This window comes from Hoplias malabaricus, chromosome X2, assembly GCF_029633855.1.
Source record: "Hoplias malabaricus isolate fHopMal1 chromosome X2, fHopMal1.hap1, whole genome shotgun sequence".
Classification (NCBI taxonomy): domain Eukaryota; kingdom Metazoa; phylum Chordata; class Actinopteri; order Characiformes; family Erythrinidae; genus Hoplias; species Hoplias malabaricus.
The window spans coordinates 47,768,383-47,822,632 of NC_089819.1; the positions used below are offsets into that span (position 1 = coordinate 47,768,383).

The following is a 54,250-nucleotide window of genomic DNA, read 5'->3' on the forward strand; positions in this document are numbered from 1 at the left end:
TCTGTATACCGTCCATCAGTACCACACTGTACAAAAACACTGTCTACTGTCCAACACCAGCAGTGCACTAACATTACTGCCAACACCAGCAGTGCTAAACAAACACACTTTCTAAAGCCCAGCACTACCACATTATGCAAAAGCAATCCCTACAACGCAACACTAGCAACGCACTGCACATGTCACTGTCTACACCAGTTCTACATTAAACCGATTTGCTATAAATCCTAAGACCAGCACCACAATGAACATAAAGCCTGTCTGCCACACAACACCAGCAATGCATTGTGTAAAAACCGTCTATTTGGCCAACAGTTATACCACACTGTATGACACAACCCGATGCTCAACACCAGCACCCCACTACAAATTCATTGTCTACTCTCCAAAACCGGTACCACAATGAAGAAAAGCACTGCCTACTGCCCAGCAGTGTACCAAAACATGGCCTACTGCTAAACATTAATCTCAGTTGTCTGGTACCAAAGGTTTGGGTAGTCTATTCTGTGTAGAGAAAGAATGCCTTCACATAGTGGAATCTTGTCCAGGGATGATTTATTGGTTATGGTATATTGTGGTTGTCTCTATGGAGACAGAACAGCTTCTTAATAAATTGAGTAATGGAAAATAGCTGCAAATTAAGGAGTGATTACTACTCTTCTTTTTATTTTCTACTTTGCTACTCTTTTTTTATTTTTCTTTGTGCTACTCTTTAGACTATAGCCTATTTCACATATAGACATTGTCACTGAGGCCAGTGGGGCACTTGGGCATTTACCACATATTTAAAATCTCCAAAATAACAAGCATATTTGTACAGTGTAATGACACTACCAAAAAAATTCCCTTTTCCTTATTTTTTTAAGAACACACATCTGTACATTACTTACAAACAGGGGTGCCACCAGGAATTTTGAGCCCCATCTAAAGTTTGAATACATTTTAGGGCCCATAGACTCATCATAACCCCTCCACTTACAATCCTTAAGAACCCACCCACGCTTTCCACTCCTTGGTGCATCTGCTTAAGAAGTCCTATATTTGGCCACTTTCCATTTTTATATATGGAAATATAAATATTTTTCCAATATCAGGCAAATTTTGAAATAAAAAATGTTACATTTCAGATAAAACCATGTGCAAAACTTGTTCCCACATGCCATCTTCTAAAAATGTCTCAAACCCCACTTCCAGAAAACTTAAAATATTAAATATACAAAATGCTTAGCTATTTCTTTTGACAGAACAAGCAAACACACACACACACACACACAAACACACAACAATTTTTAATGTTTTCATTGAAGAACTGAAAGAATGACTGAAAGAATGAATTAACAATAAAGAGTCATATGCAAAATAGGATCAAAATGTTTATAGAAAATTCAAGATGCATTTGAATTTTAAAACATTCTACATTAAGCAGGTGGATTGGCAACAGGCTTCCACCAAATGCTCACTGTCTGCAAGCAAAGATGGGGTTTGGTTCACAACGTGGTTGAAAACTATGTGAGAATTTCCAGCAGGTAGGTGTCGCAGTCACACAGCTCCAGGGACCTGGAGGTTGTGGGTTCGAATTCCGCTCCGGGTGCCTGTCTGTGATGAGTTGGTGTATTCTCCCAGTGTACACATAGGTTTCCTCCGGGTGCTCCGGTTTCCTCCCACAGTCCAAAAACACACGTTGGTAGGTGGATTGGTGACTCAAAAGTGTCCGTAGGTGTGAGTAAATGTGTGTTGCCCTGTGAAGGACTGGCGCCCCCTCCAGTGTTTTTCCTGTAGGTTATCATTGCCTTGCACCCAATGATTCCAGGTAGGCTCTGGACCCACTGCGACCCTGAACTGGATAAGCGTTTACAGATAATGAATGAATGAACCCTTTGATTGTACTATACTTCACCACCATTAATACATGTAAAAAAATTTAAGTGGATGGCATGGTGGCGCAACAGGTAGTGTCGTCAATTTTTAATTCTAAATCTGTTTATATCTGCAAAATACAAACAAATAGTTCAAAACTATGTAGCTTTACACTGGATATCTATTCATTGTTCTATTGTTCTTTGGTCTGTTAGTTACATTTTCAAATTTTATTACAAATATATATATATAAGCTAATAGTTTATGTTATATATAAAAAAGAAAGAAACTGTGGGTTTAATTGATACCATATGCTTGCAGGAACCTAACAGTATGATGAATGTAAACATTCAGACATAATTTAGTGCAGTGTAGTTCTTATCCATTAAGTATCGCATGGCTCCCTCTTGTGGCCATTGCCACATATTGGAAAATCTTATTTAAATTCTGGTGTTTTATAGCGCCCCCAAGTGGTGAAGCAGTATCCAGTGTAGCCATAGTGTCGGCCCTCGTGGGCTTCGATCATAGCGATTAACCTGTACTTAAAGATACAGTAAGCATTCCTTCTGGCAACGGTCATATTAAAAACATTACTTAATGAATAACATGTCTGTTAATCTTATCCACTGTGGAACTACAGTGGAACTACCTTTTTACACACACACACACACACACACACGTATTATGTCCATGTGCTTATTTTATTATGGTGCTAATTAAAATTAATTGACATTAATTGAAAAGAAAGTGTATGAGGCTAAAGATCAAACACCAAAAAATATACACTTAAATGAACGTAAACTGGTTTACGTTTTGAGTGGCAGTTGAATCCTGTTCTTTGTTTGGCTTTTTGAACTCTGCGCCCTCAGCCTGTGGTAATGTTTCCGTCGGTTATCACTGGTCGTGTGTGTACGGATGTGGTTTAACCACAGGCTGCTTCACTGTAAATATTGACATACCTATTTAAATCTTAGAGGGATTTAAAGCAGGTAGTGTCACACAGCTCCAGGGACCTGGAGGTTGTGGGTTTGATTCCCGCTCCGGGTGACTGTTGGTGTGTTCTCCCCGTGTCCGCGTGGGTTTGCTCCGGTTTCCTCCCACAGTCCAAAAACACACGTTGCAGGTGGATTGGCGACTCGAAAGTGTCCGTGTGAATGTGTGTGTGTCTGTGTTGCCCTGTGAAGGACTGGCGCCCCCTCCAGGGTGTATTCCCGCCTTGCGCCCAATGATTCCAGGTATCCCCGGAATATTCCCCGCGACCCTAAATTGGATAAGGGTTACAGATAATGAATTAATTAATTAATGCATGAAAATAACAACAATAATAATAATAATAATGTGCAATTATTTGTCATTGTACAACATACTACCAAATATGTCTTTCAACTTTAACCAATCTGGCAGTAAACATACACATGCACACACACACACTCATGCACTAGGGGCTGTGAACACACACCCGGGGAGCAGCTGTGGGTTCAGTGCCTTGGTCAAGAGAACTTGGAGTGGGCATTGAGCCGGCAACCTTCCAGAACTTCACCATTAAACAATGGCTACCCTTGCCTTTGTTTTTTCAAAGAATGCAGCTAACAATGGTATCAGTCTTCTGGGCTCTCAGTACACTCTTGTAATTAATATAAACACAATGAATGGAATTAACATGAAACCTTATCTTGCAGTCTCCGCTGAACGCTTTTCTCACATCACACGTACAATCAACACGTTGGGTGGTGGGGTCTCACTGGACATTGACATAGATCTGCCACTCATTACCTAAGTAATTGCTATGGGTGAGTTCAGTGGCCAGATCCGCCGGCGTTAATGAGTTTCCGACCATAAAACCTCACTGAGGCTGATGAGAACATAAACCTTCTCAATGTCAAACAGATAATCAACACCCCCCTCATTGTGCCCCCTCAACAGCCTCGTTAGCAGTTACAATAAGGACGAAAATATCAACAAGAAACAATTTACAGCGGAAAAAAATGCGTTAAAACACTACAGATATTCATCTGGAATACACAGATCAGCCAAAACATAAGGATGACCTCTTTGTTTCAAAACACATGTCCAGTCTCTCAGCTCTGCTGTACATACAGGAGCGCTTTGTAGTTCTACAATTGCAGACTGTAGTCTATCTGTTGCTCTGCATACATTGTCACCCACTTTCACCAGATTCTACTGGGTCAGAAGACCACCATAAGCTTCTGGAGGCTTTAAACACAGTGTTCACTCACAGTCCACTATAATAAACACCTTGATTATCCACCTTGTAAATCTAAAGTCAGATAGTAACTGATTATAATGTTGCTCCTCCTCTAGTCCTTAATCAGTGGACACAGGATGCTGCCCACACAACACATTTGGTGTGTTTATTATTCTCATTCCAGCAGTGACACTGAGGGGTTTCAAAAAATCCAGCAGCACTGCTGTGTCTGATCCAGTCATACCAGCACAACACACACTAACACACCACATCGAAGTTACTATACACTGCTGGGAATGATCTATGAGTCAAATATAATCTTTTCTCCACAGTTCCTGACCCAAAGGTGGGGAATAAAGCATGGAGAGCAAAATAACTACAAAATGCACTCATGTGATAAGTGGAGCTTATTTTCTGGAGTGGTGAAGGACCATTATGTGCCTTTAAGATGAGTTGTGGTGGTGTTTGTGATTCACAACTAAAACCTCAGTATCTGAACTCATTAATGCTCTTGTGGCTGCCATAACCACAGCGTCTCCACTAACATGTAGCCACACAGAAGAGTAGAGAAGGGAGATAAACTAGAGCGCCCCGGCATTCAGAAGAAACGTTAGATGAGCAGGTGAACCATAGCGTAAAGTTTGAGCATGCGCGTACATGTCGTGACGAAGTGCGTGCTCGCGTGGAGCTGTCGATGGTACTGAAATCCTCCAAAAAATTCGAATCCATTAAGGCATTGCGCATGCGCGTGCGCATTACGCAGAGACTACCCTCACTCCGCTTCAACTGGAGAGACAGAGACAAGAGACAGAGGCAGACACAGAGAGACAGGGGCGAGGGAAGCGGAGAGGATTGGAAAGAGAACACACCTTTGTGGAGGCTTTAATGTTTTCTGAGGGATCTTTCTGGACAAAAGAGAAGATGGAAAGGACACGATTACTCCCCTGTTTAGAATAAGGACCAGCCACGATCGCTGGAACAGAGCACGCGCTGTCGGGGTAACTGTTGCCTGCGCTTGCCAGATCCTCAAATAATCACCTGCTACATTTGGCTATAGGAAAGTGCACGTATGTGATCATCCCCCCTCACATCCCCATGATTGCCGCATGTGTCTGGGACAGGAGGTGAGACACAGACAAGGTGTGGGGAGAGGAGGAACCACCTTTATCTTTTAAGCTAAGCCTCTCCATCCCTCTATCCCTCCATCCTCTGCTCCACAGGAACAACACATCTGAGGGATTCGTGAGCGAGCAGCACCATGATTTTGGAGCGTCTGCTTTTCAGCGTCTCGCTTCGTGCGTTCGTGGGAGGCTAGAGTTATTCTGGAATCTCTTGGCATCTCCGTGTGTTTTTGGGGTCCTACTTTAAGGTATTGTAGGCAGCGTCCTAATTTCTTGATGTGGAACCTGTAGGTTTCCTTCAATTAATGAATGTAACTAAGTCATTCTGGGTTTATTTGGAAGCCGTAGGTCGTTCTGGGTCCATTCATTCAGGTACTGCAGGTGATATTCCAGTTTATTGGTCGATTGATTGGGAACCTATTGGTTTTGCAGTCTTCCAGTGGGTGATGAAGGGTGTTGTAGACAAAATCCTATTTATATGGAACCTGTTGGTTTATGGATTTAATCTCAATCATATATTGAAGCTTGATTTATAATGTATTTATAAACTGCCAGTATATATTTAAATGTAATCCATATCACAGTCAGGGACCCTTTGATTTATTTGTATTGCAGTCTTTAAATGAGGCTCTGTGACCAAAGCCCCATTTATTTAGGTTCTAGTTTGAGTTCCTCCATTTGTTTTGGAAGCCTCCCATCAATCTTCGCATTAACTGTGAGTAATCCAGGCTGTAGATATTTGTAGATCGCGCCTATAATGCGCCCTGTGTGTGTGTGTATGTGTGTGTGTGTGTGTGCCTGGCTGTGGTTCCAGCTCCACTCCTGGTGGACACGGCGGCGGGGTGCTCGTGCTCCAGTGTGGCGAGGTTAGCGCTGGAAACCCGCGGACGTTGGCCGAGACATGCCTGAGCGACGCGATGGTCCAAGGAGACGAGAAAGACCGCGTTGTGATTAACGTGGGCGGCATCCGGCACCAGACTTACCGCAGCACCCTGCGCACTCTGCCGGGGACGCGCCTCGCCTGGCTCGCTGAGCCCGATGCGCACAGCCACTTCGACTACGACGCCCAGATCGACGAGTTCTTCTTCGATAGGCACCCGGGCGTCTTCGCGCACATCCTCAACTACTACCGCACGGGGAAGCTGCACTGCCCCGCGGACGTGTGCGGCCCCCTCTACGAGGAGGAGCTCGCCTTCTGGGGCATCGACGAGACGGACGTGGAGCCGTGTTGCTGGATGACCTACCGGCAGCATCGCGAGGCCGAGGAGGCCCTGGACAGTTTCGGCGGGGGGCCCGCAGAGATGGGCAACGATGACAACGAAACGGACGGCCTGGGTGACCCCGGAGACGGAGACGAAGAACTGGAAATGACCAAGAGGCTAGCTCTGGGGGACGCCCCTGACGGAAAATCCGGGGGTCTGTGGCAGCGCTGGCAACGACGCGTCTGGGCTCTTTTTGAGGACCCTTATTCTTCTAAATATGCAAGGGTGAGTGACAGCAGATTTCAAACTGGGTTTAAGTTTGCTTCATTAACAGTGTAGGCCACAGTAATGCAACATATCCATAAAAGTATGCCATGTTTACACTGGGTAAACGTCTCCCCCAAAGTGTGAATGAATAATTGGTTTAGGAAGCAATTAGAAAAACAGATGGGTTACAGATATATATGTTATGACCCATAGCACTGTGTTATCTTTTCACAGTAGGGGATAGTGAGGATGGACTATGTAGTTTTCTGTTCAGATCTCAAAACTCGGAATAGTGGAGCTTGATGTTCTGTCTCTCTAAGTTGAAAGCTTATTTCGTCTCTCTGTTGACAGCGTTAGTGGTCTCCTAGGTCTTGCATGGCTGTTAGGAGTCCCCATATCTGTTTAACGCTTTGCTTCCTCATTCCTTGTGCAAAGGACTAATCTTAAATCTAATATCTGTTATGTTTTAAACTCTTGAAACCTCTAGCCATTCTTAAACCAAGCCCAGAGCATCCCTTCTGGTTGCTGCAGTGGTGTTATGAAACAGTGGTTTATCACCAAGGACCCTGTCATTATACATGCGCAACTGGTCTTCTCATGCCATGCTGTTATGTTTTAGCACATTTTAGCATGCCTGGCTGAAATGTTGTTGTAAGCTATCCATCAGCCTTCCAAAGATTACAGACACTCACCCCGGGGGGAGCGTGCAATCTGGCTGGGCGTCATGTTGCATTGATCCACAGCTTCCTTGCCTACAGAGCACTGCTGTGCAACCTGCCGTGAGCTGACTCCCCATGCTTGCGTGCTCGTACACAAATTAATCTCTCTGGGAGTTAGATTAAAGAGAATGCCTCATGACTGCATCAAGTCTTTCCTTTATTTATCTGCCCATCTTGCTCTCAGCAGTGACACACATGGAGCTGATGCATCACCAACATATCAATGGGCATCGTGTTGTCTTTCGCACTTTTAAAAGGTCTGTATGAATGGTCAGAAGGAAAACAAGGCTGTTCTGTTAGATTTTTAATGCTGATGTTAACAGTGGTGACAACTTTAAAAGTGTTCTGATGTTCCTTGCTATTTTATATAATATATATTTGAGTCATCTAAGTGCAGCCTATGGTTATTTGACATAAAAGAAGTAATTACGCTACTTACACTGTCATCTCAATGAAAGACAGAGGCATTGGCCGAAATCCATTGGCCAAGTAGTTTCTTGCTCTTCCATGCTTTAAATTTGCTTATTTATGGCTGGACAAGGGCAGTGCCAAGGATTGATCTTTACACTGTAAATCACCTGCTACGTTTGGGGCAACAACAATTAGAGATTTATTTTATTGAGTCTTGACCTAAGCAGTCAATTGAATGGAAACAGATTAGTTTTCTAAAGCTTGTACTGTAATTATCATTAAATGAAAGACGAGGTCTAAACCAGAGAAAAAACTATGTGTAACAAAGCCAGTTAGACCCAGCAGGACATGTTTGTGTTATAAAAACTTGCACCATATTAGCTTCACTTTGAAGCAGTGGCTTTAAGAAGCTGTCAAAGTCTGGGTGTTTGTTGAGTAAATGACTGCACTATAAACACTTAATGCATCTATAAAAATCAGGCGAGCACCGTGCCTGGCCTTTCATGAATTGTTAAATATATCTGACCTGACAAATGTTTGGTGAAAACCCTTTAAAACACAGCTTATATAAGAGCAGACCGTAGACTGTTCCTTTAGACAAGCTAATAGAAGCACTGCTGTATTTAGAAGAATGGGAAACTGACAAGAATCTGGTCATGCAGTGATGCATGGTGTTAATAGCTGGTGACAGGATGTTAGCTCATGAATCAGAAGCAGATTGCATGATAAGAGAAAGTGTTTCACAGAAAACGCATCAAAATCTGATTAAAGGTGATCGATGGAGTTGAATAAAGTCACTTGGTAACGAGTATTAACGTGCTGCAATTTGCAAGATGGAGATAAGGCCTGGTTACATTTCCTAGAAGAACACATCTTTCCAGTGCTGTTGCTTGGTAAACAACTTCTGTAAGACGTACTGCACAAGTATTGAGGCATTGTCCTTTAATGCCATCTTTATGAGCAATGAACCTCCGCCCTTTACTGTGGTGGCTAATCCAAATATAGAAACTGCATGCTTGCTGAATTTTTGTTGCCTTTTGAAGTTGTGTAGAAGTCAAGAATAGCCTACTATGATTTCTGTATTGTGAAGTACTCACTGGTGTGGTTTGCTCGATCAGGACGCAGTCCTTGAATCAGATCTGCGCAGCTCAGCTTCAAAGAGTTCTCATTATCCGTGAATCAGACATGAGACGAAGGGCCGGCGTGATGCTTTGAATTAATGAAAGACGTGAGTCATATGACTGAATGGATTACTACCTAAACAACAAACTTGGTATCCATGTCTACATAGCCCCGTGCACAGCAACCTGAGGGGTCTCTGAGGCTCGGGGAGAAGGGCGAGAGATGCTGGAGCAGGCTCATCTAGCAGCTGTTTGTGTTGGTCTCCCACAGGCACCTGATATATTCATGTCCTTGGCAGACAAGATGCTGCTTTTCCCCCTGTATGTCTTGGGAATACGTTGCCACGGCAACCGTTTCCGAGCTCAAATGAAACTGATTAATGCTGCTCTTTCTTGCGAGGTGCTAGAAAACGTGACAAACTTCGCTTGAGCTCTCAGTGTTCGGTGACAGTGAAGTGTGAGTAATTTTCACTTCCGCTACATCTTTTTGAGAGCCATCAATTTACCAGAAAATGCAATCAGCAAAACGATGCAGCCTCCAATTGTCCTCGGAACCTTTGTTGTCTTGAGTTTGCTTGACAGGGAAATTGATACGTCTCCGTTAGAAATCTACATGATTTTGGAAATGTATAGTATATAAATGGATAAAGATCATTAATAATCACAATAAACAGTAACTCACATCTCCAAGAAACTGAGAGCCACACTGAACTCCCAAAGCTCATCTAGAATGCCAAAGGTTACTAAAGACTAGATAAGTACAAAGCTGGCCCACAGATACCCTCGAAATAAAGGGCCCTGACTGGGTCTTGGCTTGGTCATTAACTTCTAGGATAAACCTTCATTTGGCAAAAAAGCCCTTGCATTATGCGTAGGTTCTTTGAGCTTTAAAAAGGATTTTGACTGATGGATTGCTTGCGTGGTTTAGCATTGCATCACAGGCCAGTTTTATCCTTAGAATACAGAGTGCCCAGCTATAAGTGTCCAGCAATTCTTGGAAAGTTTTCAGCACACCAGAAGACTTCTGTTACTTTCTTATTAATTCCTGTCAATATGGATCTTGTTTTTATCCGGTCTCACTATCTGATTTAGTCACGTGTCTCCTTGCTCCCGTGTGGGCCTCTGGACTATTAAATGCACTAGTGAGCCCTTTCCCTGGGTCAGATTGGAAAAGCTGTTTGTTATTAACGTGCCGGTCGATACGCAAGTGCACCTGCCTGCTTGTCCATGGGTGAGTAAACTGGCATACACCCAAGACTGAGCTCCAGCCAATCCTCGGGGTAGCTACACTGTGCTTGACTTTTTCATGACTGTGAATGTTCACCTAGGGGTCAGCTTGAGCTCTGGACATTAGAAATCCCCATTAATACTTTTGATTTGGGAAGAAAACATAGAGTGGTACCTACAAATATCTGGACATAAGATATAGCTTTATGAAAGACTACATCCAGGGGAGATTTACAAATGAGTACTGCTTAGTGGTCTTAATACTTGTGAAGAGTAAGGGCCAATCCTGAACGGCACAGAAAAAGGGACTTCATCTATTTGGCATACATCAGCATCATGGGATGTTAGCATTTGTTTATTCCTGATGTTTTTCTTGTAGCTGTTGTGCAGTAGATTTCAGCCCAGGTTTAGTGTGCTCCTTTATTTTCAGTGAAAGAGAATTCACACATTATCACCTGATTCCTCACTGGACTCTTTCAGGCTCTGTCCCTGTCACCTGCTGTTCCCCTCACTCAGAAGCCCGATGCAGACAGCACAGTAACCCCCACTGTGGAGCTCACAGTTCTGCACTCAATCACTCACTCCACAGTGGACCGTTCCCAAAGCAACCTGATGGCACATCCTGTAAACAAACCAATTAACAAGTGAGGCATTCTTACTTACACAGCAGAAGCACTGTCATATAGAACACAAAACATCAGAATCTTTAAAAACGTAACACATCCCAAATCTGTATCTCAGCTTCCAGTGTCAATATTTTGATTGATTCTTCAAATTAGCTGCTTAGTTTTTGATCATAAACTCCCCACCTACTTATTCCAAAGGCATTGCGTAAATCCACCTCAAAGTATCTGAAATCAGTTAATAGAAGTGGTGTCTTTAAAGCATTGGAAATACAATGTATTATGCGATATTTAAAAAAGGGATTGTTTATAGCAAAATCGGGTAATCAGGTACATTTTTAAACTATTGTTTTTAAAGAACCTTTCAGTTCATTGTTCCTCAGAAAATCTGATTCTTAAATTAAAATCTCCCTCCACTGAAAATCAAAATTTTCATTTAAGTTGAAATGTTGCAAGGAGGGCAGCATGGTGGTGCAGCAGGTAGTGTCGCAGTCACACAACTCCAGGAGCCCAGAGGTTGTGAGTTCGATTCCCGCTCCAGATGACTGTCTGTGAGGAGTTGGTGTGTTCTGTGTCCGCGTGGGTTTCCTCCGGGTGCTCCGGTTTCCTCCCACAGTCCAAAAACACACGTTGGATAGGTGGATTGGCGACTCAAAAGTGTCCATAGGTGTGAGTGTGTGAGTGAATGTGTGTCTGTGTTGCCCTGTGAAGGACTGGCGCCCCCTCCAGGGTGTATTCCTGCCTTGCGCCCAATGTTTCCAGGTAGGCTCTGGACCCACCGCGACCCTGAATTGGATAAGCAGTTACAGATAATGAATGAATGAATGTTGCAAGGACAGTCTCAAACAGGTGAACTCAGACAGCAGGGTTACATCATTACTTCTTACATCATTAACCTAGGGAACCAATCCTGTCAAGTGGCAGAGAGGTGAGAGGGCAAATTGTAGTGTCATAGACCTATATGTACTCAATGAATTTTAAATTACTTTTAAGCCATTCTTAAGGTATTAGATTTATTTCTGACAAAAACAGAACTTTACAGTTTCTTCCCAGACACTCATTTCACTTCTGGAACCAATGACTCTGCAATATAACCAGTCAATACAAATGCCTTGATGTAACCAAAGTAATGTTTATGGCATGACTTCACAGAGCTTATTTGATAACACAATGTTAAGAATTTTAAAATGTTTTTTGCAATAGGTGCAAGTTCTAGAGAGTTAATGAATAATATTGATGCTGGAGTGGGAATAAGAAGTAAACATGTCAGGTATCTGGATGGGGTTTAGATAAACAGATGGTAGAATCATAAAAACCCAGAGAGAGAGAGAGAGAGAGAGAGAGAGAGAGAGAGAGAGAGAGAGAGAGAGAGAGAGAGGGGTGGGGTAGAATTTCAGCTGGAGTTAACATGTGAATGGTAGCCAAGTCTGAGGGATGCTTGGAAGGCCCAGGCTCATCAGATTGCTCTTGGTTGCCATAGAGATGATGGAGGGGGTTGAGGATCTGTGTTTGGGGGGACACCCATGAGTGCAGAGAACTCACAAATAAACAACACAGAATACAGGAACAAAACCAGTACAACATACAGAAAGACTATGAAAGCACTAAAAACACTTTGCTGTTATGATAGTGATCTTATAGTTTACAGTCACATTGGAAATGCAACATTTATGTCATAAAGGAAGGGGATAAAACACAGCTTTGCCTCCAGAAGACTTCTAAACTGGAGAATGTTTCATACACTTTACACAATTAAGAATTTTGCCAATACAACATTTTTCTTTGGCAAACTTTTAAGACCTAAATGAGTCCCAATGTTCCAACTATGAGGTGATAACAGCATAACACACACAGACAGCTTGTTTGCTGTTTATAGCCAACTGGGTGATAAAAACAGGGAAACATTCTGAACACTGATATTCATTGAGGGTTTGGACAGAATATTCATGCAGAGACTTTGTTTGAAAATCAATGTACATTAGGATAATTTGAATATATATTTATACATATTATAACAACAGTGGCTATTAAAGTTTAGCCTTTGGTTCAGGAACAGGTACAATACTTAAAGCAATAAGAAATTCATCATCATCATCATCTGACATCACTGACAAATCAAATTGAAAGAAAAAGGTATTGTTTGTCCCATCAATTGCATTTATTTCAAGCAGTTGGTGGTCTTTTTGGTTGCCATCCCTGGCACTCTCCTCCCAACCCTCTCTCTCCTCCTATTTCAGTGAATAGTTATTAAACTGTCTGCAGTGTCTCCTTTTGTACCAGCAGGCTTGCACTAAGCTCATTGCAAGAGATCACTTAAACACAGTATTTTCTGACAAATAAATAGAGCATAGTCAGTGGATGTAGCTAGAAACAATACAATGGACCACACAAAGAGCTTGGGATTTAGGCAAGCCATTGGACCAGAAGTAGCTAATGAGGTTTGTGTGGCAGCATAAGACATGGATTGCATGGAATAACAAGGATTCTCTTGCTGTATGAATGCTGAACAGAGCTGGTCTCTGGAGGGAGCTCTGAGCGATTAACATTAATTAGGCTGCAGCGGCACACCAAAGCCCAGGCCCTGTTAATTAATGGAGAGAGATAGGGAGGAGTCCCATTACTTAGCTGCCATGCTAGCTAACCTTCTGTCTGTTTTTCTGACAGTGATCTTCTCTCTGAGGGACTGAGAGTTGATTTGATAAGCTAGGGAGTTTTTTTCCATGAATTATAATGTCTAAACATTTCTGTGCATGCTTGTACTATAAGTACATTTAGCTACTTTAAGGGGCAACTGTTCCTGATTCAGTGTTTAGTTTGTATAGAGGAGCCACATAAGGCCGCCATGCTCAGTTTTGGCTAGAGGGGTATAAAGTCAACAAGTATTGGGCTCTGGGCCAGTGGAAGTGCTATTTATGGGATATCAGTTCCTTGACCTCATTAATACTACTATTTCTATGGCTAAATGAAATCAAATTCTCACAGTTACACAATACATCTTCAAATATATACATTTTCCAGAGGCATAGAACTTAAAATTAAGGACAGGCTCCAATGCTTCTGGTTGATCAGAGGAAGATGGGTTCTCTTTTTGATGTTTGATCTGAGGGAGTTGCTCACTTGGGGCTAGGACCTGGAACTCTGGCAAGAATCATTGAATTGAACTGAATAAAATTCATTGACGTTACCCTTGATTTCAGAAAACCTGTTGATCTGCAGACTACTGGTCATGATATTTCATTGTGCCAGCGCCTTTGGTTATTTATTTAAATAAGCAATTTTCAGCCGTGTTATTTGTACATTAATATTCTGCAAAAAAAGAAAAAAAATGCAGTCTCAACAATATACACAGCATGATATTCACAGACAAACACACATAGTAGCATCTACCATAGTTCATGTGCTGCCACGAACTGGGTAGGAGTTAATTTAACATACCACTGCAGTTTTGACTGGGTATAAACACACACACACACAAACACACCAAGCCATTCATTTATAGAAAGTGTTGATCTGATTCACAGCCCACTCATAAAACCATATTATGCATGCAGACTTGCCTTACAGAAACCTACACACCATGATGCACTACTTTGTTCCTTTTGGCCTTCCTCGGCTGATAAAGAGCAGACAGACACCCCCAGTACACCCCCCCTCCTCCTGCCCCCCACAACCCAACCTCTTCCAAATGTTCCTAATCATGTCACAGCCCCTCTTCATTTCCCCCAGTTTTGCCTCGGAGCACTAAGTGGAGCAGGACACCCCTTTAAAAAGCACCAGGGCAGTGTCTCCAGAGAGAAGGCAGCTGTGAATAGCAGAGGCAGAGCCCAGCCAGGAGCATGGGAGTCAGACTCTCAAACTGGGGCATTCACAGAGGCTTAGGCCAGTGGAGTTTGTTTAAAGGATGCTATCTGGGGAATAGCATGAGTGGGGATTCGACTTAAATAGAAGAATCCACTCAATATAGACATAATAAGCTTTAAGCTGGTATGATTTTTTTTTGCCTCAAACCACATATTGCATAGTACATGTTGCATATGTACCAAAAATAATTTTGGAGTTGGCTCTTTGGAATGATCCCTTTAAGGGCTTTTCAATAGGTTGTTCTTGAATAGAATACCCCAGTGTTTGTCAACCTAATTTCCATCACATAATTGCTTTCATCTGTATATGCACACATGCATAAGTAAATAAGTGGGACACTCAGGAGCAGCTGTATGTGAGCTTAAGTTCGCTATGGTCAATATATTACCAAGCATGAGGCTATGGTACACTGGGCTATGGAGCAGTGAAATGGTCATCTCTGTTGAGGTCACGCATCATTCAGTATTTTAGGGATGAGTTTAAATGGTGTTTATGAACCAGAACTATTCATCTAACATCAATCCCTAGCCTCATTAATATTGTCATAAATGCTACCAAATCCTCAGATGTTCTAGCATCCAGTCAATATCTTTCCCAGAAAAGCAGGTGCTACAAAGGTGGGATATATGACCTATTAATATCTGCTGATTTTAAATGATTTGGATGGACATGCCCCATAAATCTGACCCTGTAGTGTAGATGCTTATTGCCTCCACAGTTAAGGCTTAATGGTATGGAGATGTTAAACTCACAAAGACACATAGATCTGAGGTAATGCAAGCCATGAATGCTCATCGGTCAAGTCCTGATTTGTAATTAGATAAAAAATTCAAAACCTGAAATGTGGTGTGCATTATGAAGGCATGGAGCAAATGGTGCATTATGAAATTAAAGTTGCTCAGATTTTTTATACTAAAAACAACAACAAAGTTCTTCTAGAATTTTAATGATAAAGGGAGATCCCAGAATAGAACAATGAATGCAGCACTTAAAACAAAGTACGCTTTTAGTTCTGGAGGCAGGAAGTGCTGTTGGAGAGGGATGGAGTAGAGGCTCTGCTTAGGGCATAAATTACACCCAGTGTGTGTGTTTTTGTGGAAGCAGCAGCATCTCACTTTTAGACAAATACTACGGTATGGTGTAATGAGTATGCAATGTACTGCTTTAATAGCCTCAGCTGGATCTGCAGACAAAAGAGTTGTTGCTATGCACAAGTTGTCCTGGTAGCTGCTTCCTCATTTTGTGGCCAAATGAAGTAACATGAAACCAGACGCAAACATTCAAACAGATATCAGCTTCTGCTCTAATGCATGTACAATATATTGTGCATAAATATTTGCCCTGTCACTGGGACAAGCCAAAAATGATGGAGTAATAAGAATACGATTTGGCCATGTAAAGATCAGGGCACTAAATGAATGTGTACACAGGTAGAATAATTGTAGCTTGGAAGAAGATGGAGAACTGAACTATTTTCAGCTTGGGCAACTTTTAACATGAATACATAAAGGAACAGCACATACAATAATGAATAGATGCTCTAGACATACAGTAAAACCCAGTGAAAATAGGTAAACTTACCACGATGAAAAATGATGAATAATTACCACATACAATAATTTAGCCCTCTGTAAATTTTTACATGTTTAAAAACCAATGCCTTTATACATTTAAAGTATTGCCTTATGTGGCACGGTGGCGCAGCAGTTAATGTCACAGTCACACAGCTCCAGGGGCCTGGAGGTTGTGGGTTTGATTCCCACTCCGGGTGACTGTCTGTGAGGAGTTGGTGTGTTCTCCCCGTGTCCGCGTGGGTTTCCTCCAGGTGCTCTGGTTTCCTCCCACAGTCCAAAAACACACGTTGGTAGGTGGATTGGCGACTCAAAAAGTGTGTGTGTGTGTGTGTGTTGCCCTGTGAAGAACTGGCGCCCCCTCCAGGGTGTGTTCCCGCCTTGCGCCCAATGATTCCAGGAAGGCTCTGGACCCACCGCGACCCTGAACTGGATAAGTGCTTAATGACTATATGTCTACATTATGTCATATGATAATGACTGAATGTATTGCCTTATTTTATCATCAGGGAAGATCCAGGGAGGACTTTTTCAAGGTAATCAAAACAAGTCCTAAAAAATCTCAAAAAGGAACTGCATATAATCCTTTACTTCTCTGCATTTAATTAATTTTAAAATACATATTGCAACACAACAATACGACAGAGAGAGCTGTAGCTTTTCTGTCCTTATGAAGCAAAGCATCAGTGTTCTTTATTCATGGAATATGAATATGAGTTGTGTAGTATCACTGCTGCTGTGGAAAGGTCTGCCACTGGAGCATGCCTGTAAGTGTACTAATTTTGGGCTTGTGTAGGTGCTGTGTACATTTAGAGTACGTGGGCTGAATATGTCTATAGGTGTTGTGCTGCATGAAATGAAGGTGAAAGACCTGAAATCCTAGCTCTATTTAGTTGTACCCCAAAAATAAGCCTTACTACACTGAGTCAGCTTGATGTCAAATATCAAGCTGTTTCAAGTGGAAGAGGATCTCCATGATGGAATTTTAAACTGATTATCAAGGGGATTTAAAAAAAAATGTTTTAAAAGTATTAAAAAAGCAAATATGTTTGTTAATGATTTATTATTGAACCTTTTCAACATAACCATCAACTTGGTTTTGATTGTCCCTAGCACAAATGAGCATGCTGTAGAAATCTACAAATGCTGCTGTTGATCCGCAGTAATTAAACATGTTTGGATGTCCATATAAACTGGTGTCTATGTTACAGTGAAGGTTCTGTCCTGAATTTATATATAAATCTACCATACACCCTAAACACAGACATGTGAGTGTGATGACGCAGATGCAATACTTGCGTTGGTGGAGGAGGTGACCATGGCAGTAAATGTCCTACTGGTCCTCAGTGGGTACAGTAGTGTTACACATGGCCAGGGCAACTGCTCCATGCATGTCCATGCCAGACCACTCCAGGCTTTAACGTGTTTGCCAAGCCCATGTGACATGTGGTGTTCCACAATGCCCTGGACCTGCCCAAGGTCCAACTTTCAATATTCATGTGGTGTTTGATGCATTTCTGTGTGTGTTTTTCTCTGTGGAAATACAGCTTGCTAAATCGACAACTCTTTGTTGAATTATTATGCATTTAATCATTTTATGAGTATTTATATACACACTCTTATTTACATGGTTACATATAGTCACTGTTCAATGTATCTACATTTTTGTTAATATTTAGCTTACTGCATCATTCAAACTCAGCAGCTGTTTTATGATGAATGGACCAATAGAAATGTTCCAAAATTAGTTTCACATTTACTTCCACTAAGAAGGCTTTTTCCTTTTCCTGTACAGTTACCATTTTGGAGATGTATGTTTTTTAAACAGTGTCAAAACGTACACATCAACGTGGGAATCCCTAGATTAGTGGAAATCCTAATTTCAACTGCACCATTCAAGCAACAGTGTTGGCCATGGCTAGCACATAATCAGTTCATGAGCAAGTACTAATTCAGTGATAATTGAGTGGTGGCAAAATCACAGTGTTGTGCCCTCGACTGAGAAATGTGGGCAATGTGGGTGCAACCTCCCACTGAGTCTACAGCCACACAATTTCACAGCTCCTCCTGCCAGGCTACAAAGACCTTACTGGACTCCACGAATGCGGGCTTGACCGCAAGCCAATCCACCAGTCTTCCTCCAGTGCCTCTGTGTATCTTTAATCCTCTCAGATGTCTTATCGCAGCCTGATGACCACACACACAGTGGATGGGAGAGCATTATTAGAGCTTTATGGCACTTTAATGAGCATTCCTGTCCTGTGTGTGAGAGAGCCAACAGAGCAAAAGCTATAGAGAGATGAGATAGAGCGAGAGGCTTTGGAACAAAGCTTTGATTAGCAATGACCACACTACAAACTCTCCAGTGTTAAGTCAACACTATTAGTGTTAAATTAACACTGTGAACAAGCTTGGTGTTTAGTTAACAATAATAGTATTGATTTAACACTGGTGAATTAGCTGTGAATGGATGATGTACACACCCAGAACACATTGAACATAAATAGCGTGCATATTTCTTGTTGTAACGATCAAAGAAAACATCCAGAACACAACATGTTTTTGTGATGCAATAAGCCCACAGATGAAAATCTGTTGTGTCAGCACTGACCAGAGATACGCTGAAATATTACTGTCTGAATGGTAGGCTAATGAAATAGCTGAAATAGCTTCATAAATATGATAAAGTAGATACACTACTGAGCAAATGTCAGAGACAACTACAGGCAAGCTTCTGTTCCACTTCTAGAGTTTTACTTTTTTAGATTTTAAGTCCATAGCACCATACTCCTTACCCTACATGTCCAGTTCTGGTGATCTATATAGAAATTTTACTCTCTTTTGTATCTATATATGACATTTTTAGACAATCTGGAAGGCTGGACTCCAGCAGACTTTGGTGACATTTCGGTTCAAGCACAGCTACACATACGTGCAGGTTCCCTAAAGAAACTATGAAGGAACGATGCTTTAAAATCCACATTTTACATTATGGACACAACAGATCAAGTGAAATTGATTCACTTACAAAGAAATTAAGGTATTTATGGAGGTTCTTTATCTGTATATTGAAGGCTGCTCCCTAAGTGACCACTATCCTTTCTTCAGTAATGTGCTGATAATCATCAGGGAGTAAAAGAAGAGTTTTTTTCTTGGCTAAGATAAATCTGGCTGAGAGCTCATTCTACATTAAGCAAATAAAAATGACGCCTAATGCACAAATGCATTAGGGCACTCCTTACAGTATACAGTGCCATCTCATCTGACGGGCCAGACAGAGTGATCCCAGATTAGAACAGAATACATTTATGAATTATTGCAAACTAATGCAGCTTGGGTGTGCGTATTCAGTGTCATGTGTTCAAATACACGTAAATTTAAAGTGCTGTTGAGAGCATCCAGTCGAGCTGTTGCTGCTCTTTTTTTGCTTGTCATGTCTAATGCAGTATTTTTAGTAGTTTAAATGTTTAGCCTTAAAGTTTTAAGATTAATAATTTAGGTGCATGTGCACAATGACAACACAGCAGTCTTGTACTTGTAGATGACCAGAACACGTTGAGAGCGCACATGCTTATGTAAGTGAATAACAAATTTTGGTCTTTGTAAATTTTCTTTGCCACTGTGCTCCCATCATTTCATGTAACACAGTTGTTGCCAAGCAGCTTTACAGAAACTGGTTTCACAGAAGCTTGTATATTTTGATAGCTTTCTCTGCTTACTGATGTGCATATACTCTGTTTGGCCAAATTACCTCTTCCTATGTTTCTTCTCAAATCAAGGGTATTTATTCTAGATATTGGAACATTGCTGGGAATAGATTGCATTCAGCCGCATGTACATCTGTGAGGTCAGATCCTGCTGATAGGTTATTATTTTATCATCAGAGATGCTGCTCCTTTACTAGATGTGGCAGTGCAACTTCTAATCCAGACATAATATTAAGCCTTCTTAGGCTGTAGAGCATCCCATTGTAATGGCCTGTCTATTCCCGTGGAGATAATTCAAGGTGTGCCTGCGAGGATAAATACATGTGTTGGCAATGGTTAAACATTAAAGTTGTAGAAATAATTTAATAATAGAAATGTCTAGAAATGTTTCTGTGTATACTGTACATAATGCATTGTCCTGATCTTCAACAACACTGATTTTTACAGCATTTTTGGTATAATCTGAGAACAGTTTTGATTTGAGAAGCTGATGCTCATTGAACAGCACAATGACATTTGATTGGCAGTTAGTGTACTATACAATTACTGTCAAAAAAAGTAGCATCCAAATAAACGTTTCCCAGACAATTGCTGCTAGGAACTCCAGACACGTGCTAGTAAGCCCATGCACCACCCAGATTTGAGATGACAACACTGAATATAATTAGATTTCCAGAGTTCACACCAAATCCTTCCTGCACCCTCTATTTTGAGACGGTGTAATGTCAGCCAGTGACATCTAAGAAAGTCCATGGAACATTCTGTAACTGAAAGAAATTTTTACCTTAAACATGATACTAACTTTAGTTTAGGGCAGTTTAAATGGATGATCTGTGTAAATATTCTTGTTATTTTTAATTTTTCACACTGAATTGTTGATTCTTCACATGTGCCAGACTTGTTTGTTGGTTGGACTGAGAGTCAATTAACAAAAAGTCAGTTGTCCTATTTCAGGCATTTGGGAATTGAGAGCTGACTTCAGAGCTTTCCACACTGTGAGATTCACATGGTGTGAGATATAGTCACCCGTTACTGTCTAGACATTACTTGTAAAATAGTTAACAACATTGGCTTACAGTTGTAATGCTTTTTGTTTAAAGCTGTATACAAACATGGGTCACACAGCTGAATTTTTAAATAGTGGTAGCCATTTCTGGAACCCTGAATGAAGAGAATTGGGTGGACTGCTTCAGTTGAACATTTTGAATTGAACTGATTCCAGATATTTTTGGAGGTGAACAGTTTTTGTCCAATATATATATATATATATATATATATATATATATATATATATATATATATATATATATATATATATATGTATATTAAATTATTTAAAATGGTTGCAATTCAATTTCAGACCATAGACAATTAAAACCAAAACAAATGCCATTCAAGAACCTTTTGAATGTTCAGTAAATGAAAAGTAAATATTCTCCCACGCTACTAGCCTTTAGCATGACTCCTCAGTAGTATTTTATTACCAATCAGGTGCTTCTGCATACTAATACCCTCCATGACCCCCACTCCCCTCCCAACCAGACCTGATCCAATCATTTGCTTTTCTTTGCCCCCTCCCCCCTCCCCTCCCAAGCAATTTCATCCCCCTACCCTCTGAAGAGAATCGTGACCCCTGACATTTATGAAAGGCCAGCAGTGGTCTCCAATGGCCAGATCTCTGACCTCCTCTCTGGCCAGTCCTGTAGCCCCAGGGGTTTTGGCTCATGCATGCAGAGGGTCCCTACAGATATCAGCTGATGGGGGTCTTGGCTCTAGAGTACAGGCCTTAAAGGACAGGCATCAAACAGCACTGATGTTGGGAGCTGTCAGTAGTTTCAGTTGCAGAGCTTTGATGCTTCCTGAAGGCGGTCCACCAAAACACACACACGCTCAAACACAGACATACACACACACACATGATTTTCAACTCTCACAGACACAAAACACCAGCAACTACAGCAAGGCCCTCTCAATGGACTTAAAACACACAGCAACAGCAGCACAGACACAGCCTTAAATGTAGCAGCAAGGCAGTGTTAGGTTACATAAGAGAACGTGACAGGCTTTCATCTCCAGGAAGCGAGGTAGAACCAGAGAAAGAGGTAGAGACACAGAGAAGTGATGTAAGGCAGAAAGGGGGAGGCTGCTGTGCTATTTTTGAGACACTTTAGCAAGGTTCTGTCTCTTTCTGTCTTCTCTCTCTCTCTCTCTCTCTCTCTCCCTCTCTCTCTTTCACTCTCTCTCTCTCTCTCCCTTTGGCTGTCTCTTTTGCAACATGGGATCGAAGCCTTGTCACAAATGCCACGTATCACAGTGCAGTAATAACAGCTCAACAGTTTATTTTTATTTGCTAAATCCAGTCCATAAATCATTGTTTGAGTCCAATGCTCCAGTGCCTCCCAATAACCAAAATGGCCTGTGTCATGGGAAACTGAATATGTTACAGAGCTTAATTAGTGATGTAAACACTATTAAAGTTTCTAAAACATTTCTAACCCATATATGGAAGTGAAGCTTGCAGAAAACACCATTTGTTTTTTATGATAACAAAAGTCAGGTCAGGGGTCATTATGTAACTCGTGTTTGGGATAAACTATTTAGTTTACAAATTTAGATTTTTTTGACCCTATTTGAAAACATCAGCTGCCTTTTACTTTGTGTCACAATGAATGGAATAATAAAAATAACAGTAAAAAAATGATATGGACCAAAACGCGTTTCGCTATAGCGCCACCATTAGGCCAATCAGTGTAATTTTTGTTATCCTCCGAGATGCACACAAACTACATCTACCCTCCAAGTGGAGTGTCTGTATGACCTACAGTCTCTTCCGCACAACGACTTTTACAGGAGAAAAAGAATTAAAAAAAGGAAAAAAAACAAAAGTAGTTATTCTCATTTAAAGTTACCCTTTTGTAGATACAAATTGTTCCGTCACATAATTGGATTTCAGGGAAAATATAAAAGAAGAAATTCAGGCAATGGGCCCTTTAAGCATTCAAATCATTAGTACAGGAAGCCTTTGCCTATGCCACATATATTATGCCAGTAACTTCAATGCTTGCATTATTGCTTTATATGTGTGAGTGTGTGTGAGAGAGTGTGTGTGTGTGTGTGTGTGTGTGAACACGATATATCCATTAGCCTTTATCTGACGAGCTGATATCAGTACTGGATTTATAAAGGCTATAATGCAATTTGATGTCAGGATAAAGTTGGTGACTAAAGTAATGGGAATACCCAAAGGAACAAAGTGAATGCATTGCTATTCACTGCTTTATTTCCTTCAGATTTAAGTGCTTATTATTCATTCATTGTCTGTAACTGCTTATCCCGTTCAGGGTGGGTCTGGTGCCGACCTGGAATCACTGGGCACAAGGCAGCAACAGAGCCTGGAGGTGGTGCTAGTCCTTCACAGGGCGACACACGCTCACATATTCACTCACGCACACACTCACACCTATGGACAATTTTGAGTCGGAAATCCACCTACCAACATATGTTTGTGGACCATGGGAGGAAACAGGAGCACCCGGAGGAAACCCACGTGTACACAGGGAGAACACACCAAACTCCTCACAGACAGTCACTTGAAGTGAGACTTGAACCCACAACCTCCAGGTCCCTGGAGCTGTGCGAATGTGCTACCTGCTGCACCACTGTGCCGCCCCATGTGTTTATTAGATGAGAACAATTATTAAAGCAGACTTTGCATAAAAATCATCTTAATGCATTTTTTAAAAAAGTTTGAAATGCACACACATATTTTTCACTGTGTTTTTGTAAGTTCTGAATGCCATTATTTTGATATCATTGGCATTTTTTCTGTAAACTTGGATAAAGTTTCTGGAAGTGACAATGGATCAATCTGTGTTAGATTATTGGTAAATAGTTGGTGCATAAATCTGCATGAACCATCATTTATTTATTAAGTATATATTTATTATAGTTACTTATTTACTCATTTATTTATTTGCATATGTGCACATGCAGCTGTGATAAAGGTCTCTCCTGTATCTTTGGGATTATTTGAAGTACCATTTGTGATTCAGAACTAACTTACATCAATACTGCACCACTGGATGAATGCAGTCATATTCTCACAGCAGTGTTTCTGGAGCAAACTGCATATTAATATAATTATTTTCCGAAGAAAGCAGCAAAGCTGCATATAACTCCTGCTGTGTAACCATTACTAATGAAAGGCCTGTGACAGGAGGTCAGAGTTCACTCTGAGGTTTAGCTATACATTGGTGATGGATGGTGATGGACTGCAAGGTTACAGACAGGCAACACAGAAGATGTTTATACTATTGCTTGATTTATTAACACTAACTCTGAAAAGGTGTGAATGATTTGCTTTGAAAGTACATTGTGTAATGAGTATATAATATATATTACACAATGTAATGTTGCTGTGACATTTGGCAGTCAGCCTATGGAACATTACAACAACAGAACATTAGTTCTGGATCACAGACCCTCCAACTCCCATAAGGTATTGAATGGTGCTCCATCACTCTAGAACAGTGTTAATGCTCTGTGGCATAATCAAATCGGCCTTAGTATTCCCCTTGCCCATGCTTGGCACTGGGGATGGTGACCTCACCTGGCTACACATCAGTGAATTTGCTAGGTGGCTAGCTCCAGGGGCCTGGAGGTTGTGGATTCGATTCCCGCTCCGGGTGACTGTCTGTGAGGAGTTGGTGTGTTCTCCCTGTGTCCGCGTGGGTTTCCTCCGGGTGCTCCGGTTTCCTCCCACAGTCCAAAAACACACGTTGCAGGTGGATTGGCGACTCGAAAGTGTCCGTAGGGATGAGTGTGTGAGTGAATGTGTGTGTGTCTGTGTTGCTGTGTGAAGGACTGGCGTCCCCTCCAGGGTGTATTCCCGCCTTGCGCCCGATGATTCCAGGTAGGCTCTGGACCCTCCGCGACCCTAAAATTGGATAAGCGGTTACAGATAATGGATGGATGGCACAGCAGGTAGTGTCACAGTCACACAGCTCCAGGGACCTGAAGATTGTGGGTTCGATTCCTGCTCCGTGTGACTGTCTGTGAGGAGTTGGTGTGATCTCCCTGTGTCTGTGTGGGTTTACTCCAGGTGCTCTGGTTTCCTCCCACAGTCCAAGAACACATGTTGGTAGGTGGATTGTCCACTTAAAAGTGTCCGTGAAGACAGTCCTTCCTGCCTGACGCCCAATGATTCCAGGTAGGCTCTGGACCCACCGCGCCCCTGAACTGGATAAGCGCTTACAGATAATGAATAAATGAATGTTTATGATGGCTGAAATGATACACAATTTTATAAGTGCAGTGGTCACTAGTAAGTCCCTGCTGGTTCATGTATATGAGAGTGATTAAGATAGTGAGTGTGGGCTTGGCGCTCCCATGCGTGGGATTGACGTGGGAGGTTTACCCAAGGCCTGTACTCGACCACTCTTTTCACCTATACAACATGCAAGGACACACTGATGGAATAAATAATAACTTGCTACACTTGATGACAAAAAATCATTTTAGAATTCACAGTATGTGAGGCTGTAATTCAGATGGAGTAGCTATGAGAAGTCACAGTGTGCTGCCTTTTAAGTCAGCTTGACATGAACATAGACATACCCACTTGTTGGTACATGTCCTTGGTTATGTTAAGCGTCACTAATAATACTATAACATAAAAAACCCCCAATAACTGAGGAGATGAATCTGAAAGTGCAAAAGCCAGACTGATGTGTTGCACCAAATCAATTGACTTCATCATATTTCACACACAGCAGACCAGACTGACGTTGATGCTCTTGAGAACTCATTATGTCAATCACTTGGAGCTACTTTCCCATAGAGATGATACATATTGCCCTGGGTTGAGAAGTGCTAGGACAGGGGAAGAAGGAATGTGCACTGAAATCGAAGTGACACAAAGGAGCATAAATCTGTCTCTTTACTTTTGATCGCAAACAAAGTATCTGCATTTTTGTCTGATAACCACAAGACAGCCCGAATGTCAGCCTGAGTACTACTTACGCAGAAAATATCACCATGCATCCAAAAGTGAATGCAGTATTCTGAATGTTTTATTTAGTGATAGAAACCATGGTACCATTCAGAAATATCCATTTCCCCATGCTGATCTATTTTACCATGCCAAAGGTGGTCATGCACACACTATATCTCTGGCAGAAGATGAAAGCAGTACTCAAAGATATTGAATGTGTTGCTTGAAAGATTTTGATAGTGTTTGAGGGGTTACTACACATTTATCAGTAAGTGTTACAAAACTTGCATGTACTTATTTATTTGTTTATTTATTTTTTTATTTGTTATTTTTGATATGAGAGAATGGAATGGAACCCTGAATCTAATCTTTAAGGGAAGTAACATTACTGAGATATCAACCATTTGATCTCTACAATCTATAGTCTAATGTCATCTAGTTGCTCTTTTTTTCTGAATTAATTATACTAAGATTTAGCCTCATCAGAAAAGAATAAATGAGAGAGAGAGAGAGAGAGAGATAGCTTGCATTTTCCATAGCTGAAAGATACAGATGGTACCTTTATTCTGCTATTTCATCAGGCTCATTACTGAACACTGTATAATGGCTTGAAGCATTCCGCTCCAATAATGGTTGCCAATGGCCATCTTGGGCTCTGGGATCCGTATTTAGAGCCACTGCCTGTCATCACATAGTGGGTATAAATGTTTATGCATTTGGAGGCTTGTTTGTTTGTCAACTTCATACATGCAAATGTACAAACTGTTGATTTTCACATACATGTAATACAGCCTCCATATTAGAAATATGGTACCCATTTTTACTTATTTAACCAATGTGACCACATGGAAAATGGCACAGATTGTTAGAGATGTGATGTCAGACACTGAATATATAGCACTAGGTCATAATGCATCAAACAGCCGTAATTATTATTTAAAGAAATGTATATAACAACTACTCTATATAAAGAGCTTATTGATTCAATTGTGGTATTACATCACCATAATTACCCATTTCACATCATACCAACCTGAATGACATTGTTATATCTGTGGTAAAGAGTTTTTAACAATAGGTGGAAATTCCTTTTAACATAAAATTTATTTATGTGAATAATCATGTGTTTATAGAACATTTTAAAAAATTATTGAATGTATTATTGACGTACAATTAATTGCTGCCACAGGAATAGCATTAATACGCTGCTGATGTGCTGTGTCCTTCCTGGACAAGTTCAGGAGCTCAGGGAATTAGCAGTAAATCAATGTGTCCTACACTGTTGGAGTTTGTGCACATTTACTCCATGTGCAGAAATGAGGGAACTCTCACTCTAAACTTTACTTTTTCAAGCTCTTTACTTTTTCAACTAAACTTTCCCCACATTAACATCTACTCAACCTTGAACAGTACTTGACCACACCTCAGGGTTATACCTGTTTTCCACTTCTTTCCCTCCTCACATTCTCAAAGCTGAGATTCTTCAGTATTGTAGTGGTGTTAAGTGGAGTTACACAACATCCATTACCCACCTTTAACTGCAGATACTGCCACACTAATCCTTCTAGTCCCATTTAAGATCCTCCGGTGAGCTCAGGAGTTCAGACTGTAGCCATTGGAGGTAAAGAAAATACGCTCTATATTCACACATAAAAACTATTTTGAACACTAAAGTAAAGATGGGGTTTCCTGAATTATTATCTTCCTTAAACTGAGCACCATGGGCAAATGAAACGTGACTATTACCTTTTAGGGCAAACGAGTCCATTTTAATATCAAAAGGTACCACACAAAAATTATCAAGGTGATCATTTGTCTTTTTAAAAATGTCTTACAGGCGTGGTTCCCCTGACAGGGATTAAGCTTAGTCCTGCACTATTTCCTCCTTTCAATGGAAAATCACAATTAAAAATGCTGTGTACTCCAGCACTAGGCTTAATCCCTGTTTGTAAACCACCCAAACCAGTTTATGCTCCACATAGGGGGTCCCCCACACTAGGGGAGGCCAAGTTGGAACTTGTTTTTTAATAATATGGCCACGTTTATTTATGAGCAAAGAAAGGAAATGTGGATGTTCTGTTGTTTAAGGAATTGAACTATGGAAAGGTTAGGGTTTTCTTGCATGAAAGTGCTATTCAGTGAGACCCCAGGACCTTGTTTTTCTGGAAGCATGAACACTACTTATTCAATGCATGAAATTAACTAAGCAAACAATAAAATATTACATAAATATAAAAAATACTTAACAGTTATCTGCCTCTGAAAGTGGCTCATTAAATCTGAAAGCATAATTGGCAGAATCACAGAGAAGAAATTTAATTTAAGTAAATTATGTTGGAAATAAGTGTTTCTTTGTGATTTTTTTCCCAACTGTGAGTTCTGTGTTTTTCAAGTTGCCATTAAGTTAAATTCAATTTAATGTAGTTCGCAGACATATCTCATAATAATAAATTCACCTTCTTTAAAGTGGCCTCCACAGTGGACACAGATGTGTATGTACGGCTTGTACTATATCCATAGAAAAGCATTTTATGAAACAGCTCTGGAGAAGCTGCACATGAGCTTAAGCTCATCATTACCCATTCATTTTCTGTGGAAGGGTGGGACTATATGTATGGAGTTGTAGAACACTTTCCTTATGCTTGCTTGTGGCCGAATGCTATCAAATACACAGAGAACCATTCCAAATATTAAAACGTATTACCTCACTGGAAATAATAATAGCAAGATTGGACTTTTATGTAGCATTTGCTACGTGTTTGGAAATCTGACCTCAGGGCACACAGAGGCAGTGTAGTAGCTCAAACCCACACCATTAGGGCTGCATATGGTGTCCTCTGAGCCCCGCTGGACTAGTTATATGATGCTAGTTATATCAAGTGTCGCCCCAATAAAAGTACTGACCTACATTGCGAGTTATTAGAGGGGGCTGAAATTGCAGCCCATTAGACTATCAAAAAACAGAATCAAAGGGACAGGTGTGATAAAAGCTCAAGACAAAATAAGAACAATTATTCTACCAAATCTCTCAAAATAATGACATTCTGTGAGAAAGGGACATGCCATTTAGAAGTACGGTTCCTTCCCATCTTAGCTTCATTTCCACCTAATGATTATGCTGTTTCCATTTCAGTAATTACTTATATAACTGCGTCTTCTTTAGCTATGTGCACATATTTTGCCAAACAGTGCGTAATCAAATCTGATGAGCTAGACTGCTTCTTCAAATGTCATTTTAGAATTTTTATGCCCTATACACTGTCTCAATCCATAAGCTGACTGGCCTGAAACACTTCTTTTAAGTTCAGTGTGGAAGGTGGAGTTCAGTAGTTGTAGATGTAACAGCACGATGTATATAAAGACACTGTATTTTGTGTTAACAAATTGATAGAATTGACAGCAGTTGTCATATATTGGCTCTACAAGGCTGTATGGACTGGAATGCAAGTGGTATATTTTGAAAGTTAATGCACTAAATTCAGGGCTCTTGATGCATAAACATCACTTTATTTGAGTTGATGTAAGCCATGGGTTCTTCTTCCTTTACCAAGGCATAATTTTGGGAAACACCTCTAAAGATCTACCTCCACCGTTTAAGGTGGAATATTGAAATAAGAAGCTGACCAGCTTCCATCTTTTGGACTTTATTTATTTAATAACCCTAGGGTAGGCTTCCCATTTTAAATACATTTTCCCTAGTTCTTATTTGCATTTTCCTGTTCCACCTTAAATGATGCCAGGTTCATGAGGTTACAACATTTAAAGTGGACAGGACAATTGAATAAAAACTGACCAGGTTTTCCTATCTTTTGGTCTTCCTAACTTTTCTGCTTAATAAGCGAGACATTTTCTTTATTTCCCATCTTCATGTTCATTTTCCAATTCCTTAAAGCTTGCTGTCATTACTTTCGAGTGCCTGCACCATATAAGGTGGAATGGGAAAATTCTAACATATAGCAGAGGAAGAAGCTGAGTGGCTTCATCATGTTAAGGGGTGTAAGGCAGATCTTTAGAGGTGCTTTCTGACTTGTGCTGTGGGGATTGGAACCCTGAGCTGAAACAGTGGTTGTATTGGCACTGGTATTTTTTGCTCACTGATTAAAAAGGTTTTACTAAACTTTGGTTCCAATATCTGGGCTTGTCTTCATATAACAATATCTAGATTTCTGTTTATGGTTATATATTATTAGTCCTTTATAATAATAACAATAATTAAACAATATAAAAAAATAATAATTGTAATAAAATGCCCCCCAATGTTCAGTTCATGGCTACGGCCTCAGTTTTGAAAAAGATTTTAAAGCCTGTATATTAATATTTTTCTACCCTCTTCTCCTACAGTGGGTGGCTTTTGCCTCTCTGTTCTTCATCCTGGTGTCTATAACCACATTCTGCCTGGAGACACACGAGGCCTTCAACCCCATCATCAACCGCACAGACTTTGACCCACAGGATAACAGCACACGTATATACCAGGAGACGGAGACGGAGGTGTATTTGACCTACATCGAGGGTGTGTGCGTGGTGTGGTTCACCTTTGAGTTCCTGATGCGTATCACCTTCTGTCCTGACAAAAAAAAGTTCATCAAGAACGCGCTCAACATCATCGACTTCGTGGCCATCTTGCCTTTCTACCTGGAGGTGGGCCTTAGCGGTCTCTCCTCTAAAGAGGCTAAGGATGTGTTGGGCTTCCTGCGGGTTGTACGCTTTGTGCGGATCCTGAGGATCTTCAAGCTGACACGTCACTTTGTGGGCCTGCGTGTGCTGGGTCACACCCTGAGGGCCAGCACCAATGAGTTCCTGCTGCTCATCATCTTTCTGGCACTGGGGGTCCTCATCTTTGCCACCATGATTTACTACGCAGAACGGATTGGTGCCAAGCCCAACGACCCACGGGCCAGTGAGCACACGCACTTCAAGAACATCCCCATTGGCTTTTGGTGGGCTGTGGTCACCATGACGACACTGGGCTATGGAGACATGTACCCGCAGACATGGTCGGGCATGCTGGTGGGTGCTTTGTGCGCCCTGGCTGGTGTGCTGACCATCGCTATGCCTGTGCCAGTCATTGTTAATAACTTTGGGATGTACTATTCACTGGCCATGGCCAAGCAAAAGCTACCAAAGAAAAAGAACAAGCACATCCCACGTGCCCCCCAGCTGGGCTCCCCCAATTTCTGTAAGTCAGGCATGAACTCACCCCACCACAGTACCCAGAGCGACACGTGCCCACTGGCTGCCCAGGACGAGGTTTTAGAAATGAACCGAGCAGGTAGGAAACCCTTCCGAGGCATGTCCATCTGAATGAATGAAAAAAGAGACAAAGCTAACAAAAAAGTAGCCTAAGAATGAGACCTGAACCCTCTTGTTCCTTCCCTTCCGCCTCACTGACTGTCTTCACTGTCCTCTCAGCTTTGACGCCTGCTGTCACTCTAGTGGCCTGAATGCAACATCTATCACTTAATCAACTAAGCAACTCCAGCAGAAGCATTCCAAAAAAAGAAAAAAAAAAAAACAACAACCCAACAACCATTCAGCATTTTTCCATTTTTTCCATGCACATATACACATACACAATCACCACAAGCTGAATTACGAACTGCATACCCAAGAAATGTATAGCACACTCATTTTGTTCAAGCATGGACGTATGTATAGCTGATGTGTGATTTAGGATGGATATTTTGGTTCTTTAATGGTTTGATGCCATATATATATAGTCCATTTAGTCAAAAGGGGCACAACATTGTCTCCATATCAGTGTTGAATAATTATGTTTACCTCCTGGTCATCAGTGTTGGGGCAGCTATCCAATACAATTGGCTAATTACCTCACAGTCTAGTCATACAGTGGACTGAATATCCATTATGTGCAAGGACAGGAACTGAGCCATCATAAATCTTTGGGAAATTGAAGTTGTACGAGAGATGCCTTTGCAATTTTATTGAATATAAGCCTTGTGGTCCTGATACTGATTACATATACATGCACTGACATGTATACAAACAATTCATCAGTAACATTTTAGTTAAAGTGTGACTGGTCAGCAGGAAGGACATAAGCGCTGTTTGGTTCTTGCAAGAATAAATGTCTTACTTTGAGAGTATGTGCAGATAAGTGCCTTCATTGACAGTACTCAGAGATGAGAGAGAGAGAGAGGTGGTGTTGCTTGATTCTGGTCATACTAAGAGTGAGAATTGTTTCATTAGTGTGTAATTGAGAGTGGCTCTCCCTCTGTCATTCTCCTGTCTAGAGGGGGTTCCCTCGCCTGGGCTCTTCAGCTCATTATACTGCACATAAATATGAGTACAAACTGGACTACTTACACACACACACACTCACACACATACACAATGATACACCTGTGCTCACAAACGCCAACTCTCTCAAATACAAACGCACCTGTGTATACACATACTCATAAACCGACTCATAAACGTATAACTGACTTTTTAGTCGCTGTCACAGTATTTATATATTTATTTTTACACCATTTGAAATACATTTGAAATAGCACCCTCCTATCAGAATATGTAGTTAACCGAGCATGCTTTTAAAAATGTGCCTACCATAGACGTAGTCCTGCTGATTAACTGGGATTGGCATTATGAATTATGCGAGTATAATAATTAATTTTTAGTGTGGGTATTCTAAATTATTCACCGAAAATGTGTTGGTATTTCAGAATAACTGAATGGATCACAGGTGTGTCTATCAACCAATGGGATGCAAAACAGGACACAGCTGCGCATAGGCTAAAGATCACCATGCTTGTTGGCAAGCTTTGGTTAGAGGGCTATAAAGACCCACTGGACTGTGAATTAAAGGACTAAGTGACAGGTACTGAACTTGATGAACTCACCCCTCAGTGAATAAAGATGGTGCCAGTAAATGGTGCCAGTAATAAGTTATAAAGGAGCCTAATATGTGTGTGTGACATTTGGACAACAACCAAAAAGAGGTATTATACCATGTCTTATTATGGCCACAAAAGACAGCATCCATCATTATATTTCATGAATTATGACATTTCATTCTTGTCAAGCCACTATAAAGGTTTGGATTGCAGTATTTATTGCTGACATAATGTGAGGTGAAAAAAAGGAATGGAAGTTTTTAACTTTCTTTCACTCCACCTTCTCCTGCTTTCATTTGATCTCTTGTTTATTTCATTCCAGTGCCTCTGTATTTCTTTTAATGCTGTGCTGGAGCATGTTGCCATGGTGATCGTGTCCGAGCAACCACGCAATAGGAATAGGGCCCTGCATTGAGCTGCAGTCATTCACTCCACTCGCACGACTCCTGAGCCATTCACATGGTACTGCATAACACACACACACACACACACACACACACAAACACACACACACGCACACACACACACAAAACAAAGCAAAACAAAGGCCTTAGCATGCTTCCACATCCAGTTCAGTGAATCCAGCACATCTTGATGCACAGCTTTCATTACTACGCTGTAAAAATCTTAAACATTTTACTTCTAGTCTATATCTAGTATTTTTCATTATAAGATTATCAGTAACAATGTTATAACATTTTCCTATTAATATCTAGGAAATTAGATTACTTTTAATTGTAATCTAGAGGAAATTTTATTTTGATTGGTAGTTCATTTTAATAGAAAATAAATGTGTACAATGCTGTTGAAGATAAAATGTATTAAAACATCTGAAAATATCTAGAAATATTTAAATATTTAAATATATAAATCATGTAAGGTGAAATTTGTATTGACGAGATTATTAATGATTCATATACTTAAATATTTTTATAGCATATGTATATATTTACATATTTATAAGGATATGCATGCATGAACTGTTATGAAGTGTTTTACAATTTTTTTGTGGTACAGAATACAATAGCTTTAACCTTGAAGCCCGGTTGATTCTGTGTTGTAAATGATGATCCCTGGCCATCAGTTTTGGCTTTTTCTAGCTCTGCCGAGAAGTCCATTTCATGTGTAAATGGTGTGAGGCAAAGAAACCTGGCTAATCAGTTGGAGCCGCTTGACTCTGGGCATGAGACTGTGAGAAATAGGAATGCGATGGACAGATGGCATCTGTTCCATTGGCAATAAATAAGAAAACATGCAGCACACACACAGAACTTAAGCATAAACACACGCATGTACACAGTTATACAGTAAAAAAAATAAATAATTATTACTATAGTACTATATTTATAACACCCACCCTCCATTAATGTTGTATTGAAGCTGTATGGATGGTACTTGTGTGATTTCAGCTACAAAAAATAATCAACCACATTTTCTGACCCCATTTTGTTAGGGGCATTCAATGGATGCTTCTCCAATCTCTGTAAAATGGTCTTTAGCTCATTTTGCAAGATGTCTTCCAGCACGGAATTAATGTAGGAGATGCATTCTCTCTTATTACTCATTTAGTGTGGAAGAAAATCACGTTTTGTCCATGATTCTGTGTTTAATTGAGAAAATAGCACATTCTAAAAACTATCAATAATCTCAGCCTTTTGGATTGCCTCAGATAGCTGTCGTGTGATTATTTACTTGTCAAGCTTTAACCCACCACCTAATTAGCATGTCTTTCTTCTTTTTGAGCAAATCACCTTGTGTTTGAAAAGCATTGTGTGCACCCATTTACTGTGCCTTTAAGAATGCTATTTGTACACCACCTGTTTTGATTTGCTGCCTCATTTTAAAAGACATCCAGACTGAAACACCACTTATAACATTACCAAGGAGCTGATACATGCTGAAGAGGTGTACATTCTATATGTAAATGTGCTGTTTTTTGTGGCATAGTTTTCATATACAAGCTGAATTGTATATGAAATGAATGATGGGCAATGAATCCTTTATTTTGATATCGGCATCAAAATATTGAACATACCCTTTAACTGGTTTACTGCGAAAAGTATGTAAAACTGTTGATGTGATATATTTTATTCACGTGAATGCATCTCTTTCTTCAGTGCACACTCATACTCTTTGATGTGCAAACATGTACAATGTGCAATAAGTGATATACAACAGTTTCCCATGTTCATACACATAAACACAAAATCACAAACACAAACCCTTTAGGCTGTGAAGGAGAGGGATGGAGGGGGTTAGTTTAGAGTAAGGGTGAATTATTGATGCTTTGAAAAGCATGAGGAAAGTGAATATCCTGGCTATGAGCTAGAGACACAGGGCACACACACACACACACACACACACACACACACACACACACACACACACAAACATACACAGATGTGCATACACACATATTGCAATGGAAATTATGTACGTCACTGCTGGCTCCCCCTGGAGCTGCACTTATGTCCATCCCACTGCCCCGTGGTGTTCTGTAATTCTTTTGCTTCCTGGGGAATAGGAGTTGCATAATGTTTGAGTACACACACACTCCACTATACACTGTGAAGGTCCTCAGTGAATATACATTCACCCTCCCTATAATTATGTATAAGTTTAAGAAAAACACATGCTTATCCACATTCTATATCTTCATATAGAATATCTGCCTGTAATAACCAATATTAGCCCCTGTCCTATAAACACTAATTATTCCTCACGTGTAGAAAACACAAGGTTAGGCGTGTTGTGGAAATGGTCCAGAATAAATGTCCTATGCCGTTTCCACCCATAGGTTTTTTTTAAGTTCTGTTCACCCCTGAAGAGCTCAATTATTTAAGGTTAAAAACAGCCAAGGGAATTCAAGAAAGCAATGCTTGTGCCATGCTGACCTTACATTTTGTAATATTTTTACTAGCATTGCAGAAATCAGGGGGGGACTGGCTTTGAGGTAGGGATGTATTGGTATGCAGTGTAGAGCTATGTCTGATTTTAGATGCAAAATATATAAATAAATCTAATCCATTATATGACTCACAATGTAAGTAAATATCTGATTAAGCAATTATATATAAGTAGCACAAGAAGGGGCTGATTACGTACAATGGCCATACATAGACAGCATATCAGTGTCATCACAACAAACTACACATCAGAGAATATGTATATATTAGGATTGCACAGGCAGTGATGATGGAAGAGTGACACAAAGCAGGAAGCAAGTGACAGGAACAATAACAATAGACGAGTGTGAGGAATACCTTTATTCATTGAGCTATTCTAAAGATTATGACTCATCCCCCTCTTGCCTCCATCCTTCTCATCCCTCAATCCCGGAAGGTTTGCATCAGTTCTCAGCACTTCCTCTGTGCGTGTTTGTGTATGTGTGCATGTACAAAGCCTCTGAGGACTTCTACTCACATGCACACAAGTCTGAGTGTGTGTGTGTGTGTGTGTGCGCATGTACAGACATGTGGCTGCTGAGGGATCTAAGATGTTTGAAGGTAATGTGAGCAGGAGCTTGGGGAGAGGAAGTCCACACTGCTCTGGGGAAATAGATACTGAGTGTTTTTTTTTTCTTTTTGTGAATATATTCTAATGTACTGTGCAAAACTCAAAGACCATCACGTAGTTTAAATTTATTTATATCATTTTAACTGCAGAGGTAATGGCTATTAAAAAGGTATTTAAAACTTAAAAGCAGTATTTAGTGCATTCATCCTGCACTTAATCTTAATCTGCTGGGATATTTTTTTCAATACCTTCAAAATTTCATTGCGTCTTGATTTCAGATAATGGCAAACATATTCAGTATAACGAGGCCAGGCTTACATTTAACTGCTTTATTTATGCTTCATTTAAATATGATCTTTCATGTAAAATAATGAGTGGGCTAAATGCTATTTAGGGTGAATGGCGGACATATTTAAATGTGTAACTGTACATCAGCACGTGTTTTTAAATGTGTGGATTCTGACAACAGGTGTTCTATATAAGATAGTGATAAGGTTAAGAACACAGGGGTCAATCAGTGCTGTCTTTGCCCAGTGGAAAATTCAGCAAAGCCACTGTGATGTTGCTTGCAGTACAGCCTTCCTCCCGAGGAGCTTTTTGGCAGTGTTTTACCTCTTTACCAGTGTGATCGATGAGGCGTAAATTTGCCAGAGTGAGCTGAAGCCTCTGGGTGCCAAAGAGTGCACAGGTGAACAGGCTGGTTGCCATGCAGCGTTTCTATATATTCCACTACAGTCTGAAGCTCCAACACTGTGCTGCTCCTCTATATTTAGCCCTAATCCAACACTGCTCACTGCAAGCTAATCAAACATGGCCATGCAAATTCTCATTTCTCTCATTGTGATTTGAATGGTGCTTTAATTAAATATTTTCAATACATGTTTAGGAACCATTGGCCTGCAAAAATAAATAAATAAATAAACAAACAAATGCCAAAAAAAAAAAAAAAAGCTAATGCACTTTAGTATATTTCCATACTGAGTCAATTTGCAAGTCGTGGAACAAGTATGAAAAATGTTAATGAGACATTTCAGCAGAACTTTTAGTCCCAGTGAAAAAAGTACAATAACTTGCTTTGAAAATTCTGCCAATTTAAACAACATGTATAAAAGGTGAATCCATTTTTCAGTGTTGGCGCTATGTGGCTCAGGGTAATTAATCCAGGCTTCTAATGAGTGTGCTATCATAATGCAGTTCACCAATTTTGGCAAAAAAAAGGTGCATACTAAACATACAAATTCATCTTTTACACAACACATTCTCCAACCCTTCAGAGGGCACTGTCCCCTCTTCATTCACCTCCTAACCCCTGCTATGAGGCATGCTACCAAGCCGAGCGTAGCCCTGCTCCTGCATTGTCTCACATGTGCTTGTGTGTTCGAAGATCCCAAAGTGAACGGCGAGGCAGCCAAGGCAGCGCTGGCCAACGAAGACTGTCCACACATAGACCAGGCCATTTCCCCTGAGGACGGCCAGATCTTTAGCCCCTGTGAACCGCGGGGGGACACCCCGTGTTTCCTTCTGAACATGGCTGGCCGAACCACACACACGGGCACCAGAGTGAGGAAGGGTATGTAATGGCTAACCTTAGCCACAACTGCACATACATACATACATACATAAACACATACATTGAAACATACACATATACATACATAAATACAGGCTTCAAATTGCTCAATATACAATATTATATACAAGCAGAGCGCTCCCAGAGAGACAGTGAGCTGAAGAGATAAAAGGCCTACTGCAGTCCAACACAATGCAAATACGTTTCAGCAAGATTTTCTCCTGAAAAACTTAGTCAGCATTCTGCTAACAGCTTTGGGCTTTTATTTTGCGTATCATAATTTCACTGACATTAATCTTACTTTAAAAAAAAGACAATCTTTTTTTTCAGTTCTTACATTTAATTTTCATTGATTCCATTAGCTTCTAATGGATAAGAGACAACACCTTGCACTTTCACAATGCTAGCTACATTCCTCCAACCCAATCCTCTTTTTTAACATACAATGAGTTTTTCTGAATGCCATGTTGCATTATATTCAAGCTCACAGTGAAACATACAGCTGCCTCCTGGGGGCCAACCTTAATCTTCCCTTTTTTTCTGTTTTTTCTTTGTCGTTTGTTTGTTTTTTACTCGTTATCTCCTCCACTTGCCCGTCCGTTTGTCCGTGTGTCTTTTCTACCCTCCATTTCTCTTCCCACCCACCCCCATCTTCTGGGTGCCTGGTTGGCACATAGCTGGAACGTTCTCAGGGAGGTCAGGGGGGGAGTCTGCTGGCCCGATGCTTGGCCCGCAAGGCTACCCGCTGCTGCAGCTAGGCTGGACACACAGCCAGGAGGATGGCCATGCCAGAGTAACCACCTGATTTCCAGCCTCTCTTTAAACCTGTAGAGCAGAGTGCGCTAGCCTTTTAGCACAGTGCTAGCAGCTATGTGAACCTCCATTCCCTGAAGCTTATAAGATACATCATCTACAGCATTTCATTTGTAAAGCAGCAGAAGAAAATAAGCACCTGCCTAAACATCCATTCACCCACAGCCATTTAAAACACACCCTGGACTCTTCGGGTGGAAGTTACCATAGTACAGTGTTAGGGAGTACAAGAAAGCAAGAACAAATAGGTGACTAATAAACATTTCAGTCATGTCCTTATATCCCTTAGACCCAGACCAGAGATGGCCATGTCTGTTTGTCATTGTTCTAAACAGATTATGTCACTGTCTTAGGCCTACTAATGTGTTCATCCAGAGCGCCCTCAATAGCCAAGCAATAGCACTGTCTCTCTGTGTCACATGATGTCATGCTCTGTGTGAGCATACTCTGTTTAATTACACATTTCCCACTCTCAGATGCACCACAAGAACAGTCAACATCCACACACAGCACACTGTGCACCTACACACATGCTGTGTATTTCTGTATTTCTGTGTTGGTGTGTTGTTTTGATTGTTTTGGTGTTGTGAGCTTTTTTGTGTGTCGGTGCAAATGTGTGGACATATGTAGCCTATATATGTGAGTGTGAAAGAGAGTGAGACTGTGTGTGTGTGTGTGTGTGTGTGTGTGTGTTTGTGTGAATGGATATTACTGTGAAGTGAATTATGTACTTTTCTGTGCTGCTCTATGTGATGCATGCTTTGGGCCAGTTTATTGGCCTTCCAGCATGTTTTGTCTTGCCCTTGGGTCTGGTATTGTGTAGGCAAAAAGCAAAATCTTAACATAATGGCTTAGATAATTAAGGCCTCTCTAAGAGTTGAGTTCAGATAAAAGGACACTGGACACATGGATTTAGATTAATCCTTGATGACACCTGTCTTGGGTCTGGATCTCAGGCTTTTCTGTCCTTAGTGGCACAACTCTCTATAAAAGATGGGAAAAATCACTAGTTTGAATTACAACACCTGCCACAGAGGTTTGTGTCCAAGAGTTCTAGAAAGTTTAACTAGAAACATAACTTGGATCAAACTGAAAGAAAGTTTTGGGGGAAATGAGTGATACAGCTAGCTTACAGAGAGTGATCCCCCAGGACAGTTGTCACAAAGACAATCAGAAACACTCGATTATGTCAAGCCAATGGTATGTAATGTTTGAGGAGAGTTTAAAGATTTAGAGTGGCCTTAAAACCAAAATGGTCAGCTATTTATTGTAGCATCTCTTTGTAATCCAAAGCTGACCTGCACAGATGCCATTCTCTTCAATGAATATCCTGTGTCCCTACTCAATACCAGCCCAAACCAGTCCTTCCTCTGTGCATGTATGTGCACTCTATAACTGCATGAAAACCTGACATCCTTTACAATGACCCGTAACAGCTGACAACAGCTTGTCCAGATGTAAAGCTACAAAAGCATCAAGAAAAGTAAGAAAAAGTTGGAGCCTCAGTATCTCAGACTTCCATTTGCCCGTCTCTCTCCACCCAAACCAAGGTTACCAAAAGTCCTGGAGCATGGGCACCATAGTGGCGTCGGTGTCCGCTGGATCCCGTGGCCGCCCTGCTCTCCTGCAGCGCTCCCATTCGCCCATTCCATCTCTCCTCTAAGGAATTATTGATGGAGTGGTAGGGAGCATTCTCCCTGTGTTAGTCCTACTCCTAGAGTCTCACAATCCCTTCCTTGCTACCCCTTATCCTGTCCTGCAGTGTTGGCCTGCTCTGTTTTCCTCTCCAGTCATTGCCCTAAGGAATAATGCTGCTCTTCCCAGCTTCCTCCCCTTGTCTCAATGGCTCTCTGTCACTGCCATTTGTCTTGTCTTTGCCTTCAGGCTTATGCAGAGCCATTATAGAGAAAGCTAATGTCAAAAGAATGTTCAGAAGTTCTCAGGGAAAGTGTAGGCTATTGTACGCTATTGTCCACTGCGCATCATTCGACTCAGTTATATCTGAGATTAAATACATGCCTAAGGTTATATTTGATCCTCCATCTTTATAGTCATTTTTTTGCACTGTGGCCCTCTCTTGTTCACCAGCAAACACACATGCATATCCATGCAAATCTGCACACACTCAGCTAGCTGAACCTTCATGATTATCTTTTGAATGTAGTCAGTCAGCGGCAACCTGTAGCCTTCTCCAATCCTACAAGCCAAGATGAAAGCCCAAGATGTTTTCCTAGACATCCTGCACCTTTTCTTTACTTTTTGTCGCTCAATCCAACCTACTCTGGCTAACTTCAGCTGTGAACCTCCCCCTGCCCCCAAACTCTATTCTTTTTTACCTTCAGAATGGGTCATCCAGTGTGTCCCATCCAAAGGTACCTGGTAGCAAGCCCCTCAGCAACTTCTCCCGCATGCCAGAGCCTTCTGCTCTCTTCTCTCTGCTGTTCCCAGCAACTGCCTCTCTCTCTCTCTCTTCTCTCCTTCTTCTGTATGTCCCTGTCCATTACTCTTGTTCTCTACTGTACTTTTTTGTGATCTGGATTGTAAAAGGAATCGATGCTGTTCTTTCTGCCATAAACCCACGTCCATGTGAAGTCGCTTCACGTTGTTGTTCCTCCACGTCCTCATGCTCATTGTCTAAGCTGAGTTGAATGACCAAGGCCCAGTGGCAGGATGACCTACAGCAACCCCACCTCCCCTGTATTCTCTACCGCAGATCCCTGTAAAGAGGAGACTGTCCTAGTTAAACTTATGCAGTCAGAAGTGCTCCGTGTGACCTGAGAGGGACCACAGCGACTCAAGGAGTGGAACTGACTGTAGAGTTCCCCCTCTCCAACCTTTCTTGGCTCCACAATGGCTTGGGAGCTTTGAGGTCACTTTCCAGTGGAGAGAGACACATGTAGAGAGAGAGAGAGAGACAGACAGAGAGAGACAGAGAGCGAGCGAGAGAGAGAGATAGAGAGTGTTGGACAGCAGGATATTGGTAGTCGAGCAAGCGTTGAAATTTTTTCATCACAAAGAACCACAGTGAGGATTTCACTTCTTATTCTGCCTGGTGATCCCTTAAAAGCACTGAGGGGTCTCATGGACCTGGACACTCGTTTTAAATGGACTAAAGGTGTGGACAGTTCTATAGCACCGAAGGCATCGTACAATCTGTTGACGGCTTGAAAAGAGGTGGAATAAGCTCAATAATCAATGGTTCATTATAGCCACTAACAACACTAATGATATTGTCCTTGGTGACAAGCGCAGAAGACTCTAAACAGTACATTTTAGCATGAGTTGCATGATGGTATATAAAAAAGAAGAAAACAAAGAAAAACTTACTGCTGTTATGAATATCTGTATGAAAAAAAGATATATTTTCTTTCAAAAGTTCTTCACTTTTGCATACGTTCCATGTAGCCATGATTACAAGATGTTCAAAGACAGTGCTTAGCAGCAAAATTTTTCACGTTTTTCTTCCAAATTTTCATTTGTGCTAAGAACCACATGTGAACCTGCTCTGGTCATATTGACCTCAAATTCTGAACGAAAAATATGTAACTGCTGAGGACGATGAAAACAAATGATAAAAAGAAAACAACACAAAATGTATGTTAGCAAGCTTTCTATGTGGTAAATTAAACTAATTTTTCATCTTGTTTCTGTTTGGCATGCTTGTGATACTGGATCTCTCTGAGCAAGAAAAAAAATGGAATCCAGAGCAAATTTAGTTGATATTTTTTCTGTTTTATGCTATAATCATTGGTGAATAGATCCTGTGGAGAGCTGTAGTGAGCAACTGTTTATTTCCCATATTAAGTACAGACTTTTGACAGTGTTATTTTTTGAAAAATAAAGATGAAAAAAAAAGACAAAAATTGCATCATGTTAAGAGGAAGGTGTAAAGATGTGTTTTGCACATCTTTACTCCTAAATTTTTTCTTTTAGGTACAAAACTGACTAAAATATCAATAAAAAGCAGAAGAAAAATGTATATTTACAGGAGAAGAACACTGTATGCAATTTAGGACTTGGGTGGGGGGGATCAGATGCATGCACAATGTTATGCAACAAACATTGATAGATACAAAAGACAAAAAATGATGACAATTCTAGCATGAAATAAATTTTGTATGAAACCTGATGGTAGAGTTTGTTTTTTAATGGCAAAGTATGTGATGGGTTTAAATTTGTTTATTTGTTGGTTGGTTGTTTTTCTCTGTTTCTCTCCTGGTATGTGACAACCACTCTATTTGGCCTGGGGTTCAAAAAGGGCAAAAAAGACGTCACTGAAAACGTGACTGAAAGGAGTGAAAAGAAGAAAACAAGAGAAGCGTGCTTCTGGGTGAAAGCGGCATGTCAGAAATGAACCGATTGCATGGAAATGGAATTGAACTAAACCATTAACATTTTCAGGGAACGGAGGCATGGTTTGAATGACAAGTTGTAACCGGGGAAGTGGTGAAAATCCATTCAGCACTGTGTGCTGAATGCATCAGCATGGTAGAGACACATGGTAAAAGTGTATGTTTTACCATGCCGCACTGGATAAAGCACATCAGCCTGACCCTCTGGTCTCCTTTCATCTTGCCTCCTGCTTCTTTCTCTATTCTTCTCTTGTTTCAAGCACCATTCTCCACTTCGCTCATCTGTCTGTGTGCGCTGTGTGTGTGGGTAATAATTGTTGTGTTGTCTCTTTTCTTTCCCCTGTCTGTAGAGGCTCAGAGGCACAGCCGGAGCAGGGAGCCCACAGACTCTGTTTGTGTCATGAACCGTGGTGTTCCCACCACTCTGTGCATGGCTCACGACGCTCCTCCCCCCACCTGTTAACTTTGTCTGTTTATCGTAACGTAAATGGGTTTCCTAACGGCCTAACAAGGGAAGCAGTTTATCATGCAGTTCCCTCCTTCCCGCACATAGACCTTTCTAGGAAAAAAACCTTGTGTTTGTCCCATATATTACTGTTGACAATTCTTCTTGTGACGTGAGCAAGTATGTTTGGGGTGTGAAACTGACTGCATGAGTCTTGACATCTCTGTGAATATCTGTGTGCTGCAAACAAGCTATCTGTGTTGGTTTGTGTATAGCATTGAAAGTTTAGAATGAATTTCCATCCAGTTACGTGCCAGGGCTACCTGCTATCTCCACTTGTATTTGTTATTCACAACACCTATCATTCATGAAGCTGCCTTTTCCAATGAGTGTTTAAAAGAGTTGCTCACTCCGTTATTGCCACACATGAGTTGCCTTTGTTTGCAGTTTGCACCTTGCAGCCATTATATTCCTTTGAGTCTGGAAAAGACTGTTGGAAATTTAAAAAAACACAGCTTGAAAAAGACTTGACTCAAGTTTTTCATGCCATATAAGATTATTCTAGCATTATCAGAATCTGTATCAAATCTAAAGACACCAAATCAATGAACATAGGATGAAATCTTTTTGTCTTTTTGCTTGGTTGTTTAAATGATTGCAAGCTGGAAATATTTTTTTTTTCATTTAATGATAGCAGATTGTCTATTTACATTTCTTAAAGTACAGAAAAGCTCACTGAATCCTGGACAACCCTTCTATTAGTCCACTTTTGAGACAAATATGCAATTTGTAATGTATTCCAACAACATTGTTTATAGGAAATTACACTGCCACTGCTTTAAATCACCAGTTCGCATTAACTGAGGTGACTCTCATGAAATGACAGAACAGACTGGAATTGCATTTGGATTTAGAATGTAATTAAACAATACCCTGATTTATTTAAGGATATTCTATTTGAAGTCTACGTACATAGAGAAGAATTCATAACACATGCATAACATATTTATAAAGCAATACTGGGATATTTATGCCATTGATCACAGCTTATGGTAGAAATTAAAATATGACAGATGTATTTTGAAATAAATTACATAACTGTATTGACATAATCACCTTTAAAAATGTGGCAGACATTTACTTCATCCTTGGTGCTATTGTGGAGCATCATCAAACCAAACAACTTTTAGTTCTATAGCTAAATTATTGACTGTAATAAATCCCAGTGCTTTGTATGTATTTCATTGCAAACCATTATCAAGAATATTCTTGTTTTCGTTATTTCTTGGCAGTGTACTTTAAACATACTGCTTAAACATTTCAGTTATTACTTTCTTTATTGAAGAAATTTTGTAATATATAATCTCATCACATATTCTCTTCTGTGTAGTCCAATTCATAGTCACAGTTTTTCTATAATATATTAGTTATTCATTTAAATATTTAATTGTATTCAAGTAATAACAAATAGATTCAGTATTTTCAAATTAAACACTTCATATACTTTTGATACACAAGTTCATTACAAAAACACATTTGTACTTTTCTACCAAAGTAGAAATAAACACAAATCATCTACTGGGGACTTCTTTTACTGAAGAAGGATATTTCTACTTCAAGAGCAGGGTTTTTTTGTACAGCAATATATGTATATTAATACAAACAGAATAAAGTATAATATAAAATATAAAAAAATTTAAGAGTAATTTTAAAGGTCATAACAATACCTGCCGTTAAGTCCCATTATCTCTGTACTTTTATTGTTATGCTATTTATATCAGTGCATTGTAATTTATTTCATAATACATTTCTAGTTATCTCAGAATTAATGGCATGAATCCTCAAATTTTTCTTTTAAAATTTGTTACTAAGTTCTTATGCATGTATTATGAAGCCTTCAAATAACCTGCAACAACCTGTAGAAATCTGCTGTATTAGTGAGTTATGCACACTACAGTATAACTGGTATTGGGACCTGTACCAGTCATACTGCAGTGTGTCTATATATTTATATGACGATTATGGATTATATAATGTTTGACACCAGTTATACTAAAACACTACAATATTGCCTTTCTACAACATCTATATACGTACTGCCATGCAATACATAAACACCAAGCTGACCTACTAAGTTCTTGAGCATATTAATTCAAGACCAGTATTTTATCTTGAGCACTATAGCTTACTAAATATGCATACAAACATAGACTTGTGCATTAAAAAAAGTAAAAATGGAGATTAAAAAAGTCTGTTATGTGCCTATAAGTTGCTGCATTATTTTTCTTTCTAATGTATCTGGAATCCATTGAGTGGATTAAACTAAAATAACTATATTCTATTGTAACTGGAAGCAAACAGCATGATTTGCAGAAAACAATATATGAGAAGATATTGACATACCTCAAGCTGAACACTATATGATGACTATGGTAAATTAAAGATGCCTCATACAATGGAAATCATCATGACTTCTAGAATGACAAAATGCTACCAAGTCTCAAGCTGAGACCATCACAGCTAGCAGAGAAATTCTAAAATGGAAAAATTCCAGTGTGTAAATATCTGTGTCTGTTGAATAAGTGTTCAGCTGGAGGTCTTCCATTATTTTGACAATTTCTGACTGAGGCTTTAAAAGTATCTCTTGAAGAATGGCGCAAGAGGAGAAATCTGCAGCAGAGCTAATAAAGACTACTTTTCAAATCAGATCTTCATTACAGTCGTTTTTAGTATTTTTTGTTAAATTTAATAAATTACAATAAAGACACATAGAATATAAAGAAACAAGAATAAAACATTTTAGCCATTTCACTGTGTCTTTTTTTATTTGTTTCTTGTGTATTCTGGGCCTGCATACTTGTTATCCGCTTATCATTCTGTTCTTCAATGGTCAGGACACACAGGACCCCCACAGAGATGGTACTGATCCATTCAAACCAGGGCAGTACACAATAACACCCCACTACCGTGTCAGTGTCACTGCAGTGTTGAGAATGCTCCCACACCCACATTATGCCTGCCCTCCCTTAGTAATATGAGGGTCAAGACCAATGAAGTACAGGGTAAAAGGTGGGCAGACAATGTATGCAGAGCAATAGATGAACTGCAACCTGTAATTGCAAGAATACAAAGTTATATGTGGTCAGAGGAGTTGATGAAATAGAAAATGATTGTAAAAAACTGAGGTCATTTTAATATTATGGTTTATTGGAGTACATATGTATCCATTTATTTATTTATTCAAGAAACTTTATCTACAAAAAATATGGATTTATCTGTTATTATCTATACTGGACTATAAGTTCAGTTTGTCATACATCACAACTTCTCTTTTCACCTCACTGTTAGATGTGTGTGTGTGTGTGTGTGTATGTGTTTTCTTTATTCCTTGTTCTGTTGCTGAGCTTTGATCTGTTCAGACACTATGGCAACCCAGTTACCTAATACAGTTGCCATAGCAACACAAGCGTGTGATCTGCTCTCAAGGGCGGTCCATTTCTCCCAATGTCTTGCTGTATGATTTTAGCATTCTCTCTCTCTCTCTCTCTCTCTCTCTCTGTCTCTCTCTCTCTCTCTCTGTCTCTCTCTCTCTCTCTCTCTTTTCCTCACACACACACACACACACACACACACACACACACAAATATTTTATACCAGCTGTTTCAATGCGAAAAACACTCCACATTCTCACTTCGCTCACTCACTGACAGACTCGACCTGACTAGTGTTTCTGTGCTATAGTTCTGTTTTTATACTGTTATGTTCAGTAATATAACTGGGTCATAATATCTGAAATTAGCATGGCCATGAAACAATTAATATTATTTTGAGGTGGGCAAAGTGCATTTTATTGCATTATGTATAAACAAGAATGAATGAATGTATAGCTTTAAATTAAAAAATGAATTATGACCAGGGGTAGATCTAACAAGTTAACATAGTAATAAACAGATTATCAAAAAATGTCAGATTGATTTACGTTTAAGATATGTTTTCAGTCATTGTTTTATGACGCTTCTCTCTGAAAATCTATTGAAACTCCACCTCAATATATACTCTTTCCTTTCTAGAAATTCAATTCATTAAATGAATGTAATATCACATTATTTGTAAACATCTGTGAGAGATCAATGAGAGGTCAGAGTTGACTGGGTTGAAATGAAGCCGTAAAAACTATTAGTTTGTTAATGCCAGTGCCCTCTGACGTCCACCTGGACACTGAAATTTCGACCCCATGGTTGTTATCCTCTTGCTTAAATACAGCTTTTCATATTGTTTTCAGATATGTTACAATCAAAACAAACTCCAAGAGAGAGAGAGAGAGAGAGAGAGAGAGAGAGAGAGAGAGAGAGAGAGAGAGAGAGAGAGAGAGAGAGAGAGAGAGAGATTTAGTCTTGTGTGATGGGTAAGCTGCTTTGATGCAGTAGCTAGGTGCTGTAGCTTTCATGTGTGTGTGTGTGTGTGTGTGTGTGCATGTATGTATGCTTGCGTGGCATAATTTCTAATCATATTTTAGGAAGGTTGTAGGACCCTTCTGTGCATGGTCTACAGTTATGTCAGCTTTGCATTGCCTTCTGAACTCACCTGATTTGCTCTGTTGCCATGGTAACTGAGCGAAGACCCACACACACACATACACACACGCGCACACGTATACGCACACACTTATACGCACAGTATATACTTACAAGTTTCTCCAGGATGGCTTCGGTCCAGGTAAAGGAACAAACACCCACAGCCCTAAATCTAGAACATGGGCCCTCCTGTGCCTCAGTTTGCAGCACTGCATTTATAATCCGCAGCATCCGCAATAGCAGCTCCACAGCCACACGTTCCACAAACACACACACTCCTTCTCCAGTTCCCTTCTCCACATCTGTTACTAGCATTCTGTACGAGGAAAAGCATAGAAAGCATACATAATACACGTCATTTTATATGATTATTCCAATTCAGATTGCATTTCCAATACATCTTAACACAAAATATGATCACAAGGCTTTTCTCTTCTTAGGTCCTGACAAACACACTGCATCTTTATCTACATTCCAGTCCAAGTAAGAGGTTTAAATCCATTTTTACAGCGCTGTTGTTTTATTGTTGCTGAAAATAACTGCTGAAAATGTACCAAGAAGAGATAACAAAGTCTGAACTAAACTGAATTATAGATGAAATCAAAAGCAAAATCAAACCTAATTCACTCAATTAGACAAAAGAAAGGACTGTTAAAATGCTATAATTATAAGCATTGGACCTTGATATTATCAGATACTACTCTATGTGTCTATATATGTCTTCCATTTTGAATCTGTCTCTCTTATCAACATCTTATCAAAGCACTCCAAAATAACACCACTGGACAGCTTCACAAGTTGGTGGAGAACACAAACTACCCAGTAACATTAAGGGACAGAGACAGAGAACTAAACTTCTTGATTGGAACACACTATGGTCTGTTACCGGCTCATAACACTGAGGCCCACAGGAGAAGTTGTATTCATACTGATGAAGGTTATAGTAAAAGCCACTGACCATGAGTGCTGAGCCCAACTCGGGGCCTTGTGGCTGGGATACAGTCACTTCATCTTCCCCTGCTGTCATATCTGCGATGGAAGAGCTGGCCCTGAAATTTTAATGCACGGCAATTAAGCCTTCACAATCGGTTAAGTGGGTCGGTGCACAGGCAATGGAGACGGAGGAGCTGTGGGATAGGGGTGAGGAGGAGAGAGGGGAGTGAAAGAAAAGCAGAGGTAAATGGGGATGAAGGAGGGATTGAAATGAGAAGAAATGTGCAGAAAAGAGATGTAAATTGTTTGGCGAGGTGAAGGAAATAAAAAAATATATATTCACATTCTCATATTTTATTATTAAAATAAAATAAATAAATAAAATTAGGGTTGTACATTCACAAAAGGGTGCACTACAGATAGTGTTGCTGCATGTCCAGGAACCTGTGCTTTTAAAGGCGTGAGCAGCATTGTAATGCTTTGTAGTGCTTGAGTATATTTTAAGCATGAACTGAAAGTTAATGCTCATTTGGTTATTAGTTCTGAACATTACAAATGGTTTTTCATTGTCTCAGACTGTAATTGCACACATGAGTCATTTTAATGGGACAATTAAACTCACTTCTTTATTCACAGTAGTCTTTCCCTATGATTTAAATATAGTCCTACAAACGGTTCTCTAATATTTCGTTCCCCTAATATTTCATATCTAAATTACTAGAATTCTGAGCTACCAGGTGACAAAAATGGCCCAATGTGCATCATTCTGAGCTCAAGCTGCAGGCTGCAACCTGACACAACAGTAAACGCACTCATTTAAAAAACAAAGACTGCAGTATGTGACTAATATCAGTTTTTTAGGTTACATCCTTCTGGATACAGATACAGATAGTTTGATGTTTCTTCTGAAATAAGACTTTTAAAAAAGTGTTTGACCTGCAAACCTGCTTCTGTTCTTCTGAGGAGGCTATATGTAAGAACATTGCAATGAAGACTCGATTGCATTCAGCTTTGAGAACCTAAGTGAGGCCAGGCTCTGATGCTGGATGATTAGCTCTGAACAAATGCAAATCTAACTCACTCCAAAGGTACTGAATGGTGCTCCATCACTCTAGAGAACAAAGGCCCACCTCTACACAGTTGGGTTTAGGCACAGTGACCTTAGGTTCATTTGTGGCTACTCTAGAGCATTATATAGCATTGGCATTGCAATAATGTGCAAATGAATTAGCTGAAGTCACTTAGAAAGTGTAATGGCATTTGTAATCATGGTAATCATGTGACACTTGATATATAGAATGTAATTGTACTATGATCTTATTTGGATTCATTTCTGTTTGCAGTGAATTATGCTGATGATTCTAAAATGAGTCTAGAACATTTTTGAGTGTGTGTTTGATTGTTCATCACCTCTAAAATCTATGTATGTTCGGCTTAGACTAACAAGATGAACTTCAGAATCATCTCATCATCATCCAGCCAAAGGTACCAGAGACAACTGACTCATATTAATGAATAATGTATAATGAGACAACTATAATAAATGGGTTAGGAAAAGTATTCATAACTGCTACTCAACAGAATGACAGGGGAAATGAATGGAAGGAAGGAACAAGGAGAGTTCTGTAATGAGTATCGGTATTGGGACAGTGCCTAAGCAATACATTAGACACACACAAACACACAAAGTCACATGATCTCCTTCATAATTAGCTCAAGTACTTAGACTGTGATTTTAGCCATAACTGCTCTCTCACATTTGCTCTCACTTTTTTTCTCTTTCACTGATTTGTCCATCGGTTTTTGTCCTTTTACACAATCATAGTTTGTTCAGAACTAGTCACCAAACTGACGCCTTTTGCGGGACACTTGGACGTATTATTAAATCATTCATTTACACCACCTCTATTAAGACAGTTTTATCATATCATATTGCTATCTGAGTATATTCACTAATGGGATGATAATCAGGTGCACAATCCATCTGCCTGATGGTTTCAGCCTTTCAGGCTGTGCCTCATTAGGGCAGAAGTGATGGGGCAGTAAATTGAGCCGATTCTCCTGCATGACCTGCAGTCTCTCAGGGGGTTTGGAGTGCTTCTGCTGCTGGGAGAGGCAGGTCACTTTCCGGAAGTGGGAGGAAAGAGCCAAATGTGGGAAAATGCTGTCAATTGACCTATAGTTTATTAAACAGTTGGACATTTACAATTAGAGTGTTTTGGTGTGCATATTCCTAATAATAATAATAATAATAAACATGCTTTTTAACTAGCTGTTATCCTATTTAATTAATCTGTGTGCAAAATATTGCAGCTCTCATTTTAGTACATCTTAAAAGCCACCTTAAATGGTACTAACATCAGTATATTAAAACACACAAAAAAGCTGATGTGTAAAACTGTTGAATGAAGGTTGAATGAAAAAGTTGCATGAGAAGCCAACTTCAGCCTTCCCACAGTGGAAGCATGTATAAAAAAAACCTGAAATAAAAACCTGACATCTAACTGTCATTCATTTAAGGTGGAATGTAAAGTACACCTCACAAACTTCCCATTTTGGGTGGAATGGAAAATTAGAAGAAAAGGATAAGAACACAACACATTACTTAGCTTTATTATTTTTTTTTTAAATAATATTAATATCAATTTTACAGTTGGATTTTCTTCAGTGAAATCTGGGTCTCTGAGGGACATTTTGACAATTCTTTAAAACATCTCAACATCTCAGGTTCAGTAAAGAACCAAAGCATGTTCTTGTCTGGCATTCCTTCAAAGAACCCTTTCAGCACTGCTGTTCCTAAGAGTGTTATTGATCTGTTTTATCCTATTAAACATGCTTCTTGAAAAACAAGACACTTAAATTGGTGCTTACACAAGCTATACAGCATCAATCAATGTGGTCAGTTTCTGACCACAGAGTCCCTCTTGGCTGGAAATAGTTATATGGTGGACAACTTTCAAACTAACAGTGACACTGATTTGTGTAAAACTCCAGCAACACCACTGTGGCTCATTCACTTGAACAAACACCACATATACACCACTGTGTCAGCATCACTACTGAGCTGAGAATCCACAGCCCAAATAACACACTACATGTCTTAAATTGTAAGAATCCATCTTATAATAAAGTAGCTGAGAACTCAGCTACTTTAAACTGTACACATTGTGGACACTGGCAGCTTTATAATCTAGAAATCCATGAAATAATTTAGAAATCCATGAAACAGTGTGGGACACTATGGAGCTGCTGCACAAAAGAGTCGAAAGGCAGCATGCCCAATATCATGGACTAGAAGAGCAAAGAAGCCCTCCAACATTAAGCTGTATAGCAGTGTTGGCAGGTTAAGGCATGCAGGATTATATGTCTCTAAATGTTTGGCCATACACTTTAATGGGTCAGTATTACTTGTCTAATCAGAAATAGACCAATGATGAATGGAACAGTTACTGTCAAACTGCATGACAATGGATTTGCTATACTCCGTGTTTGTGTGAGAGTGTTTAATAAAGTGGATTATATGTGTGTGTGTGTGTGTGTGTGTGTGTGTAATTATTACCATATTTTCTCATTTGTCAGTTGTAATTATCATGATCAGTCCACCAACAGTCTCAGAAGACATGGGCGAATATGACCTCTGAGTCACAATCTTCTTAGCCATCATTTTTGGCCAGAACCTAGAGTCCTCCCATGAGGCATATAAGTGTTGTCTTCTTAAAATTAGCTTCAGGGTACCACTCCCCTAAGGAAAAACAAACAAACAAATAAACAAAACATGAACAGAAGATACACTTAAATGCAATGAAAAAACACTTTTTTATACAATACTGAAGATGTTTCCTCACCGTTTGCTAGTTCTCCCATCTGCACACTGGAAAGAGTTTGAATGTGTTTACAAAGCCCCATTGTTGTTAAATGCGTAAAAAAAAAACAAAGTGGCTCAGTCAGACATGCTAGGTTTCCTTTCTCTGCTCACAGCACAGAAACAGCAAAGAGAGACCTCCAATGATAAAAAGAGATGAAGATAACGATCAATTCCTGCTGCATAGCTGATATATTCTTTTATAATTCTTATATTATAAGTGAATATATCACTTATAATATTCACTTATTTTTGCTGTTCTATATTAGGTGGAATCCTCTCTAAATTCAGGATACTGCTAACATGAAGGAAAATACAGACTGAAAGTGCTACAAAAACTAAAACAGCTCGAGTTACAAATTAGTTTCTGTGGTAATTCAAACAGTGAAAAAACTTAACCCTCCTGTTATGTTCGTTTTTCAGGTACAATGATGTTCCCTGGTCAATTCGACCCAGTGCATGTTTAATTATTAAAAAGATGTCTGAAACCAAAAAAATTCTAACAAGCAGTGTGAATATGTCATTACTAACTCCATTACTAATTATTCAATCAATATTTAGTGCAGTGTTGTTCCTTACCTCTAACAGGTAATGGTTCAAAGTAATGGTTCAATTAGAATAATTCAATCGTTTTACATAAAAAATACAACTTTTATCATTTTTCACCACTTTATTACTTTTGAAAGACAGGACAGTTATGAGAGAAGCCAATTCACCTAAACTCCATGTTTTTGGACTGTGGGAGAAACCCAGAGACCCCGGAGGATTTATCATTCATTCATTGTCTGCAACCACTTATTCAATTCAGGGTTGCGGTGGGTCCGGAGCCTACTCGAAATCACTGGGCGCAAGGTGGGAACACACCCTGGAGGAAGCGCCATTCCTTCACAGGGCGAGACACACATATTCACACCTACGGACACTTGAATCGCCAATCCACCTACCAATGTGTGTATTTGGACCATGGGAGAGGAAACCCACGCAGACAAAGGGAGAACACACCACACTCCTCACAGACAGTCACCCGGACGAAACCCACGCAGACACAAGGAGAACACACCACACTCCTCACAGACAGTCAACCGGAGGAAACCCACGCAGACACAGGGAGAACACACCACACTCCTCACAGACAGTCACCCGTACGAAACCCTCGCAGACACAGGGAGAACACACCACACTTCTCACAGACAGTCAACCGGAGGAAACCCATGCAGACACAGGGTGAACACACCACACTCCTCACAGACAGTCACCCGGAGGAAACCCACGCAGACACAGAGAGAACACACCACACTCCTCACAGACAGTCACCCGGAGCGGGACTCGAACCCACAACCTCTCTGTGTGACTGAGACACTACCTGCTGCACCACCGTGTTTAGCAGAATTTAGCTCAAGATAGTCTTCGTCTTCAGACACATCCTCCTCTATTTCACTGTCA

The 54,250-nt window shown here is 40.1% G+C and overlaps 1 protein-coding gene across 3 annotated transcripts; it reads left to right on the forward strand.

Moving 5' to 3' along the window:
* The first annotated feature begins 5,132 nt into the window (after positions 1-5,132).
* LOC136677024 (potassium voltage-gated channel subfamily C member 1-like) lies at positions 5,133-43,534 on the forward strand. 3 transcript variants are annotated; one of them, XM_066654375.1, is made up of 5 exons: positions 5,133-5,432; positions 5,999-6,671; positions 30,227-31,157; positions 37,643-37,828; positions 43,344-43,534. In XM_066654375.1, the coding sequence occupies exons 2-5, from the start codon at positions 6,102-6,104 to the stop codon at positions 43,454-43,456; spliced, it is 1,800 nt and encodes a 599-aa protein (XP_066510472.1). In that variant the 5' UTR covers positions 5,133-5,432; positions 5,999-6,101; the 3' UTR covers positions 43,457-43,534. The 3 variants fall into 3 exon arrangements, with proteins under 3 accessions (XP_066510472.1, XP_066510470.1, XP_066510471.1); XM_066654373.1 differs by lacking the exon at positions 43,344-43,534 and adding an exon at positions 38,506-41,590; XM_066654374.1 differs by lacking the exon at positions 43,344-43,534 and adding an exon at positions 40,192-41,590.
* Positions 43,535-54,250: the final 10,716 nt, after the last annotated feature.

What these genes read in the sequence shown, in the direction of transcription:
- LOC136677024 (XM_066654373.1), top strand. Translation starts at nt 6,102, where the DNA reads ATGGTCCAAGGAGACGAGAAAGACCGCGTTGTGATTAACGTGGGCGGC. An exon ending in ATTCTTCTAAATATGCAAGG is followed by an intron (nt 6,672 to 30,226) that starts GTGAGTGACAGC and finishes CTTCTCCTACAG; the next exon opens with TGGGTGGCTTTTGCCTCTCT. An exon ending in TTTAGAAATGAACCGAGCAG is followed by an intron (nt 31,158 to 37,642) that starts GTAGGAAACCCT and finishes GTGTGTTCGAAG; the next exon opens with ATCCCAAAGTGAACGGCGAG.